This window comes from Platalea leucorodia (assembly GCF_965183815.1).
Source record: "Platalea leucorodia genome assembly, chromosome: 16".
In the NCBI taxonomy this organism is placed as follows: Eukaryota; Metazoa; Chordata; class Aves; order Pelecaniformes; family Threskiornithidae; genus Platalea; species Platalea leucorodia.
Genome location: NC_138838.1, coordinates 3,484,680 through 3,556,768, shown reverse-complemented (window position 1 = coordinate 3,556,768; position 72,089 = coordinate 3,484,680).

Genomic DNA, 72,089 nt, shown 5'->3' with positions numbered 1-72,089 from the left:
CTTGGGAACTTTTCCAGAATGCTTTGCTCATATGCACGCCTTTTGTTTTGGTAAGGCCATTTATTTAAGTTTATCATTTGGGAATGTGTTGAACACCAGAAAAAGATCTTTGTGTACTTTCTGCTACAACTCTCTGCATAATAGCGTGATTTACACATGGTTTTCCATTGGTGGTATTTTATTTAAGCCACATTTTTGATCTGATAATTTAAAAGCTTACAGTGTCTTTTGAAAGTATTACTTAAGTAGATCATTTAATTCTTAGTGGGGAGTCTCTATTTTTCCCCTCCAAGAAGAATAACATTACAGTTGCAAAGTATATTGTAAATAAAAGGAATTGTTTTGACCAAAGGGGGAGAGAGAGAAAACAATGTGCTCTACTCTTCTGTGATTCTGTATCCCCTCTCTCCCCTTTACAAATCGTAGTCATAGTTGCCTAACCAACAGGCATTTGGATGCCTAGCTGGCTCTTCATGCCCATGATTAGCGCGTACATAGTTGAAATAACAGGAATTTCGCGCACCGGATATGTATATAGCGGCTCAGATTCCTGTTCAGCTCAACCTGCAGACAGCTGGCTGGCTGGGAATTTGCAGGGGGAAGCTGCCTGGGGTGCTGCAGCAGAAGGCGTAGTAGGAGTGGAGTCCGTCCTGTCTTTGCCAAGTGAGTGGTGTTAAAGGGCTATTACAGTCTAAAGGGTGAGCCTGTGGTATGAATTCATCCTGAAAATAGGGAGCTGCTGTGACCCTTCCTTGGCAGCCTCTTGTCCCGGTTGTGAATCCAAGTGGGAATCTCTAAGTGACTCCTGACTTGAAAAACAAATGTCAAATATTTTTCCATTAATTGTAAATAATTGCCTGTTGGGACACTTGTGCTGAGATGCCTGTGTACCAACGCAGTACAATCTGTTTCCTAATTTCTGTATTCATCTACTTACCTGTGGAGCTGTGTGCATATGGCATAATACCTGCCATGAATATTTGTTCAGGTCTGACTGCGTGTTCGGATTCAGCCATACCCAGGACCTGCTTTCTTTCTCAGAAGCTTTGAGCACTTGCTTGGCAAATTGGTTTCAGCTAACTGTTTGCTCAGTTCTAATTTTAAATCCATTCATTTAGGGGAGAAAAAAACCCTACCTAACAAAACCCACTTTCTTCCAGCCTGCATCCTCTCCCTCTGTAAGTGGGCTCTCAGCTTGAGGGCTGTCTGGTCTGCCCTGGTTGGTGCTGGGGTGTGGAGAGCTCTGGTAACCCTGCAGCTCACGGAGAAGAGGTGCCGTGGTGTCCTGCAGAGAAACACCCCATCCGGGTTTCCAGCCCATGACTTGGATCGCCCCTAGAGGTGCCTCTCTTTCCTATGGTGTGTAAAGGAAGCCTGTGTTGCTCGCTGTGTTGCATCACAGGTGTGATGAGCCCTGTCACGGGTTAGAGCGAGCTATATGCTGTCCTCGTGGTTCTTAAATTTGGCCATCAAGTACAAATCTGCTTGGGAACAATTTCTTGGCATGCTGTCAAGCTCATCGATAAACCATTCCAGGTCTTCTGTCTGTCATCGACCTGCACAGGAACAGTCATGGCTTGGAGAGGGTCCCCATGACTAGAGCTATCGGGTGCTGTGAAACAGTATTGAATAGGATGTTTCAAAATTACTTTTTGATGACATCAAGATTTTGGGATGCCCTGCTTTTTAAAAAGAACTTGACAACAAAGAAAGTAGTAACGGGAAAAAGTAGACTATAGAGCTCTAATTCTGGCAGATTTCAGTCTTGTTTACATCCTAAGTGTACAGAACTTGATTGAAAGACTTAATAATCAATATCCCCGTCCCTTGTGTTTGAACATAAAAAATGGATTTAGAAGAAGCAGAGTTACGCAGCTGTTAATTAACCTGTGCATATTATAGAAGTCTGGATTTCTTTTATGAGTGATAGGGGACTTATGTTTTTTTCTGTTTTAACACTAGTAGAAGTTAATAAAACAATTTAAAAAAATTAATTATCCTGCTTAGAGAAAGCTTTCACTCCGTAACCTATTATTTGTGTAGCCTCCTCTTTCAACATGTTGCTGAAGTGCATTTGTTGCTTTTTCATTTTCTTTCCCAAAGAAAAATCAATCTTATTAGGTCAGCACTATGTTTTAAACCACTGTGAAATGTCCATTTTATTATTTAAAAGTAGAACAGCCTTAGAATCTTCTTCAGGGTGAAAAATTAGTTAATAGAGGAAAGGCAGATGGTGATAAAGAAAAGCTTGGCAGGGAGAGGGGAGATCTGAGACCTTACAGAGAAGCCTGTTCAGCGTGGTTGAGGGGACGTCTGTGCATGCATGGCCTTGTTCCTTTTGTCCCTTGAATCCGTGCAGTTCATAGCCTTTGTGAGCGTGGTGAACCTCAATGACATTTAATGTATAATAAGAAATTATTTTGCTGGTTTCACTTGGGGATGTGAATTTATTACTAGTCTCAGATCTATTTCTTTTCTTCTTTTGTAATGCTTTTCAGGGAGGGAGGCTCCTCCTAACAAAATGGAAGTGTTCATTTAAAATTATTTTCTTCTTTTCTCTTTTGCCATGGGTGATCTGTAGCTGTTAAGAATAAAACAAAAAATAGAACAGATAAAACCAAGAGTAAATTTTACAAGGTGAGAAAATTGAAGAAAATGAAGGACTTGCCTTTTGTAAAGTAGAAACAAATATCGTGCTTAGAGAGTTTTGTTTGTTTCATATAGCTATAAGAAACAAGCATGGGTGATTTTCTTCTAATTTATATGTTATAGGGGACAGTTCTTAGTATATGTAATAATCATTTCAATTTGCATTTCTGAACTACCCGTTTCTTGCCGTATAGCTTTGCAAGCGTCTTTAGTCAGAGAACCTATTAGCTATGTTGCTCACTTGTCTTGATAAGTATAGAACTGCAGAGTTAATATTCTAGTACTGCTTATAGCTGATGATGGCAGAAGTAGTGAATCATTGTAAACCTTTTCTTCATGAAAATTCCTGATGCTGAGTTTAGCAACATCTGTTGGGTTACTTTCAATATCATTCTGCATTTTCTTGTCACTTCTAATCTGCTTCTAAAATCGTACTGGAAAACAGGTAGCATTTGTAATCTGCTTAATTCATCTCTGCACCAACTCATACAGAGGTGATGAAATTAAACATCTCTTTGGCCATTAGGGAAAATAATAAACGACCCTGACCTGACTAAGGAACAACATTGATCGATCTAAACTGCTCAAGAGCAGCTAAGAAGACAAAGTCCTTTAGAAGCAAATGCCACTTGAACATCGCCGGGGGTAAGAGAAACTCTCCAGGGCTGCATCTTTTCAAGGTGTACAATGTGTTTGATCACTGAGCTGTGCAGGCTGGTGTGATGTGGATATATAAAACTTAATGGAGTTTCCTTCCATCCCCTTTCGTACAGATAATGACCCCAGGGATATTTAGTTTAAAGAAAAGTCACTTAAAAAGAGAGGTTTGATCAAGGCAGCCAAAATGGGTCTTCAGTGGGCACAAATTGAAGTACAGGAAATTCTATTTAATTGTAAGGAAAAACTATTTTACTGTAAGGGTGATCAAATACTGGAACAAGTTGTCTGAAGGGGTTATAGAGTCTCCATCCTTGGAGACATTAAAAACCCAATAGGACATAGTCCTGAGCAACCTGCTGTAGGTGGCCCGGCTTTGAGCAGGGAGGCTGGACTAGATGATCTCCAGAGGTGCCTTCCAACCTCAACAACTCTGTAATTCTGTGAAATAATGATGGGGTGATGAGCCAGGTGACAGTCGTGTACCTTTTTTTTTTTTTTTTTTTTTTTTTTTTTTTTTACTATAACAAGGTCAAGCCGACATTTGAGAAGTCTAACGATTAAGTACTGTGCTCCTCTTCCGGGCTTTTCAGCCCCAGAGAGAGTTTGGTATAGTTCAGGAGCAGAAGGAGAGGGTGTGGAGAAGGGAGAGCGAATGCTAGCAAGTTTTGGATTTCCATCTGTGGGCAGTGGAATGCAACTCATTTCATGCTTGTATGTGCCTTCAGTGCTGGGTGTTAGCGTAAAGACTGGATTAATTAGCTTGTGCAGTAGTGGTTATACAAATCCATGTGTGGTCCATGCATTCTCTGTTCCTAGAAATGAGACAAGGCTGCTGCAAATTCTGTTTTAAGAAAAAAGCATGGAACTGAAAGGAAAATAATGGTCTTTTTGAATCACCTAGCAGCACACATTCATTCTGGGCACGTGCTTGGCTCAGCAGGTGGTATTATTTACTGACCAAAGAACATTAGTCAGCATGGCAAGCTGTGGGCATTTCAAATCAGAAAAAACTAATAATCAAGTCTTCCCCTGGCTATATAGCTCCTCTTTTTCATTTATTGTTCACAGTAGGTGGAGAAGATTGAAATTATAGCGGTGATTAAAAATGAGCAGACAGAAACTTAGCAAAGTAGTCTGACAGTTTTGAGAAATATCCAGATCTAACTGGACGAAGTCTGAAATCAACTGCAGTCCCTCATTCTGCACTCAAAACACGCCTGCCAGGGTCTGGGTCTGGCTGTTTTGCAGCCACTTTCTAGCACTTGGGTTGGTGGTGGGGTATGTGGGGAAGGCGAGACAGCAAGCCAGCATTTCGGTGAACTTCAGTGGGTGGGCTAACAGTGAGCCAAATGTAAAGCCTCACTGGAATCATGAGAGCTGCATTAGAAATGTGTCTTGGAACATAATCAGAGATTAATGCCATGTTGTCTGCTTGTCTCCAAATGGCTTGTGAATGAGCACACTTGGAGAGACAAAAGCTTGTTTTTTTGGGATGTGCACTGAAGTTTCAGACTCCTTGAGTCTGGTATTCGGTGGATACAAAAGAACATTCCCTTTGGGTAGTTAGAGCAGACAGTTGTTCTAGTAATATATTGTGTATTGAAAGATTAATATAGTTCTGTAGAAATTGCCATAAAACCTCAAAAATTATAAAGAATGGGATTCTTCCATTCTTCTGTCGGGGGGGAGAAATTACTGAGATTGACTGGCATACTGGAAAAAGTTGACATGAAATAAATATGCAACATCTGTAAAAGCCAGATGTGCACCTTCTGCCAGTCCTTACTAAGAGAATAGTATTTGAAGGAGAAGAGGTTGTCGGTGGTCAATAGTCTCTGAAAAGTTCTGCATGTGTGGGAGGTCGAGGCTAACACATCACAGGTCCTGCTGTGGCCCATCAGGAGAGGCCTCTAGGAAAACTCAAGTTAGAAAGTCACCTACTCCGGAGGTCACACATGCGCATGTTTAAAAGCCCTTGGCAGCAGTGTTACCCATGTGAGTGCTTAGAGGCGAGTATGTACTCAGGTGCACTCCCTAGGGACCAACTTGAAGTAAGCGCTTATCTCTTTTAATGAACTGGAGCAAAAGTGCAGCAAGTTCTTTGTACGACCAGGGCCTCAGTTTGTCTGTACAGATACTGTGCACGGCCTCTCTTAATTTCTCTAGTCGTGTGCGCATGTTGTCAGTGACTCCCATTCAATATGCAACACACGGAGCCTTTTTCAAGTACAGAATATTACCCTGCAACTGATCTGAAGTTCTCCCATTAATCTAACGTTTAGAATTCATGATGACAAATCTTATTTAAGGGCCTATGTAAATTTTGACATTAATAATTCTCCAGCACTTTGACTTAAATCTGGGAGCTCCCTGCAATGCCCAACCTCAGAATCGTGCTACAATATATTTTTTCGGTTGCTTTTATCACAGCAATTTGTCTTAACCTGTCACAGCGCATTGTCTCTGAATACACAGAAACTGTCAGTAATGACTGTTTAGTTAGTTCGTTATTTTGTGACTATGGAATGACAACTTTCAATTGCTAGTGTTTTGTTGAAAAGCTTGATAATACTTTAAAATGTGTTGATTTCTCCCTGATAGGCTACAATTTGTGATCTTTAAGTACGGGAATGCTTTGATGCCGTGCAATAAGGTGCTACTGCTTTTCCTCGCCAAATAGTTATACGAAGTGTTGCACAGGAGAACAAATACGACCACTTCAGCTTAACGTTTGAGACTTTCCAAACTTTTTTCTTTTTTTTATGCTATATGGTTTTAACTGTATGTGTTCGGAATAGGCAAAGATTTTTCCAGTCCTGCAGGAACTCTTGTGTCCCCAGTCATCTTCATCCCCCTCTTTCCAAAAACTGACTTCGTTCTAACATAGCGAAGTGACACCTGCCATCTCTCGCTGATGACATCTCAACATTGATTAAACAGAACACTAATCATCATGGCATGTTCTATCCTGTTGTTCCTTTTTGCTTCACATTGTAGATTCCCATTAAAAGTGTTCAGTGTCTCTTAATTTCTTCCATTTTCAGTATTGCTTAGGTTCATGGACTACTGAAGTCCAGCTGTGAAGGACAATTTTATCTGAACATGAATTACTTTTAATTTCTAGATTTTAATTAGGTGGTTAATTACTTATGACCATATTGTATCATTGAGGACACTTCAATTTTTAAGATAATTACACAAGTATGCAAAGCTAAAGAATTATTCTTTACAGTTCTGTAAATCTTGCTGTTGTTATAATACAGATATGAAATAGAGCCTCATAATTCTGAAGACTTCCATTTCCATAAGTTAAATAACTATTAATTGTTTAGTGAAGTTATCTAATATTTCTAGAGCAACTCACAGTAGTACAAAATGAATGGTGTGTTATATATAACCATACTTTAGTGGGCAGACTAAACATTTATTGAATTTGTTTATCCATAGTCTGGATTTTTAATTTAACTTCATGGAATGCTATTTTGTTGGCTAAATTACATTATCTATGAAGTGTCTAAAGCCATGTAGTAGCAAGTAGAAGTGGTAGCTGTAGAAATAAACCAAAAAAGCCTTCCCCCCCCACCAAATCATAGCAGCTCCCTCCCTCACCCCAGTTTTGGTATGTTAACCAGGCAGTCTTCAAAGGCGTGCTCTATCCCTTGTGAGTGGGACCGTGTCTATCGTATATCATTACTGAACAGCATATGCGAACTTTTTAATAGCACTACTATTGAAAATACATGGGCTGCAGTGGTCATGTATCTGCACCTTGGCTTTCTAATACTCGTGTTGTGATGGCTGTCCACTACATCTATTTTAAGCTGGTGACTCCGTGGCAGTTCAGAAGAGTGACCATGCACAAGTTATATGCTTATCTTAGATGGTGTGAATGTTCTCCGCTTGAACAGTATTTAAGAGTTGCAGGCCTCAGTATTTCAACACCTAAGTGACCCGAGATCCTGAATGCTCCATTCCCAGCTGTGGGCCTGCCTTCCCTCCTGGTACTTCTACCCCTGTTGTGCCGTTGACTGTTTCAAGACACTTACCCATCTAATTCTCCTAATAGGTGAATTATTCTGAATCAGCCTCCATCAGGTCATGGCTTGATTGTGTGATTATCGGTCCAGTTAAAGGGCAGGGGTGCTGCCCTCAGTCAGATGACCGTAAGCACCCTTGGTCTTGATTCCAAAGTGCTTGCTCACCCGAGTGCAGTTCAGTTGCAGTGGTATTTAGTTTGGGTGGTGGCCAAAACACTTTAAATCTGGACTCAAATGGAATTTAGAGTTCTGTCATGACATTTTTTTTTCCTTGTTGCATGTCAACACATTGCTGTTCTTTTTGATTTCCACTCAGATCAAGGTGCCATGGTGGCTAGAAAGGCAAAACAGGCAGGTTGAGTAACTGCAAGTGCACTAAAATGGACTTGCCTGCCATAAGCAGAAATCTGTCTTCATATGTATACCCTATGGCTTTAGGTAGGAAACGCATGGAAAAAGGCTGGACAGTGTATTTGTAAACTCTCCCCCTTCTGGGTGATTAATTCCTCATACAGCTTATTAATTTTCTTAATAATATTTACTTCATTATAAAATACCTTTTACTGAGGATGCTGTACCCACAGTAAGTGTGTGTGTGTATCATGCTTTGTATATGCAAACTACAATACCTTTGTAGAAGGAATTATCAGAAATATTTCTTTTGCTACTCTTTTCTAGTCCAGACATCAGCCACTTGATCTCATTTAGTGCTGCTTAGCCCTAAGACTGGTTTCCAAAGCAAGCCTCATTGTATTATGCATGTCCCATCCACTCACAACTTCAGATTCTGTTGACAGATTTTAAGTTGTCAAATTTAATGAAAATTGACAGTAATGAAGAAGAGAGGATTAGGAATATCTTAACCATGGGAAAGATTTCAAGTTCTGTTAGAACAGCCTTGAAAAGACAGAAAGAAAGAAAAATGCTGTAAGAAATTGAGTTTCATTATTCTGATGTTCATGGAATAATTTGTATTTTATTTTTTATTTCCCTTAATAAAGAACACATTGATTTTTAGAGAAATCTTGGACTAACTTTGCTAGGGTGAAATTAAATATCCCTAGCCACTGAAAAGAGGCCTTGGTAATCTGCATTTCTGCTGTAGTCCCATGGGTCTACTTCAAACTATTGCCTCCAAGACTGAATCCTTAGGTTTACTTATTCCTTTAGCAGACTGCTTAAGATAATCACCAAATACTTGTTGTACCTTTCAGTTAGAGGCATGGAGTGAGAATGACAATTCACTCAAAATATGCTGTCAAACAGCCACCAGGTGCCAAGAACCATCCATCACTTGTGACTTGGGCTGTGTTTGCATCCATAACCTTGAGTGTAACGAGTGTGTTGTCTGTGTGCTTTAATCTGGTACGCCTTTGGAAATGTGCAGTTCATCTCCCTGCACTCACAGTATTATTGTTTAAATTTGAGTTTTAGCTAATTATAACTGTTGAGAAATATAGTAAAATATTGTATGGTCCTATCCCATTCTTTCTCCTTCAGTATTCACATACCAATAAGCAGTGAAATTTAATTTGCTGGTGTTGCTGCAGTAGCTGTCCCTCTCTGCAGAGACAGGGAAGGTATTTCTCATGACCCATGACACAGCCTAAGTGGATAAAAAGGTTTCCTTTCTGTTGTTTGGAGGAGTTGTGGGGTGGGTGTGGGTGTGTGCACCTCTGAGAATAGCAGGCAAAGGGGTGGAAAGGTAAAGGCAGAAGCTGTAGAGGATTACTAAACCCTGGTTGGAAAAGGATGGGAGCTACGGGCAGCAATATTTTGATTCCTGCTGTATTCAAGGAAGCAGACTTGGTTCTTCAGGCTTTTGAGCCTCAAGAGTGTCTTTGCCCTGTAGTAGTCCTAAAGGAGGTGTGATCTTGTGGATGGAAAGCTTTGATTACAGCAGAATAACTTGTTGAAATCTGGCTCATCTCTTTTTCACAAAGCAGCAGGGTGCAATAGTAAAACGTCTTGGGATTGAGGTGAGCACGGAGAGTTTTTACTACAGATTCATGTTAAGCGCCTAAACCTTGGGTGTGTGACTTTCCATCAGCTGTAGAGGACACTGGACTCCACCAACTGCATAAACCAGAGACTAGTTTCTCCTTTAGATTCCCCTGACAATAACTAAGCTGAGATGCATTTTATTTTGCTAGTCAGTTTTACAGTCTATAAGCTATTAATTGTAAATTGGGTTCTTCTTGAAAGCAATGTTCTTCATACAAGGTTGCTTAATATTCAGTTGTACCATCTGTTTTGTAGTAATGCTTTGCTCTTCTGTGCATACTGAATGTTGCCTAGATTTCTTGCTACAAAAAGAAAAAAAGGTGGACAGTCTGAAGTGCAAGATAATAATGAGAACGAATCGTAAGTGCAATTTGCATGAATGCCAGCCTAAGATTTTTCTGTTTATCACAGATGGTGGGATGGCCTGCTTGTCACAACCCTTTGATTCTGAAAATGCACCTGGGTCTTGTCTTTTTTGGTGTTAATGTGTCACCTTTTATTTCCATATCAAATTTTCCTGTTCTAATTATGAATTTTGGAGTGTGTATACACAGACTAGGAGACCTGACATAGGATTCCAAGTTGTTATTAGCAAATTATCTGGCAGCGATATGTACATTACTTTTACCTTTCCTGAAGCTTAATTTAAAGTCCATTCTCAGGGCATGTGCATGGCAGGACCACATTGCTGCAGACCTGGACTATGAATATAAATGCTTTGTATGAATATTAATATATGAGTGCTTTGCAAAAAACAACTAGTGTGTTTCAACATGGATCCATTTGTATGTGAAACAAAGCTTTTATGTTTACGACTCAACCAGACCACGTTAGCACCAGCACTCTCTGTGCAAAATGGATGTAACAGCAGAGCAGAAAGGTGGTATTCTGAACTGTCTACTGCTCCTGAGCTGATACTGTGCTTGTTACTGTTTTGCATTCTTTTTGTGAAGAGGTCATATCGCATCATAGAGTAATTTAGGTCGGAAAAGGCCTTTGAGGATGATCCTGTCCAACTCCCTTGCACAAAGCAGGGCTAACTTCAGTGTTAGATGATGTTGCTCAGGGCCTTGTCCTGTCAGTTACCTCCAAAGACGGAGATTCCACAAATTCTCTAGGTGCCTGTACCAGCGATTAACCACTTCTTTCATGCAGTCTTTCATTGAGAGATAGCATCCTGATATGGTTTTCTCCTTTTTGGATTGCAAAGTTAGCTATCTTTTGTTTCTTTGTCTCTTCCCATGCATGCCTTTCACATCTATTGCTGTCATATATCCTTCACTAAAAGTGGGCCTTTGCTTACCACCAGAGCTGTACCTCTAGTGCCGTAAAAATGTGGACGTAGCAGAAGTGGGTACAGGAACTTCTGCGACAAAGACCTGTGGCATGGACTTCAGCTTGTGATGTCTGAGCCTTCTGAGAACCGTGATTGCTGATGTGAGCACCTGAATCCTGCGATGGGGTGCTTTACCCTGCCCTGCAGGATAGCAGAATTATCAGTCACCTGCCCTTTCTAACGGTCATAAATTTTGTCAGGGTATCTTATCTTGAATTTCATTAGTTTAGATACATTAAAATGAAGCTCTTCCTGTTTTCATAAGAGAAACAGCCACAGTTTTTGTGCTTAGCCAGCTCAAGTATAGACTTGTACAAATGTTTCTCTGGCATGAGAAAGACATTTCAATGTTTTCTTTCTCTTGGGAGGGGGCAAGAAATGGAAATATAACTAAATTTTCACAGAACAAGATGTATGAAAAAATTAAATTTGGTAATGCATTTGGAACCTGGGATTCCAGTGCACTGATCTGGGCTGAAGTATTTTCTCCTGATATAGTATGATATTAAATGGAATTGTTTTGTAGTGACAAATTGCCTACAGGAGCCTCTCTGCTTCAGGATTTGTTGTCCCTGTGGGTTCAGTGCTACGTCTAGACAATACTGCTCGTCTTACCTCAAAATCTGCATTGTAGTGATGGCTTTTTTTATTTTCTAGGAGGTTGGGAAGGGGTGAGCTGCCTCTGGGAGAAAACTGTTTTTTTGAACTACCGGACCCATAATGTAATGGTTTGTTACACTGATGCAAAACAAAATATTTGGGGCAGTTGTTCTTTGTTTTGTTTTTGTTGGGTCTATCCAGCTCTAAATGTAACAATTCCTTCAGAGTTTGGACTGGAAAACATTCCTTTTTGTAGCAAAAAATGACAAGAAACTGTTTTGTACAGGAAGAGATAGAAATCTTTGTTTTTACAAAAAATGATTTCTTGGGAAAATTCCCAACCGTCTCAACTGACACACCTTGGGATGATCTCACAGCTTTACAGCCTTGTCTGGTTGTTAGGATAGAAAACTGATCGTGGTCGTAAGCTGGTGTTTTCTCCCTCTACTGCAGGTTCCCTTTGTCTGAACTTAGTGAAGTAATACTTGTTTTCTGTCTAAGTTTCCTATCTGTAAATTAGTCCGGTGGTAACTCGCACTGTCTTGCCCACTGAGACCCTCAATACTTGGGGTCAGTCTTCGCACAGCACTTAGAACAGTGGGGCCTTAAGCACGGCTGGATCCTCTCGAGGCCCCGAAATGGGAGAAATGATACATAATGTACATTTCAAGCTTAAATATCTGAGACTGAACTTGAGTTGCAGCTGTCTGAACAACTGGGAATGCAGCTCGGTTGAACTGAGCCCAACCAGTGATGGAGCAGCTACAACGCCTCGTATATGTAACCAAGTGGCAAATCAGTTTGAATATTTTCAGTGAACTATCAACACACGGTCTGCAAGCATGAGTTATTCGTGAATAGTTTTGTGTAATGAATACATTCCAGAATTTCACAAAATGTTCAAAGAGAGATGAAAGGTGAAATGCAGTGAATAAATTATTCATAACAAATTATTCACTAAGCTCTATTCATCACTGAGATGAGACAGAATTATTGACTGGACATGGAAACAAAATTTCATTTCAGAGAGATGATATTAAAATACTGGTATGTTAGTGTAATTATGCTGTGACTGTAAAGACTTTACTATTCTGCAGTAAAATATGCCTTGGGTACTGCTGCAAGATTGATATTCTCCAGGGCTAGTACACTGGATTTTTCCTTTAGCTACATAATGGAATTTAGGTACACTATTGATCTCTTCCCATAGTGAGACAAATTTTTGCTTATTTCCTTTGCTTATAATTTGCTGGAAGGCTCAGCTGCTCAGCTGGATGGAATGAAGAGTGGTTAAACTGAAAGTGGTATGTATGTAGGTATTGAGCATTATTCCTTGTGCTTGCACGACAGTCTCTGGTGTTTTAAATGTTCCTGTTCCTATGGTGTGAGAAGGAGGGTACCTTCTCTTATCACTTGTGCGTTCAGTAGGTAAGCATCTGGGTCCTGCTTCAGCTACGTGTGTGTGTAAGTACCTGCATCGACACATGAATAATCTTTTGGCCAGCAGGCTGGGAAACAGCACTTAAAATGTTATCTCCAGTACAATTTCCATCGTCACCATGACCACTGGATCTAAATGGATATTGTGAATGTGTATTCATGTTTCTCTAGCCCAGAGGATGCTTCCTTTAGTCAGTTCCTTAGGTTTTTGAAACATTTTCCTCTTGGTTTGCTTCTTAAGGTACAAAATTAACATTAGCATGTCTGCTGCAGCCTGTACATGGTTATTTATTATTGGCATGACCCTAATGCTCCAAATGCTGTATGAAATTGATGTATCATTGTGTTAGAAGCTGCATTTCTACAAAAAGACCTTGTATTTCCTTGAGTTGTACTGTGTGGTACTTTCTTTCTGTCTATGGGCTCTTATCATTGCAGTCCTGTTAAGCCATTGATGAATTCAGGCATAAATTCTTCTTCTTCCCTCACTCCGTCATTGTGTTTGCCCTTATGTTGTGAACTCCTTGATGCATGGACTCTCTGTGTGATCAGATACTTCTACTGCACAGAAGGTACACTGTACACAGTAAGTACGTGGCGTCACTGAAGGGTACAACTGTTCTTCCTTTGAACTCATTGCCCGAGGGACGGAACGTGAGATAAAATAACTGAGTTGCCTGATTTTAGCACAACAAATCTAGTGTTTGAGTCAATCCAAACAGTTCGCCTTTTCAGATCAGGACTTGAAATCACTTTAGTACTTTTCTGCTCTTTTTAGTTGTCCTGGGCTTATTTTCAAAATCACATAATAGAACTGCTGTTTAATCATGGCAGATGAGCACATATTGGTTTGTACTGGAAGGCCCAATTTGTTCCACCCCAGTTAAAGATGTTGGCCTAAAACCAGGAAAGGGTCACATGAAGACTGTGCAGCAACGCTTTTGATGCTGCTGTACGAGCTGTGGCTTTGGCTTTGGTTACTGAATTGCTTTCACTTATTACTGATAGACAGTCTTCCAGCAAAAAGGGAGGCTTCTCAAAATGCTAATAAAAGCATTAGTGCTCTATCATCATCATCTTGCAGAAAACAATGTCTAGATCAATCTATCTCCTTCTAAATCTTTAGAGAAACAAAATTTAAACTCATTTTGCCAAGGCCAAATGTCAATCATAAGAAAAAATCTATATGAAATTTTAATTGCAAGATGTTCAGTGCAAATTTAATGAGTGAAATAAGAGATCTGAGAATTCAAGCATGCTCAGCTCATGCATAATGTTGACTTAAATTGGCTCTCCAGAGGTGCAGGGAATTGCGTTTTTAGAATTTACACACTGATAGAGCAAATGTACTGGGCCCTGTAGGTTAAGGTCATAAATCAGAATCATTTAACTGCCTTTGAGTGATTGCTACAGACTATAATGGCTGGGAGAACTGGCTTCAGCTACAAGTGATTACTCTGCTTGGATTATTGAAATGCTACTCAATATTCATAAATCAGTGATCATTAATCCCCCAAATAGTTCCTGTCAGCTTTCTAAATAAATTTCCTACTAGCTAATTGAGATTGAAGGAGACTAGCATGCGCTGGTTCAGAATTAGGACAAATGAGCTGCTTTCCCTACCTAGGATCAGAAACACATCTATGGGGGAAATTGAACCATACTGAGTACATATGTGGCTGCTAAAATTGTCACATTTAAGCTGTTAACTGGAGAAGCCTTTCTTAGCAGGTTTTGCCCTCATGAGTTACAATGATTATAAAAAGACTTCTTTTACGTTTTTTTATGATGAAGATATTTGTGTGCTACGCATCACAAGTAGCTAAACTGTCAGTTGGTGGCATTCATCTCGCTGCAGAGGGCAAATACATGAGAGACCAAGACCTGCAGCCCTGGAACTGCATTGGTGTAAGATGCTCGTCGTCATCTTCTCAACAACAGTTGAAAGAAATTAAAATTCATAACTTTGGTGTTGGGATGTAATTGGAATGTTTTAGCTCTATAGAAGTTTTTCTTAGTTGCACATGTTAGCTCAGTTTAATTTTGTTTACCACTGTAATTGCTTATACTTGAACGTGAGGAATACTAATACTAATGGTCTGGCTTACCTCCTACTACAGTAGATGTCAGGTGGGTTTGCAGACTTCAAATACCAAAGTTCTCTGAGAGCAGAGGTTTGAACTGTAGGAGATCTGATTTGAAGCCCGTGTAAATGGTTGTTTCTGTGGGTCCTACAGGAGGACTCGGTACCATTTGTGTGTAACAGCTGAGAGGCACAGCTTGGTCTTTCTGTACAGAACCATGTAAATGGCCCAAATGTATCTGAAAAATGCTGTCAAGGACATCCCTGGCACATTCCCTACAGCTGGATTTCTTGTTGGCTTTCCTGAGGAGATAAGGCTGCTGTGCCAATACTGGGTGTGTGACTGTAGAGGTGTCTGTCTGCTCCTCCTGCCTGCTGGCAATTTCGAATCCACGGGCCAGCTTCCACCAAATGTAGCAGAGCAGGAGGGGGCGTTAAAATGATCGGTTCCTGCAACTGGGCAGGGAAGGAAAGACCCTCCTGCTAACCTGCTCCACAAGGAAAGGTGGTGGGGTGAGCTCTGCCCTTTTCGGGCACTGGGGAAGCCACGTGGACCTTACCCCACAGGAAAGCCTGGTTTTCCATAGCTCAGGTGCTCACAGAACTCCTCGTGTTTTCTGTTGTCCTGTTGAAACGTTGCTGTTGCCATGGGCTTGGAGAGCATGTATTTTTAAAAAACTATTATTGTTTAAGTGCTGTTTCTTTCTCTCTCTCCTCTCTCCCTCTTCTCTCCTGTTCACTTCATTTATGTGCATGCTTCATTTAAAAAAAAAAAAAAAAAAAGGCAATATTTAGGTGAAGGGCAATAGACAAATTAAAATGGTATTTATAGGTGCTAGCACTGGCAGGGAAGCTACTCCATTGTCATGATGATGTACAATATCAAAAGTCACTGAGAAAAGAAGAGATGCTGGTGCCTTGTTGTAATTATCTCAGAATATCTCTTGTTAATAGGATTTATGAGAAGATGAGCTTGAGAGGAAGGATTTATTTTTTATCTGTTTCTTTTTTTAAATGCAGAACTTAAACCAGAACTGATGTGTATCTAGATTCGTTTCATATCAGGACCACCAGAGCTCCAGGCAAAAAGCTAATTGTATCAAAAAGCCATACTTAATTTGACAAAGAGAAATTATTTTCAAAATATGTAGGGAAGGATTAAACAGTGTACTTAAGAGTAAGCGTACTTACATTGCTGCTGCAATGTATCCTTTTATTGCTGTCAGCGCTGACACAGATGTTAACGTAAGTCCTTTATCTTTAGTTGAAACTAGTAATGTATTTAAAGTTGAGGCTGTGATGAGGCAGTTTGAGGGGAAAACCTCATCTTTTGTCTCTCCCTCTTTGCTGTTCCACTTGCATTACCTCCAGCCCAAACCTTCCCTAGCTGGCTGCTGTGTTAAAAGGTAAACGGCCATCCCGTTAGACAGCTACAGCTTGAGGCGGAGCACACCCCCCATTAACTGACATCAGCTACGCTCTGAGATAAGCTTTTAAATCCAGGCAATCAAGGCTGCAGGTCCTTGTGCCGTGAACCTTTTTTCTTCCTATTACAGGCGCTTTCACGTAGTACAAGATCCTAGAAATGTTTATATTTTATAGTGTATCATTACTTAATTACTTTGCTTGGTGTTGCAGTTTGGTTAGTGATAAAGTGTAAATACTGTTGTAATCTCTCTTAAGCTTCTTGAGTCAGAGAATGCCAAGTGTGTTGAGATTGCTGCCTCCTTCAGGATCATTTGAACTGGCTTTTGGGAAGTACTGCTTCACTGGCAGGATTAGTGGCACAGCCTGGGAGTGGGGAAGCCTCTCCTCTGGTGCCTTGTGCTGGTAATGGCTATTAACTTACTGCTATTAAGTAGACCCTCCAGACATAAACTGAGACTTCTGCTGTACTAGGTGCTGTCCACATTTAGATCAAAAAGTTGCTCTGAACTTCAGTTTGCAATTAAAATACAAAGCAAAAGACACCTAGTAGGCAGAGAGTGGGGAGCCACACATGTGGGGCGTTATTTTCTTGCTGGTGCTGTCAAGGTATAGCTCCATATGTCAGGATCCGTAAAATTCTTCTGCAATGCTCTGTGATTTAATTTCCTTTTTTAAAAACCGCGTTGTTGTATCTTGACCAGGTCCCTGTGACTGATGCTAGGAATAGAAATAAGCTGGTGATAACTGCTTTACTAAAGCCAGCTTGGGTTTGCACTGGGATGGGACCAGCTTGCTTTGTTGTGTGTAAAACACGCAGTGCATCACCTGCATTGCTATTCCCCAGGTGAGCAGGGAGAGAGTGTTTGGAGCAAATGAGCTTCCTCCAGGCAAGACTCAAGTGGCTTTGTTTTTGACACAAGAGGCAGTAAGCAGGTAAGTCACGTGCAGAGACTCCTTCCACTGAAGAAGCGTGATTGCTCAGTTGGTTTCCAAGCTTGGCTTCACAGATGTGGGAGCAGAAGGTGAAGGTGCAGCATATCTGAACAGAAATAGGACAAAAGAACTGTTGAGGGCCAGGCTTGTTTTCTGGTTGGCCTAAATACCGCCTAGACCTCTTGTGACCTGTCAGTAGTCGGAGCAAAGCATCCTGTGGGAGCTGTGTGAAGGCAGCCAGCTGGTAGGAAATGGAGCTTAGTTCATCTGACCATGGTACGTGGTGTTTAGCTCTGATGTTATTGCTGTTTTCTAGTTTGGCATAAAGTTGAGATTCATTTGACTCGGCTACCCACCTTACACCCTGTTCAGTCCCATAAGCAGCGTGTCAAGAGGGGGAAGCAGCAATGGGTTTTTTTTTTTGTTTGTTCAACCTCATTAAGTATATTTCTACTTGGTTGGAACAGAGGTGGAGAAGACAAAAACGACAAAGTCATTGCAAAGTCTATCCAGATGTTTGTCTGCACTAGCTTTTCCACATGGATAGCTCCAAACTGGTGTTTGCAATTATTTATTTACTTTTTAGCCTTTTTGTACACCTGCAACTACCAGTATCTGGCTCTAAGGATTTTGTTATTTTTATTTCCATTGTTACGCCTCCAATTCTTAATTCCTTCTGCCATTGCAGTGGCTTTTCTCTAAGAATAGACTGTTTGGCTCCATAGGGCTTGGCATCAAAAGGGAGCACACGCTAAACTGAAACCAGGATATTCTTGTGTCTGCATTTTTCATGCTGATTTGCCAGTGCTTCCTTCTTGTACTGTGAAAACTGATTGTGAAATGATAAATAGCCAAACCTTGTTATGTCTTGTTAATAGTCTAATCCCATTGTCACATCAGATCCTCTAATCTTGATCCAAATTTTGTCTGCTGATCTAATTAGTTTTTTCATTTGTTCCTGGCAAATTTCTGGCTCTTGGAGTTGCTGGGCTGGCTCTTGAGACTGTTGAGGTGGAATGATCCATACGGTTCCTAGTGGCTTTAAACAGAAACATCTGTCAGAAACAAGCAATTTGTTGGCTGAGTTTAGCAGTAAGTAAACTTGCATTTGACAGCACTGCTCTTGCTTCCGAGCGACGTAAGTCGGTGAGAAAAGCTATTAGGGACTGCAGAGCCAGCAGAGATCATCTGTCTCTACCAGGGTCTGTAGGACGCACCATGCTCTCTGGTAACCTCCACAGGAAAGTTAAAAGTCCAGACAAATAATATTGACATATTTTCATTCTTTGTTCATGTTTCCTTCCTCTCCTTTGTTGGAGAGGAGGTTTCAGCAATCATATATGTATTTTCTTCTTGCTGGCTAAAGATTAACTTTAATTTTGGTTTTTTTGTTTTGTTTTTTAAGTTATCAGGGACTTTTGCTGAAGTGTAAAGCTATGAGTTTAAATAATGTCCTGAACAGAGATGACCTCCTGTAAATTAGGGTCTAACTTAAACTGATCTGGAAGGAGGATATACATCTGTAGCATGCATGTGAAAAATATGTATGTACATATGTACATACACACATATATACAAATAAAACCAACTGCCTGTTTCTTTTTGTCACCTTATGTTGCAGCATGCTAGTCATCCTTAAACGATATGGTTTCAAAAGAGAAGTTACTACTTTGGCATCGATTCTGCCACCATTAAGCCAGTGACAAAATTTCACAGATTTAATAGAGTGGCACTGAGGCAGTGAGAAAGGGCAGCTGGTCAGTACGTTTCTTTCCTTAGGCCACAGCTCCCAAGAGAATGGCAGGAGTCACCAGGCAAGGGTCTTCAGCCTGCGAATTTTTTAAATTAAATTGTGGTCACAGGCCTGCTCATGAACCTGCAGGGAAATGCAAACACCACAATTTCATTGTAATCCTGTTTGCTGCAGATACGTTACAAAACATTACAGTCATCTGCTGGGGCAGCAGCTTTTCTGGCCTTGCGGTGGCTCCGCCACTGCTTGTGCAGTGATGTGGAAGCACCTGCTGTGTGACGACAATGCGAGGACCGTAGGGAAAACAAAATGCTGCTCTACTTAGGCTGACACAAGAACCGATGTAAGGCCTGCTGAGAGCAGAGAAAGGAGCTGCCTGCACACACGCGGCCTTCGCAGAGCAGGCAGCGCTTCAGGAGTTATTTGCAGGAGAGTATTTGGCAAGGCGGCTGACATGAGAGTGACAAGATTGCTGTCAAAATTCTTAATTAAGGTTTGCGTATCTGAGTAGTCTGCTATGCGTTGGAGTAGTCGTGCCATATCTCCTACTAAATAAAGGCAGCGTAAATTAAAATGGGACAGGACCTGTAGTATGTAAAGTGTAGCCTCTCCATGAAATGCTTGGGGTTCAGGAACCTGACAGCCGCTGCCTTCATCCTGTTGGCGTGGGGCTGCCTGCCACGGTGCAGAAACAGATGATGCATCTTCATGCGTGTGGCAGGTCAGGCCTCCGTGTTGTACCTGCCATGAGTCAGGGAGCGCTTGAGTTTGTGGCTCCAGCACAGACAAAATCGTGCAGAGTAAGGTGACTGTGGGGCCTGTCTTCTGAACCAGGGGTGGGAGCCCAAGCTGGGTGACCCATTGCTGGGGGCAGTCCTGGGCGCTGCTGGTTTGCTGGGGCAGAGCTGTGCCTGTAGGACCACTAAGGAGGATTTTTTTCACTTTCTGATGTTTCAGCAGGCAGCTGGTTATCAGTTGATTCATATTGTTCGATCTGCCTTGAACACAAGCCCCCAGAATCCTGCACTGATCCTGTATTTAAAAAAAAAAACCACAAACATCCTTGGCTTATCATGAAATTAAGTGTTTTCTGGCTACAAGTGATGTTGATTGGAGTGATGTGTATAGCACATACAGTTTATTCCACTTCTCAGTATGTACTCCAGATTGGTGGTGATGGGTTGCTGTACTTCTTAGTAGAGGATGTGAATTTTGGAGATAAGAGCAATGCATGAAGCAAAACTATGCAGTTAGTTATCTTAGCTTTACTTTGCATGGAAACCTAGGTGTAGCTTCCTTAAACATTTCTGCTCTAACTCATAAGGCTGGAAAGTTATCCTTGGAAAATGGGAGACGATTTGTTTTGTTTCTGTTCCATCTCATGCAATGCTTGGATGAGTCTCTGCTGAGATAAAATTTTTTTGAGCTGAGGTGTCTTGAATTACAAGGACATGAATTTTGAGTGAAAATTATAAAATATTTTAATGGAAGTAATAGAATTGGTTCAAATGTCTTTAGTGAGAATAAGATTTTCAGTAAGAAGTTTTACACGTTGCGGAAGTCATACAAATGTCCACCTTCCAGTTCTGCATCCAGGCACACAAGGATCCCAGGTTTGACTTTAATGATGTCTAGTTGACAAGAAGCTCGGTTATTGTTTGCACCGCATGTTTCAGTCCAGGCAGTGATTTTTACATCATTCTACACTAATTAGGCATGTTATCACTAATCTTTTGTGGCTGTTATGAAAAGGGGGAGGAGAACTGATGGATAATAATTATAGGTTCAATATTAGATTCTCTTTAAAAGTCCAATTATCACTCATGGGAGACTGCACATGCACAAAAAGCAGATGTTATTTTAATGTGTAAATCAATAAAGCTGCCTTGTTTTTTCTGGTTTTATTCCAGTATTGATGGGATTTGTAAAAGTCTCTTTGAAAACAGCGTCCTATCTATCTTGGGTTTTCAGTAGGAAGGATGGATCAATTTCTTTGGGAAGATTGTGAAAGAGTATAAAACAAACAGATATGATCAGTGATTCTGAAAACAAGATTAATCTAAGTATTGACGGTTTCCAACCAGGCCCTTGTATGCTTCTGGAATATGTGCCATGGCCAGCTGTGAGCTCCGCTCTGGTTAAGCACAACTGGCCCCAACAGCAACTGAAAGACCTGTGAAATACAGAGTGCAGGGCTGTCAACCTGATCCTTCCTTCGACTTGAAACTTCCCCTGCCTTTGACTTTTTAGACAAGGTTTATTTTATTTAGGGGAGAGGGAAGGAAATAATAGTAATATTAAAGAGCCAGGGTATGGGGAATAGGGAAAAAAAACCCAACCCAACCAACCCATTTTAATTAATTTTTCTCTTGGTTATGCATGATGGCAGATTTTGCTGTGGAACAACGCAGCCCTCAGAAATAAAAGGAAAAAGAGCATCTGTACGGAGGAGCCCCAGGATGAGTGTGGGGGGGGAGTAACTGTTCTCAGTAAAAGGAACTATAATGATTATATTTCTAAAATTATTGAGACTAATAAATGTTGATATGTAAAAAGAAATGATCCTTTTTTATTGGTCCATTGAGGCGGGCTATAATTTTTTTTATGTTCAAGCTCTGATCAGAAATTGAAGTGACATATGGAATCAGAATTGAAATACAGCTCCGTGGAATACTTTGTCAGTAGGAAAAAATTGCATATGATAAAGCTGCTGAATTTTTGGCATCAATTACAACACCATCTTGTGAGCACTGGTGAGAGACATTTATGCCCAGGTTTCAGCAGGTTCATTTATGCCAGGTTTCAGGTTGTGCTCTGGATGAATGGAGAATTTCAGATATCTGCATTTCCCTTTTCTGTTCCAAGTATGTGTGGGTATTCTGCAGGGTTTTTATTAAATTGAATTGTAATCAGATACAGTCATTACTTAGCTGCTTGGAAAGATAATTCCTAAGAATGAGAAATTAGGGTGAAATTCATTCTTCTGGAAATTTAGAGCTCTTAAGCCTACCAGATTTTTCAGGATGTTTCACATCTCTGTTTCAGTGCACATTTGAGAAGTGCAAATATCCTCCAGCCTAAACAGAAATGCCCAGAGCTAGGACCCAGGAGACACGGAGTTCTGATCTCTCCTGGCTGCGGCCTGTGTTGTGGTGTATTATTTTTTTTTTTTTTTTTTTTTTTTTAGCGAGCACAAAGCCAAACCCCAAAGATCTCACAACCTGCCTAGGACTGTGGTCAAATATGGTGGTTGATAAAATAAAAACCTTGATGTTATACAATTCCACCTTGGATAGCATTTTTGAATGAAATGCTGCTCGGTGATACTCACTGAGGTGATCAGCTCCATGCTGGCGTGTTCCGCAGTGGAGCAGACGATTGCGGGGTACAACGCCTGTGTGGACACCTACACCCAGACTCACCTCCCAGGAACTGACAGAACTGCTCAGACCCAAACTTGCATGGAACTCCAGAACCTGGAAGTCCCTCTAGGGTCCAAAGGCAGAGATGGATGTCATGGGTGGAAGTGTGCCCAGCTGGACAAACTCCAAGCAAGTAGCCATGTTACAAAAGGAGCTTAAGAGGCAGGGCAGTACCTGGGAATCTGCGTGAGAGATCGATGTGTGGTGTTGTGCACTGTCACAAGCTGAGCGACAGCCCTGCCTTAAGTCTTTGCGAAGGGAAGGTAAGCTTGCTTCCAACCCTGAGCTGACAGACTCAACTCACTCAAGGCAAAAGAGACTGGACTCTCATCTCTGCTCGGGGCAGGAGGAGGAATCTTCCCCTTCCCCCTGCAGTGCCCTAACGTAACAGATACGACGCCCTGGGGCTTGGAGAACGAAGAGAGAGTGAGTAACGGGCAAGACGCAGGAAAAGCTAACCATGCAAAGTTGGTCCAACCATCCACCTGCGTTAGAACTGGTGCCCCCAGAAAATTATGTAGGGTGATAGTAATTGGAGATTTCTTGCTGAGAGGCCCCGAAGCACCTATTTGTTGCCCAGACGATGCGTCTAGAGAAGCTTGCCTGCTGGGAGCTTGCAGCCATGATGTCACGGCGAGGCTGCTGAGCCTGGTCAAGCCTGAAGACTATCACGGGTTCCTACTATTCCACGTAGTGTTGAATGACGCTGCAACGAAGTGACTCAGAAATATCAAGAGAGACCTTATCTCCCTCGGAACAATTTTCAAGGGATCGGGAGACCAGGTGGTGTTCTCCTCTATCCGCCCAGTCGGAGAAGGGGGTTTGAGAAAAAGGAGACAAATTGAACAAGTGAATGACGGGCTGCGTAGCTGGTGCCATGCTCAAGATCTCAGCTTGTACGATCTTGGGCGTACCTTTGAGAAACCAGGCCTCTTGACAGCTGACAGGGCTCAACTGGCCAAGTGGGGCAAGAGTGTCCTGGGCAACAAGCTGGCTGGACTTATTAACAGAGCTTTAAACTAGATTTAAACTTTTAACTAGACTTTTTTTTTTTTTTTTTCCTCAGTCTTCAGTGGCAAGTGCTCTCTCCACACTACCCAATTCACAGAATCCAAAGGCAGGGACTGGGATAATGAAGTACAGCCCACTGTAGGAGAAGATCAGGTTTGAGACCATCTAAGGAACCTGAATGTGTGCAAATCCACGGGACCTGATGAAATGCATCTGAGGGTCCTGAGGGAACTAACAGATGAAGTTGCTAAGCTACTACTAATCCATCCTATTTGAAAAGATGTGGCAGAGTGATGAAGTTCCCAGTGACTGGAAAAGGGGAAACAAAACCCCCATTTTTAAAAAGGGAAAATAGGAAGATCTGAGGAACTACAGGCCGGTTAGTCTCAATTCTGTGCCCAGCAAAATCATGGAGCAGATCCTCCTGGAAACTATGCTAGGGCACATGGAAAATAAGGAGGTGATCGGTGACAGCCAACATGGCTTCACTAAGGGCAAATCCTGCCTGACCAATTTGGTGGCCTTCTACGATGGGGTTACAGCTTTGGTGGATAAGGGAAGAGCGACTGACATCATCTACCTGGAATTGTGCAAAGCATTTGACACTGTCCTGTGCAACATCCTTGTCTCTGAAATGGAGAGACGTGGATTCGATGGGTGGACCACTCAGTGGATAAGGAATTGGCTGGATGGTTGCTCTCAAAGAGTTGCAGTCAACAGCTCGAATGTCCAGGTGGAGACTAGTGACGAGTGGTGTCCCTCAGGGGTCCGTATGGGGACCAGTATTATTTAACATCTTTGTTGGGAACATAGACAGTGGGACTGAGTGCACCCTCATCAAGTTTGCGGATGATACCAAGTTGAGACGAGGGACCTGGACAGGCTCGAGAAGTGGGCCCGTGCAAACCTCATGAAGTTCAACAAGGCTAAGTGCAAGGTCCTGCACATTGGTCGGGGCAATCTGAAACATGGATACAGGCTAGGCAATGAGTGGATTGAGAGCAGCCCTGCAGAGAAGGACTTGGGGGTACTGGTGGATGAAACACTGAATATGAGCCAGCAACGTGCACTTGCAGCCCAGAAAGCCAACTGTATCCTGGGCTGCATCCAAAGAAGCGTGACCAGCAGGTTGAGGGAGGTGATTCTCCCTCTCTACTCTGTTCTGGTGAGACCCCCACCTGAAGTACTGTGTTCAGCTCTGGGGCCCCCAACATAAGACAGACATGGACCTGCTCGAGTGGGTCCAGAGGAGGGCCGCAAAGATGATCAGTGGGGTAGAGCACCTCTCCTATGAGGACAGGCTGAGAGAGTTGGGGTTGTTTAGCTTAGAGAAGAAAAGGCTCTGGGGAGACCTTAGAGCAGCCTTCCAGTACCTGAAGGGGGCCTATGGGAAAGGTGGGGAGGGACTTTTTATGAGGGACTGTAGTGATAGGATGAAGGGTAATGGTTTTACACTGAAAGAGGGTAGATTTAGATTAGATATAAGGAAGAAATTTTTCATTACAAGGGCGGTGAGGCACTGGCACAGGTTGCCCAGAGAAGCTGTGGATGCCCCATCCCTGGAAGTGTTCAAGGCCAGGTCGGATGGGGCTTTGAGCAACCTGGTCTGGTGGAAGGTGTCTCTGCCAATGGCGGGGGGGTGGAACTAGGTGATCTTTTAAGGTCACTTCCAACTCAAACTGTTCTATGATTCTACCATTCTATGATGCAAACATCATCTCTTCTGCTTTTTTTTAATACTGTATCTTAAGAATATGCTAATCTAAATCAGTCCTCTAGGCTTTTCCTATTTGTAATACCTGCTCTAACTTCCTTTCTATTCCAGCTTAAACCAGATTTTAAATTGTGAAACCGTTGTAATGCCTCAATTATTGCAGCAAACAGATATTCCATAGCTGAGACCCATCTTGCATCCTGACTGCTGTAGCGGGCTGAGAAAAACAGCAAAGAGCTGCTGCTATGTTAATGTGTCAAAGGCGGCATTGCTATCACTTGCCATCTTGATGGGACCGCAGGCACATGTGCGTAAGGAGAAAGGATATTCCTGTAGTCACAGAGCTCCAAGCCTTTCTGTAAGCCTCGCGTGCCTCTCGGCTTCATCGTTGACGTCAGGCCGTTTGTCCAACCTCTGTACCTTTTTTCCCCAGGTTGCATGCTCGCCTTTGTAATGAACACTGAGGTCTTCAGATGGAGACACTGCTCCTCTTTAACTATCGGTGACAAAAAGTGGCAGATTCCTTGAGTGGTCATAATTCATGAGAGACTGGGTTGAGGCTGAAGGCCTTCTGGTTGGGTTAAGGAAATTCAATCACTGTATAGCTCGCTCTGACCTTTGCTGTGCTCCAGCTGCAGCCCTGTTAAACTCTGATCCGGTTGCCTTATGGAATGCTTACTGCCTGGATTAAATTTGTCTGGACGCTTCACCTATCTTGTTATGGATTTATTCAGAGTAAAGTTGCTGTTCAACTGCTGACTGTAAAAAGGTCGTTGTTGCACACCTTGATACACAGACACAGGACGGAGGGTTGTAAATAAAAAGAATGAACAGACTGACATGTTACTGAGGAAAGTACAAGTAGTGTAAGTTAGGAACGTTAGGTGAAATGGGAGTAGTAGTTGTCTGTATATCACATTTTTTTATCCATTTGATTGGACCCCAAAGAAAATCTTGCTGTCTTTCTCATTGCGTGATTTCTAGGTATCTCATCCTCCTATGCCGCATGAGGTTCCTTTGAAGTAAATTCAGTGTCACATGAAGCAGAGATCTATTTTTTTTTTTCTCTAGCGGCTGAGAGCCCCCTGTCCCTGTTTGTTCTTGCATCCATGGCACACATTACCATCTTGTCAAAACAAGTCTGAGCTCTCACTGACCTGGGTCAAAAATAAACCTCAAAAACTTTTATTTTGCAGGTCTTTTCTTAAACTGACATTTTCTCCCACAGAATTTGTAACATCTAGGTGCACCCGAAGGTTTTTTTATAAACAAGCAAGAACACTTTTTACAGAAGACAATGTTCTGCTGGGACTGGTCAGGTTAATGTAAATTGTAAACATCTGAGATGGCTGACTATTAGCAAGTGAAAGCCTGAGATTGCCAATGGGAGTTCTGTAGCCTTAGTTGTTATGTAGGTTGTGCCTTGGGATCCTACCTGTGAATCAGGGCCACTTTGTATATCACCTGTGCAACCTCAGGGTAGGCAGATGGTCCATCCCAAAGTATTTAGCAGAAAGAATACAACAGATGGGCACAGACAGAGATGGAGTAGCAGAGGGAAATGATGAAGCAGAACTGGTCGATGTCCGTGGTAGCGCGTGCTCTCAGCACATCAGCAGCCTCTTTGCCCTGAGTGGGCTCCCCAGGTCTCTGATTGTGCCTGGTAGAGAAGTTAATGCCAGCAAGAAGCAGGAGAACCCCAGAAATCAAGCAGAACCCTACTGTTGCCCCTTCTGTCCTGTTTCTTGATGTTAAGAGCCCTTTCTCTTCCAAGGTCACTTCAGTAGAGAGAGTGGTGTTTTATGAGGAGCTGTCTTTCAAGGGGACAGATACGTTACAAACCTCCTTTTTTATTTTTTCCTTTATATTCTGTAAAGCTCTTGCCAGTCTCTCTCTTCTAAGTTTAAAGTGCCATGTGCTCTGTGCTATTCCAAGCTTTTCTCTTGGCAAGGAGAGAAAGGCAGGCCTGTTATGCTGTAATAATAGTCGCCCTCATTCACTGAGGATGCCATGTGTTGTGTTTTTGAGCCAAACATATTTCTGATTGTGTGATACCTAAATCTACTACCCAATATTTCCCATGCTTTAAGTTTTAATAAAAGCCATTCCCAGTTGCCTGTATTCGAAACTGAGTGTGTAATCTTTTCATTATGCCTGGCCTAGCTTGCTGGGCACATGAATAAACCTGGCTGTGTGTCATGATGACTGTTTGTATCGCCTGACAATAATTGGAACAGAGTTAAATAAAATCAGTGTTTTGTCTTTCCTTAGTTTGTACTCATCAGCAGATGGTGAATGCTGCCATTCTTTCTTTATTTTTGGCAAGAACCTGCATGGCTGACAGACCCCTGCTATGATGGAAAGAGATGGTTCAATGAGGTTCAGGGAAGAACTAATAATACGTCATTTACTTCTGTCACACTTGGAATATGGTTTGATTTGATCATTTAAAATGTTTTTTTTTTTTTTTAATCTTAAAGAAACCTGCTTTATTACCTACCTCCTGGTTTGACATCTGTGTAGCAAAATGTGAGCGACTGGAATATGCAAACTAAAATCAAAGTATAGAATTCCCTTTGAAGCTTAGTTTCTAGCTCTTCTCCCTCCCCACCTTTTAATATTCAGCCTGCTGTAATTTTATTTCTCAGAAAATTTCGGTGTAATTGAAAGAGTGTTGAAAGAACAAAGCAAATATTTACATTGCACAAATGCCACTTGATGTGATTAGTTAAAAGCAATCTATTTAAAATTTAATATGTGTATTAAACACGCACGTACACGTGCATGCACGCACAGAGAAGCCAGTGGAATAAATTCTGAGTTTAGATAACCTAGAAGCCTCCAGGCTCTGGAGCACAGTATCTGGAAAAAAATTTTGGACAGTCTGATCTTCAGGTTTTAAAGGAGCAAAGCCACCTCTAACTCACTTCAGGACAGCAAACCTAAAAGGCTTTTAGAGACTTCTGGTGCTGCCTTCTGACTGGATGTGTGTGGTCCTGTAAGGAACCTCCTCTTAAACCTTGGGCTACTTACTTATCCAGCAGTAGGGGCCAAATGTTCACCAATACATAGACCTGTATAGTTTTTTTCACAGTTAGATGAGCAAGAAACTGGCCTTGATTCTGTGCTGCCTGTCCCTGCCTGGTGCGTGGGGGCTGCTGGGACAACCTTCCTGCCTCAAAGCAAGAGGAGAGCAGGGATGGAGCTCTGACTGCGTTGTGCCTTTTCTTAATGAATTTGTTTAGTCTTTTATGGCAAATTTAGATAAGGTAAGCAAGCCATTTGATTTTTCATCCTTTTTTTCTTTCCTTGACAACTTTTGCTAAGGACACTATGGTATGGGAAACCGTATTTAACCGTTCCCAGAGGAGACAAAATCACAGGAATTAAAGCACATTGAACAAAACCTCTCCAGGCTTGCTAAATCTCATGGATTGTGCAAGACGCTTTCTCAGACCTTTGATGGACACAATAGCATAGCTTCTCCGGTTCTGGGCTTCTCGGACAACTTTGCCTGGTCTCCGTGGTCCAAGAGGACACTGAAATGTCAGAGAAAGAATCTGTCTTGTGGTTTTGACCCTGAAGGTAACTCTTCGGTTTGTAAGTTCTTTTATGGGTGGTGCACGAAGAGAGGTTCCTGTGAAATGTGATTGTCATGACAGACCTCATATTGGAAATGCTCAGATGACACACATCTGGAGGCTAAGGCACCATCTTTCAAATGCATCCATAGGGCTTATTTGCATGAGGAAAGTTTCACAGGCATTTAAGCATTAACAGCATTGAATTCTAGCCCGTGATGTTTTGCATTGCTCTTTGTCAGCGTTTCCTGAAAATCTGTATCCCTCTGCCCCATACGCGCCATAGACAGACGTCCTGTTGCAATTGTGATCCACCAGGGAAAGAGATGGTTTTCATATGGTTTCCCCAATATTCTTAACACTTTCATAACAGTGTAATATGGCTTCTGCGGAACTGATGTAAGGGTCAAGTTTCACCAAACCTGATCTGTCAATTAGAGGAGGAAATAACATTTAATCTGTATTATAAAGCCTGATTTCATGTTAACTGAGAGAGTCACTAGAAATGGCTGGATTAAAAAGGTATCTTAACAAAATCGTAGAGCACAGAGAAGGAGCCATGTAGTGTTTTTGTAATGGATGCCTCTTTTTCCTATGATCCTCTTTTAATGTGGCTTTGAAAATTGCCCAGCAGTACAGTATTGTTTAGCTTTGCTTTAAATGTTAAAACACATTTCCCCTTTTTCAACCTAAAGGAGACCTTTATATGGAATTAATGCACAAAATCACAAGTAAAGGACCATTAAGCAAGTATAATGCTGGGAGGGAAAAGTATGCTTTGAACATTGTTTCCATTATTCAGAATACATGAAGTTTCAGCCCAAATAGAAATGAAAGACTATTGAGGAAACCTTGCAAACACCTGAAATCCTAACTTTTACTTTGCTCTTGTTAACTATGTCATGGCTAAGGAAGAAAGGAAAATAGTTAAGAGGCTTTGCCATTGCAAGTGATACAACCATGACCCTGTCTTAACTATAGGCATGTGCAAAAGTTCATCAGTAGTCAGTAAATTCACTGAACTTTTAAGATGTTTTACTTTGATACATCAAACTAAAAGGAATAACATGCTCTTGAAAGCACAAGAAAACTTTGTATATTTGCCCAATATTAGTGACATATGAGGTTGTATTTCTGCCTTAAGATGAAATGATGCAATTGTGTCTCATGGAAAATAGTTTCTTACCACTGCAAGATTGTTAGATTTTACAAATCCCGTGCTGCTTTCTATTGATTTTGAAGGTAAGGTAATTATTGGGATGTAAAAGTGTAGCCTTATGCCTCACAGAGCTGATCATTCAATAACTGTTTCCTATGGGCTTTATTGTATCAGTTTTCAGATAGTTTTCTGGCCAACTTTTGAACTTTTTCCTTCTCTGCTGGGGTGGCTGCCCTTTCTTCTAAACAAACCTTCTTACCCAGAGCACTAGGCAGCAGTCTCATTTCATAGAATTCGCTGGAGATAATTATGTTCTACTTTATTCGGTGGGACTGTTGCAGCGCTCGGCAATCAGATAAGGGCCTTTAGAAAAGGGCGTTTTTTGAACCTCAGACACTTGTTCTTATTCATGAACATTGTCGTGGTTTAACCCCAGCCAGCAACTATGCACCACACAGCCGCTCGCTCACCCCCCGCCCCCCGTGGGGTAGGGGAGAAAATTGGTAGGGTGAAAGTCAGAAAAACTCGTGGGTTGAGATAATAACAGTTTAATAATTGAAGTAAAATGAAATAGAATGGTAGTAATAATAATAATATAATACAATAATAATAATGTAAAGCAAGTGATATACGACACAATTTCTCACCACCCACCGACGATGTCCAGCCCGTTCCTGAACAGCAATCGCCCCTTTTTTTCCGGCCAGCTCTCCTCAGTTTATATACTGAGCATGATGTCATATGGTATGGAATAGCCCTTTGGCCAGTCTGGGTCAGCTGTCCTAGCTATGCTCCCTCCCAGCTTCTTATGCACCTGGCAGAGCACAAGAAGCTAAAAAGTCCTTGACTGGTGTAAACTCTACTCAGCAAGAACCAAAACATCAGTGTCTTATCAACATTATTCTCATCCTAAATCCAAAACACAGCACTCTACCAGCTACTAAGAAGAAAATTAACTCTATCCCAGCTGAAACCAGGACAGTATCCACCCCTTATTCCATACCATTTACGTCATGCTCAGGTCCCACATTATCCAATACATCCTCATTAACCACCACCCCACTTATTCTATGGACCACTCCTGTAAAATGTCTGTAAAATGTCCATAAACATCCACAAATGTCCACATAATGTCCATTGAGTTCATTTAGTCCGTGACTTTGGGCTCCATCGGTGATGGTGATCACTCAGGACAGGAGAGGTGGTGTGTTGCGTGGAGTTACTGGGCACCAAAGCCAGCTCAGGTCGGGTCACTGCTGCACTTGCACTGCTTCTTGTAAGGCTTCTCCTCCATTTGTTCAGGTGGTTCCTGCTATGGTAATTCCTATAACATGCAACTCAGATCATGGGTTACAACAATTTAAAGGTATTTCCATTACAATCTCCACCCCTGGCCACTTTGGGCCAGGATTAACATTGCAATGAACTCCTCCCCTTGATCCTAGCCTGGCTAGCAACAAGGGGTTCCTGCTATAGTAATTCTCATAACATGCAACTCAAATCCTGGGTTACAACAATTTAAAGGTATTTCCATTACAATCTCCACCCCTGGCCCCTTTGGACCAGACCATTGGGTTTAACACTGCAATGGACTCCTCCCCTTGCCCCTGCTTCGGCTTGGACTTATCCACAGACTGTAGTCCCTTAGCGGTTTACCTGCTCCAAGCGGAGCCTTGTCTATGAGCCACAGTCTCTCCAGGGGTATACCTGCTGTGGCATGGATTTATCCACAGCCACAGTCACTTAGAGGTGCACCTGTTCCCACATGACCTTCTCCATGGGCCACAATGCTTTCAGAGATATACCTGCTCCAGCGTGGCCTTGCCCGCAGCCACAGTCTCTTCAGAAGTAAACTTGCTCCACCATGGCCTTACCCGCAGCCACAGTCTCTTCAGAAGTAAACTTGCTCCACCATGGCCTTACCCATGGCCACACGCTTTGAGGTGCTCCAGCATGACCTCATGCACAGCCACTGATGCTTCAAGGTGTACCTGCTGCAGCACGGACTTATCCACAGCCACAGATGCTTCGAGGTGTACCCTCTCCAGCGTGGACTTATCCTTGGGCCACAATCCCTTCAGAGGTATACCTGCTGTGGCACAGACATAACCATGGCCACAGACTCTTCGAGACATACCTGCTCTGGTATGGGCTTATCCACGTCCACAGGCGCTTTGGGGTGTCCTGCTCCCACATGGACTCATCCACAGGTCACAGTCCCTTTGACTCGAGTTCACACTGGAGTTCCAGCCTGTCCAGTACAGCAGTGCAGAAACAGCAGCGATGCCCTGGCCATCTGCCAGCCCAGGGCATGGCCGTTGTTGTTATCAAAATGTTCCCAGGCACAGCACAGTAAGATGATAAGCAGTTCAGCAAGTAGCAAAAGCAAAAAACAGCCACTAACGAGCACTATACTCTAATATACAGTAAGGCAAGCAAGCCCCATGGCAAGTACAGAAGCGTGCTGATTAATACCTAAACAGCACTAACAACTATAAATTCAATCTAGCACATTCCAATTAAATCTGTCATTATCTCGAACCCTTCGAGCCCCACGTTGGGCGCCAAAAAGGACTGTCGTGGTTTAACCCCAGCCAGCAACTATGCACCACACAGCCGCTCGCTCACCCCCCGCCCCCCGTGGGGTAGGGGAGAAAATTGGTAGGGTGAAAGTCAGAAAAACTCGTGGGTTGAGATAATAACAGTTTAATAATTGAAGTAAAATGAAATAGAATGGTAGTAATAATAATAATATAATACAATAATAATAATGTAAAGCAAGTGATATACGACACAATTTCTCACCACCCACCGACGATGTCCAGCCCGTTCCTGAACAGCAATCGCCCCTTTTTTTCCGGCCAGCTCTCCTCAGTTTATATACTGAGCATGATGTCATATGGTATGGAATAGCCCTTTGGCCAGTCTGGGTCAGCTGTCCTAGCTATGCTCCCTCCCAGCTTCTTATGCACCTGGCAGAGCACAAGAAGCTAAAAAGTCCTTGACTGGTGTAAACTCTACTCAGCAAGAACCAAAACATCAGTGTCTTATCAACATTATTCTCATCCTAAATCCAAAACACAGCACTCTACCAGCTACTAAGAAGAAAATTAACTCTATCCCAGCTGAAACCAGGACAAACATGTATGTGTGGGGCTGGTTTTATGAGAATTCAGCCTTAAATCTTTGCAGACTGGCTGTCCATAAACTACAGCAAAACACCCTTCCTCTGGATACAGCATTCCAGCACATTTTGCCACTAGTTTTATAGAGAGGGGACGCTAATATTTGTTCTTTCCCTCCTCTTTTTAGAGAGCAGATATTTGTGCTTTCTTGCACGACTGTTGGTTTTTGGTAGCTGTCTATTTTTTTTTTTTTTTCCCTACCGTGACAGTTTGAAAAAAAGAAAAAGTGGGGAGGAGAATTATTATCGATTTCAATTCTTGCTACTGTTTTGTATTGACAGAGCAGAAAATACAATAAAAGAGGTGGAGGTGGTGAATCAGAGATAGCTTTTGTAATTGCCTACTCATATCGTAAGGATTCTTGGCCTGACCTAATGTATTCTTAATCTTTCTTTACAATATGCGGATGTTGCTCACTTAAATGGATTTCAACTGAAGTAGAATTCTCTAATTAGACAGTAACATTGGAGAAATTGACCATTATCTCCAGTTATTGGATTTCCAGGCAGCCTGTATCAGCAGTCATGCTTCTACCAGTTGGTCTTTAAACATGGAAATAATGCATCCAGAGATTATTGTTCAAAACTATTTTCAGTAGTCTAATAGCTTTTTAATTTTTTAAAATAGCTTATATTCATCAGCTGGAGCACAAGGTAATCAGATTGACTCAATCAACTCAGTTATTTTGTCCCTCTTAGCTAATGACAGGTTGTATTCAGATATTAAACCAATGGGGAAGCTGTGATTTTATTATTTTTTTGGGATGATCTTACAAGTAATAGCCTATGCAGTCAGTGAATTAAGGTTGTGGGATTCTCTGGCAAGCAAGAAAAGGGTCTCATAGGCTTAAAGTAAATATGCAGAGTTGCTTCAGTAGTTTGTCAGTCCTTTGAGTGATTCTTGGTTACTTTGCTTTATTGTACTCTTGCAGACTCATCTGTGTAGGGAAGATACTGAGCAGGATATGAATTCTTGGTGTTTTACCTATACTGTGCTTGGGTCTCTGGGCAGGTGCTCTGGGGACAAGATACAAGGGAACTAATTTCTTCAAAGGTGTCACTTATCGGCACTGAATCCAGCCGTGATCGGGACAAAGGGGTAAGCGTGGGCTCTACGGTTATCTAGCAGCTCTCTTGTTGAGAGACCAGGAGGATGTGCTTCACAGAAGGGTGAATGGAGGAAGCCTGTAACCTCTCCAGACACCTTTTCCCTGGTAAAACATCCCACAACTCACTCTGACCTACCTCCCCTACGTAGATAAGCTCCGTATGTTAGCGTCTCTCCAATGCAGATCAAATTCTCCAGTGTACTAATGTTTATGCATGTTTCTGCCCTTGGTTGGAAGTAAAACACTTTAAATAACGTAGTGCCTGGGTGTACTTGGGGAAAAGATGTTTGCAGAGAGGTTCAGGACCCACAGAGGACATGGGGGCTTGGAGCTCTGTGTACAAAGCCCAAGGACTATGCATGGCCCCACCCAACAGAAGGAGCAGGCACTTCTCATTAAAGCTAAATGCCTCCTTTCAGTTCAGTGCCTGTTGCTTTATGTAACCTTAATGCATGCCAACAGCTAGAAGACGACTTATTTGCCTGTGTCACCTCAGTGTATTTTAGTTGCCCATTAGACACAGTTCCATGTACCAGCGTGATACCTTGCTGCATATCTGCCTGAAACAGATGTTTGCATCACATGCGATGTGATAATGTTACCGTGATATTTCCTTGGTTACAGCTACAACAGATGATATTGCTTCAACAGCTCCAGGCTATTTTTCCTCTGCCAAAACTGGACTTGATGGGACAAGCTCTAAACTGGAGGCTCAGGTTGAACTCAGGGCACCAAAAAATACAGGGCTCATAAAGGAGGCTTACAAGAAGGGTTTCCACCTGTAGCTTCTGTGCTTGTAGTTTCTTCAAACAAACATGGATGGCAGGTCAAGCCACGTAGCTGTTCACGTTTGCAGCATCAGACAGCACACTGTGTAAAAAATTTCCCATAGGATCTCACAAACCTAGGCAGATGAGTTGATTATAAGCACCGATCTTTTTTTTTTTTTTTAATTACTTACTGTATAGGAAATAGTTTTCAGCTGGCAGATCTGGGCCGCAGAGCTAGAAAAAACATTTAAACAACTCCAGCTATGAGATTAGGTGCTGCAAGTCTGTGAGTATTCCATTTTTGCATGGTCTTCTAAGTCTCAGCACTTCTGGAGTCCTGTTGTTGGAGTATTGGCCAAACACTGATAAATTAATGCCTTTATAAATCAGAGATATACAAGTCTGGAGAATGGAAATATAGTGAATTTATATGTAGAATCCGTATAGTAGGTATGTAATATCTGTATGGTGATAGCACAGAGCGAAGATATTAGCAAATGAGGTGGTGTTCAATAAATATTGATTCCTTTGCAAGCCCTAATGCATGAAATTAGAAGAATTAACGCAAACAAAGATGACCATGCTGAAGGATAGTCAATGTGCACGTTAGAATTCAAACTCAGATGTCTTTGCTCTTTTACTAGGCCTGGGATAAATCCTTTCCCTGTGGTACTCCATGGTTAAATAAATCGCAGTCAGTTGGTTCTAGAGTTGTAAACTTACTCTTTTCTTCTGAGTTTTGGTTTGCGTCATCCTTTCTGGGTCAGCTTTTACAGTAAAGCATAGCAAAAATGTCAGTAGACTACGGATAAAATGATTTGTCTCCACCCCGGTGTTCAGTACTAGCACAGGGCTACCTGTGTATCGCAGGGGTGTTATATGGCCAGGCCAGCTTGGATCCCTGGAGCAGCACGTTAGTGCAATGAGCGGCGCTGATCAGCCCAGGTGAGACACATCACTGGTTTTCTTCTACTACTTCTCTGGCTCAGGAGCTGGCTGCTTTTGCGCTGGCTCTGGGATCTCTCTGAAGCTCTGTGTTGTGCACCGATAGGCATGTTCCAGGGTTGAACTCACTCCATTGCTATGCTTGTGTGAAATTGTTGATTATAAGTATCTTCAAAATATTGACGTGATAGGAGACAGATGTATTCCGATCAATTAAATTTTCCATGAAATTGATTTTCTATGGAAAACTACCCCATTTCACTGAAGTGCAGTGGATAAAAGTAAATAATTTAAGTGCATCTTTTTCTTTTCTGAAAGAAAAGTGGTTGACTAGATGTACTTTGTTTTTCATACAGAAATCCCAGGTGTCTGAAATGAGTTTGCATGTGAACAAAGGTTTGTTCAGTCCACCTTTCTGTGTCTGGTTATGATTTGCTCTTAGAGACTCTATAATTATTTGTTGGGAATGCTCTCATCTGCGGGAATACGCGCTACAATCTGTGCCAGTTCAAGCTTACGTATTGTGTCAAAAGTTTGGGGGAGGACAGTTGTGAAATAAAAGAATAACAAAGAAGCTCTGGTTTTCCAGTTTCTGAAACAAGGATGATAAAACTCTTACCTCCTTTGGTTCTAATTGTGTTTGGAATAGAAGAAGCTGTCAGGTAACAGATGTGTGTTGGCAGTGGTCTTTAAGACGCTGCTGGTTGCTGTGATGTTTGCACGCCTGTTATGCAGTCCAGAGAAACTGGCCCATGCCTTTGTGTCTGGATGCACAGTGACCAAGAGACTTGCTACGAAATGGTTAGTTCCTAATCTAGCAAGTGTTCAACCATTTCAGAAAGAGTCAGCAGCACCTGAAGCTTTGATTTTCATCTGCACACACAGTTTCTTGCCTTCTGAATGAAGAACTAGAGGAGTGTGACCTCTTTTTCCATTCTGGACAACAGATACCAATAACCTCTTGGAAAGCATAAGTCCTATTTTCCATATGTTTAAATTTTAAATTTCTTGTTCCAAATGGCAAGAAAACATGAATCATTGAAATCTCCTGCAGAATGGGAATGCTGAAACTTACTTCTGCAAATACATCGATTCTTTTAAATGTATCCAGGCTTTCACTAAATTCTTGGAGTGCTTAAAACCCAGAAGGCTGGGAGTCCTGGAGTCAGGCTTGCCTACTGCTAAAAGGCTTCTAAGGAGCTGAGACTTCAGAAGCAGTGGGGTTACTATAAATTCAAGGCAGTTTGCCTGGTGATTTACCAAGTTGACAGGGAGCCTTGCAAACTTGGCTTGTGAATTTGCTAGTCTGTGAGTTTAGGACTCAGGGTTTCTTTATCCCCAGGTTTCCATCAGCCCGCTGGGATGATTGCAGCAGAGCTATGAGGAAATGAAGTAATTTTACGATGGAAACCTGCCTGGTTTTCATCAGAATTTTAGCCAAATTAATCAACTAAGATGTTTTGATGAACTTTTTTTTTTTTTTTCCTAGTGGAAAATGTTCCATTGGAAAGGTTCTGAATGGCCACAAGGACCTGTGCATCTTATTACAGCTCCAGTGGTGGTTGCTGGTTGTTTCAATTTATTTGCTTGAGATGATCTGGATAATGCAAACATCATGACTGCCATCTCCAATCACAAGAGGAAAATCTTTTTTAAAAAAATCTGTAATATAGTTTATGAAATGACCTGTTACTGCAAATCAGAAGAAACATACTGTAAACTGTTTTACTGTGTCTCATATATGCAAGTGATTTATTTAGCATTGACTTTTTAAGTTCATTGATGTAAGGAGATTATGAAAATCTGTATAAATTCATGTGTTCAATGAAACTTCCGTACAATGAAGCTCATCTGTTCTTGCCTTAGTATGAGTCCTGGTTTCCTATTAACGGACAGGAAAACTATACAAAAAAGTTTGTCATTCATGTTGTGCTTCTTATAAATATATCCCATGTGTTAATTCTTGCTTGCTGGTACAGAATCCCTAACTGATGTACTCCATGTGCAATTTAAATGATGCCCACTGGTTGTGCTCATCTTGAGGAGAGAAAGATTGTTGGAAGGGATCTGGGGAAGAGAGAGAGCGAGCTATGTTCCTGATATGAACAGTGGCTAACTGCCTTGCAAGGGCTTACCGCATCTGTAAAAGTGTACTGGCACAGGAAGAATAATCAAGGTCCTTGGATTCATGCCTAGGCAGATACTTTGGTCAAAGCTGCTGGGAATGGGCTCTGCAGGAACGGAGTCTAAAATGGCTCTGAGTCAGCAGCAGCAGCTGCAGAAAATGTGGCCTGGGGAGAAAATGGAAAGCAAAACACACAGGTGTGCAGAGTTGAAAGAATTTTGCCCTGCAAAACTCAGTTAACAATTCAACCAATGCTGTACAAACCAGACAAGATTCTAGCTCTGTCTAGACTCTAGAGAGACGTAACGTACAATAAAATGCAATAAAATTTTTTACCATAAAAAGAGAGATGTGTTGCTGAGTATCCACTGTGCTCAGATGTGTTCAGTCAGGAGTGTTTTTACATGTCTTCAGGGGTAGTTACTCTTCATTCTGGTGTAGATAGCCAGCCCCACAGAGTCTTAAGTGCAAAAGCTTTGTACCCGTGCAGTAAGGACTGAAATTTCCATAAAGCTCTGGAAGCTTTTCACAAATTTCGGCAAATGTTTTAGGAGGTTTGATTGCTGTATCACTCCAAGGAACAGTACTATGTGAGATTAAATGTGCCTGCCCAACACTTCACAAAGGTTGGTTTCAGATGCTGGTTGAATTTCATGTGCAAGGTATGTGTCAGGTCCTGGCTGAGTCCATAGGTACCGTTCATCGGTGATGGGTGCAGGAGGAGGATAACGTGTGGACTTGTCGTGTTAGTCTAATCACTGATTAATGAAGATGATTGTTGGGTGAGAACAGTGGACCTCACTGCTGCAGTGACTGAGTTACTCAGGGTCAGATCCTGAAGTCAGTGTGGCGATGCGTTACTTCACCCGCTCACGTTTATAAGGCTTTTGTGCCTCGGAATCCATGCAACTCGGGCTCCGGTGACTGTATTTTCTACTCTATCCTATGGCACATACAGAGCACAGTCATGCAAAGAATCATCCTTCAGTGGTTTTGATCTGCTCCTGAGAATATCCCTGGGTGGTGAATAAGCTTGCAAGTAGGCCTCCAAGGAATATGCTGCAGCTGGGGTGAGTTATTACATCTTTGTTGACTTGTAACCTGAAATCTATATCCCACCGAGTCTTGCTGTGTAGCCGTCATCTCTTTACCTTGGGATTATTGATTGTATTAAAATGTTCACTTTGTACTCTACACAGCTAGGTTACTGATTAGACTTTTATTCATGTTGCCACTTGGAAAGGTTATTTATGTGGGACCATTTCCAACATCTGTGCCAATCTGGAAAGCAGAATGTTTTATCTTTAATTATTTATTGAAAATCTTTATACAAAATAAGTTACTGAGATAAAATACTTATTCAAGGGGACATCTCTCCCTCTTTATTTACTTCATTTATTTTGGTGCATCATCTTCAAATTAAGGAAACATCAAACCTAAATAGGTTTCATCCTTGGTTGATGCAAAGTCTTATGTTCCTGATAAAAGAGATCACCTAATCTAGGTTTGTGGCAGAATATTTTTTTAGCCATGGTAAATGTGCTTGCGGTGTTGTGTGTCACATATGTAAGTGTGGATATCATTTTATGTATACAAAACACACACACTTCCATGCTTATTGCTTAGGTTTTTCCTTCTGTGTCTTCAAACAATGGAAACAAGTTCCTTTACCATGCTGATCGTTCCCCTTTCTGTACCGTTAGTAAAACACGGACTTTACTATATAATTATATCATCAGGATTTTGATTTCTGAATTGCAGTGTCAGACTTAGGAACATCCTGTTGTATCACTTTGCAGAAAGATTTGTCATTAATACTTGAAGTCGTCTTCCTTCACACCAAGCTGTTTCATCAAACAGGACTTACTAGGATTCCCTCTGGACACTTTCCATAGGGACCAGTTTGGCACATGCTTCTCACTGCCTGTTATGACAGACTGCGGGGGCCACCTCAGGTTAGGAAATCCTTGCTGTAGATAAAAATATCATAAAGGTGAGCCTTTACAGTTCTTGGAGAGGTTTCTACCATGAGATACTAACCATTTTGCACTGATCTGGAGGCCTGGCCGAGCAGAAGTAAGGCTCCCAGAGCTCTTTTAGTTACTTCCAAAGCAGCTGGGTGCACATGGGTGGCATCGAGCCCCCAGCTGTGCAGGCTGACATCAGCCTTTGGCTTCAGCTGCAGCAGCGTGTGCGAGCTGCTGGGCCAGCTGCTGTTGCTGTGGTGCAAAGATGGGGGAACTGCAACGGTGTGAAATGAGAACTGCTTCATTTCGACCCTCAAAGTTTTAAGTTAGCTTTCGGGGGTTTTTTTGCCCCAAAACTGCTGAAAGAAATCTTGGGGGGGGGGTGTGGGGGGGTAAATAATTTGGTTTATTTTCAGCTGATTTCCCACTTCACCCTCTAAGCATAAGTAGCTGCACATGTATGTTTTTTTCAGTGCAATATAGTTTTGGATCAAGTAAGGAAAAATATTCCATTTATGCAGCAGCTAGCTGAATTAATTATCCTTTTAAAAATAGCTGAGCATGGGTCACAGACTCCAATCCAATTTTTGGTCTAAAAAATTGCATTTGGGGGGTTTTGGGTGTTTTTATGGTTTTGTTTTGTTTTTCAAGTAAGCCTCCCACGCTTAATTTGCCCAGGCATAACTGTCATCTCTGGTTTTCAATGGCAAGGCAAAATTTGTTTCAAAATCCTGTTTTCAATTCTGGGCACAGAACATTGGAACCAAGAAGCTTGCTCAGGTTTGGAACCATTTATGCTGTTTGCATCCTTATTGTAGCCAGTATTTTCCATTGAAAATTCATTTCTTAAACAACTGGAACATGAATACCAGACAGTGTTTTCTTTTAGATTCATCATGGTGGAAAGGCAGAAGACAGGGGCATGAACCCAGAGCAGATCAAAGTCTAGAATTTCTGCTTCATTTTCATACTATGCATAACAAAATCCATAAAGTGAGTCTCGGGAGTCAGGCTCAAGGGCCTCTTGATTAAGAATTAAATTACAGGTATGATTTACTAAATTTGTGCTTGGGGAAAGGAGGATTTTGATGATGATGTGATTGGTAAACTACACATTTCCTCAGCAACATATTAAAATTAATGGGAATAGTGTAACCATACCTGCAAAATACTTCACGAATCTCAGGAAATATGTTGTCTTGTAAACTAAGCCACATAACCAAAATCTGTGTCTGTAACTCCTTTACTAAAGTAAAGTTAAAGAAGATCTAGTCAGAAGAGCTCTCACATCAGCTCCTCTATCTGATTTTTTCATATTATTGTTTTAAAGCATTGAAATGTAGAACCATTTGAAAGCATTTTTTCAAGGGTTATGTATTTTTCTTAGACTAATTCAAATTTCTTTTAAATTTCTTTCAAAATTGCTTGAAATCATACTTGTTGTATCTTCTTGTTCTTTGTTGCGCAAGTTTGGCATAGTGGGATCCTTAGCCATGTTTTGGGCTTGAAGATGCTGTTGCATACAAGCAACACATGATGACAAGGTTTAGAAGGAGAAATAATACAGTTATTGCTAACTCACATGGATGTAGAGAAGCAAGAGTCTGCGGTGTGCAAGTTCCTATGCTGCAGTCTTGGTCCAAGAACTTGTTTATTTTTTCCCCCTTTGTCTGTGTGAATCATGTCTGCCTCGCAGCGTTCAGCCAGCATGGATGTAGCAGCATTGCTGCTTCAGGTGATGCAAACTAGTGTGTGGGACATCACGTAAAATCCACATCATACCATGCCTATAGTAAATCTACAGTACGTTTGACCAGCCCGCAATGCAGAGTCTGTGCTCTTGCGTTGTTCTTTGGCTGTCTTAAGGCTGGCAAGTTAGACCAGTGTTCCATGCAAGCCCAAATAATTGGGTATTTCTCTTCCATGGATGCAGATATTTAGGAATTCACTGTATATGAGTAGGAGGAAGGAGACGGGAATGGTCAGGGTCAAGTTTTCGAGCACTCTGAGATCACATCAATTATTCTAATCCAGGAGAGGCTTTTTGCTTGCAGGTCTAAGGGGTACTGCAGCTGCCAGGATTTGAGAGAGTGGGGAACAGTCGCTCCCACTCTATCCATCTGTTGTATTTCATTGGGATTAAAAATTGCCCTGTTCCTCTAAAACCTTTCATTGGCAGCCATTGCAACTTCGGAGCTTTTGATGAAGAGCAGCAGAGCTCAGAAAGTAGAAGATTTTTTTACAGTGGAAAAAGTGCTTGATTTACCTCCGGTGCATGCTCAGGCTCCCTCACCTGCAGACCCAAGATTCATTAAGGAGAGAGCTCTCAGTCATATCACAAGAGCAGAGAAACATGAAAGACTGCTCTATTCTAATATGCAACAAAGCACATAATTAAAATAAACAAAATAGCATTAACCATAAGGTCTTGCTGGTGTCGTTTTCAAAGCCGTGAAGGGATTTTGGAGTCTCTAAGATCTAATCTGTTTGGATTTCAGTAAGGCATTAGTTACAGAGCCGCGTGGGAAATTATTAGTCAAGCTGGAAATTGGTACAAGGAACCAGCTAGAAAACAACCCCATTTTGCGATGTTAAGGGAGATATTGGGCTGGGGGGAGATTAAGCTGGAATGCCGTCCAAAACAACGTGTGACTAACTGTACTTACAATAGGAGTGAATTAGAAGTTACTAACATTATTTACTGACGATGCGATGTTGGGGAGCTTTGTCAAACAGGGCAAAAGAACAGAACATCATACTGAAAGCGGAGGGTGGTCTTAGGGACTGAAATAATAGACTATGAAATTTATTAGTATAAAATTGAAGTGAATGATTAGGGGCTAGTAATAAGGATTTAATTTATAAGGCGGGTCTTGTAATTTGGAAGTATCTGAAGAGGAAGACCAGAGCAATTCTACAGTACATCCAGCAAATCATTGATAGTACAACCATGGTGTTCATACTGCTGTTGTATGGTTGAGACCATGTCTGGAATACTGTGCTCAAGTCTGGCCACCTGTATTCAAGATAATGAATTAATACAGGAACAGCTACAGAGAATACTACCAGGAGGATCAGGGAGCTTGACTTTTGGGATGAAGGTAGAAGACTGGGCTTGTTCTGCCTTGCAGAATGAGGACTGAGACAGGATCATTGTAATATGTCAGGAGAGAAGGCTGAGGAAGGGGGGAAATTCTTAAATGTCACAGACAACAGTGGTGCAAGACTAAGGGCACATAAATTGACAAATGTAGATTTAGACTTCTTTTAGGAAAAGGTTTCTAGCATTTAGGGTAGTTCAGAGTAGAAGTTTTGGAACAGCTTGCTGGTAGGACAGTCAGTGGCAATGTAGGTATGTGCTTTTAACATCACGTGTGTTGTTAAGGAAACTGTCTATAAGACAGTTGTCTGTTTTAAAGGTTGACGGATCTCAGTGACTCAAGATAAGACTTTTTCTCCTTCTGTCTTAATAAATTGAAATGTGCTTGGCTTTGTGGAGACCTTTTGAGAATGGGTGTGTTTATGCACGTACAATTGCAAAGATGTTTGCATTTTTTTTCCAGGTGTAAATATTTTAATTTCAGGGCTTAAAGTTAGTTGCAAGTATGTTGCTACAGGTACTTAAAATGTTTTGTGTTTAAGTCATGGCTATAATGAAATTTCTTCTTAATTCTGCTCCACAGCATTTGATACTGAGACACAGCAGCTATGGGAAACAGCAGCTAAAGAGCACTAATTAAGACTCAGAGTACTTTCAATAAACTTGTGTTGCAATGAACAAATTAACTGACAAGGGAAAAAGACAATATTGCCCTCAAGGCAATGTGCTGACACAGAGATAACTCCAAGTAGTTCAGCAGTCTTTTGATTTGGAGGAAACTATGAAATATGAGTTTGGTTGAGTAACATTTACGTCTGATGTGTCAGAAGGAATAGCACAAAAATGTCATCACATTACAAAACCAAAAAAAATTTCCAACGAAGGAAAGTGCATACAGGAAAACCAGTAGAAAGCTTAAGTAGGCAATTATTCTTGGTACTGCCTGCCAGAGCTGTAGTGCACGAGGACAGCGTTGTTTGCACTCACAAGGAGCACGCCTTTCACGTTGCTGGATACAGAATATAGCGAGGGGAAGCGTGAGAGACATTGAGTTTACTACTTGTTTTAAAATATAAATAATTTTTTTTCTTATGAGGGTGCCGTTCTGAGGAAAAAGAGCACCTGCTGTCCTCTGAAGGCACTCGCCAGTACAGGAGATGTTAAACTCAGGGGCAGAACCGGTACCTTGAGCTGTGCACATGGCGATAGCAGAAGCAAAAGGCATTCAAGAATTGTTTCCTTCTAGTGCTTTGGGTTGGGGGGTTGTTGGTTTTGGTTTTTTTGGTTTATCTTTTGAAAGATGTAGCATTTGCATGTTGTCAGAGAGCACATGCTCGTAGTTTTGATTTCTGACTCAATTTGGTACAGGAATGTTGTTTGAGACCTTAGACTTTCTGGTGGATTGGGAGGTTTTTTCCTAGTGTTAGGCAAAGTGGTATGTAGATTTTTCAGTATGAGTATCTAGGTGCTAACAGTGTTGATGTGTCCTCTCCGTAAAACCCTGAAATGAATAATTTCAGGAGCATTGAACTCATTGGGATGAAGGTGGTGGGTAGGAAGATGGTGACAAGGGCTTTTGTCAACACTAGCAACAGTACAGGCCTTTGCTCCCTTTTGGTAGCTGGCTCGCTCGTGTAACACCAGTAAATCCTCCTTCATTCAGAAAGTCCTTTAGTTGAAGCAACGATTTTGGATCCATGGGTTCTTGGGTTTTGTCTTCATGATTTACAGTTGTTTACGTTGGATTGTTTGCATCAGCCTAAGGGTGTTTGTGATACACTTGCCACATTTCAAGCGACAGGCCAGCAGCTCTTACGGCAACAGAGAACAGCGCAAGTCTGAGGAATACTGGTGGGGAGTTACCTGCTTGCATGGCTTGAGGCTCTTCTTTCTCGGTGAGCAGAGAAGAGACTTTATTTGCAGAGTCTGTTTAGCACCGTCCATGAATACTAAACCCTATCCATAAACAGACAAGAAGAGAAAGGGGGGAAAAGAAGGAAATAAAAGGGCAAGCAGCTCACATTGTTCCTGCGCCATTTTCTAGTTGTTTGGGATTTTTTTCCCAAAGCCCATAACTTGAGGTCATTTTGGGATTAATTGAAGCTAATATCTTTACTTCAAAGCAGCACAAGATCAAGCCAAATGTACATGCATAGCAATTAAAGATTTGGCAAGGTAATATGGATTGGCTTCTACAGCAGCAGCTTTCTCCCTGTGCTGTTCCACTTGCTCAGGCCTTTGATGTGCTTCAGAGCACAACTAGCTGGGCCTGTGTTTTAAACAAAGGAGCATTTTAGCCGTATATTCTGCAGAGATTGGCTGTTGTGTTATAGTTAATATTTTTAACTGTCTGTAAAATTGGAAAGATTATGAATCTGTAGTATGACTGGCTACTGGAGAATTCTGTGGATAATGAAGAAAATTGCAGGGGGCAAATTGAAAGATTTCTCTTTTATATTGTATACCATCAGTATTCCTTTAGTGCTAACAAAGATGAGGCCAATTTAGTATAAATCTTCAAAGCAACATGTGTGAATTTATCTGTCCAGTGCTCATTACAGTTAATGGGAATCATGTGGCTGGAACTTTCCAAGTGCTTTGAAAGTGCTCCTTTTATGATTACATTATAGACCCCCATGTTAGTTGTTTTGCTGTTGTTTTTATATTGCTCCATTTGTTTTCTTGACATTAAAAAAGCCAAAACAGTAAATTAATTAAAAACTGCATCACCCCCTCCAGTGTTAAATAGGGTAAAATACTCATTTTCTAAAGTAAATAAAATATTACTTATACATAAATCAACTTGAGACACAACATGGATCTCTACTGTTTTAAATCCCTGCAGTATAAGACATGCTGCTTGTTGCACACTAATTAAGGTGGGCTTAACTGGGAAGTCAAAATGTTGATCCAGATACGCATGTTTGAATTTTGGTCTCAGTGTACTATTAGTCACCCTGTGTGGTAGGTGATCTCTATTGCTTTTTAATCTCTAGGAAATATTCGGTTAGTCTGCTGTAGGGAAGAAGACAGACATAATAAAAACAGGAACTTACAAGTAAGTCAGGTAATGAGCATAAAAGTGCACCTACACAGATGAAAGTGTAAATTGTTGGAAGTTTGGTCTTAATTAATGTTTTGATCATTGTCCTATTAAAATATATGAATAGGCATATACCTTATTATGGAAAGCAAGATTTTTTTTTTTTTCACCCACTTGAAATTTGGATAAGTTAGAGAAAATTTTATAAAATCATTTGAAACACAAGAATAAGAAAAGGTTTTCAGTCTGGCATTAGGGTGAAATGCCCTGGGTTTCAGGTGAAGAAGATGCCTTGATTTAGGAGTACATCGATGAGATGGTCAGCAATCTGCGCCCAGTGGGTGGGCGGTGTATAATGGCAAGTGCCTTTTGTTTCTCCCACAGCCTTGTTTGGTGGGAGCCACGAGCAAAATACCCTACAAATCCTCACACAAAACACTATTCTGAGTTTCTTTTGGTGGTCCTGTGAGCCTTGGGCGTCGTGTTTTGGCTTCTTTTTGATCACAGATGCGAGTTAGGGCTTGCATTCCTTCCTTCCCTTGAACCTAAGCTTAATCCACAAAGGTTGTGTAGGAGCGTGGGTATTATTTTTCAAAACTTTTAATCCTGAGATTGTTTATTTGTGAGTGATACTGCAAATCAGGGTATTCTTTTCCTTTGCTTGGTTTCTGAACCTTCAAGTGCAGGTGGTTTGAGAAAAACACCAGATATTTTCAGGATTGGCAAACTGAGACGTTTCTGTCAGTGTCTCCAGTAAAAGGCAAAGTGTTCAGTCCTCTTTCATAGAATCGTTAAAGTTGGAAAAGACCCTTAAGATCATCAAGTCCAACCGTTAACCCAGCACTGCCAGGTCCACCACTAAACCACGTCCCTAAGCACCACATCTCCCCGGCTTTTAAATCCCTCCAGGGATGGGGACTCCACCACTGCCCTGGGCAGCCTGTGCCAGTCCCTGACAGCCCTTTCAGTGAAGAAGTTTTTCCTAATATCCAACCTAAACCTGCCCTGGTGCAGCTTGAGGCCGTTTCCTCTTGTCCTATTGCTTGTTACTTGGGAGAAGAGACCAACCCCCACCTCACTACAGCCTCCTTTCAGGCCGTTGCAGAGAGCGATGAGGGCTCCCCTCAGCCTCCTCTTCTCCAGGCTGAGCCCCCCCAGCTCCCCCAGCCGCTCCTCCCCAGCCTTGTGCTCCAGCCCCTGCCCCAGCCTCGCTGCCCTGCTCTGGCCACGCTCCAGCCCCTCCATGGCGGCCTTGGGGTGCGGGGCCCAAAATTGAACACAGTATTCAAGGTGTGGCCTCCCCAGTGCCCAGTACAGGGGGACGAGCACCTCCCTGGTCCTGCTGGCCATGCTATTCCTGATACAAGCCAGGATGCCATTGGCTTTCTTGGCCACCTGGGCACACTGCTGGCTCATGTTCAGCGGCTGTCGACCAGCACCCCCAGGTCCTTTTCCACCAGGCAGCTCTCCAGCTAATCCTCCCCCAGCCTGCAGCGTTGCATGGGGTTGTTGTGACCCAAGTGCAGGACCTGGCACTGAGCCTTGTTGAATCTCATACAGTTGGAGCAGACCTGGCAAAAGGCAAAATCCAGCGTCAGATGGTGGCCTCAGGCCATCTCAGCTCAGTTGGTGATGCCTTTTGCAGGCACTCTGTGCTATCCAAGTTATTCTCAGGGACAAGGCATGTTTTTTTGCTTTGTTTTGTTTTCCCTCAGTCTGAAGCAAGCTTGCAGGCCATGATTTAGCAATGAGCCCTGTAAGAGATCCAAAATGGGAGAACATTTTCCCCTCTGTATGAAAACTTAGAGGATTTATGCAGGCGCTAATCATCCACTGCCGCAGAAGGACCAATGCTATTGAGGTTCTCCAGAGAGGCAGGGAAGGAGCAGAGCTAAGTTCCCCAGTCTGATTGTTTTATTTTAATTTAATCCTTACAGTTCTTTATAGAAAACCAGATTTTGACCAGTGAGAGAGGGGAAAGCCATAAACATCCCCATAGCACAAGCAAGATTCTCAAGATTTTTCAACAGAAGGTAAAAGGAAAAAGAAATGGTGGGAAGCTGCTTCACACTAGGGAGGCTGGTATGTAGGTTCAGTTGTTTGCTGAGAACTGCTATCTTTGAGTTGTTTAGATTACTGTGGCAGTAGCAGAAAGCTTTGGGGGGTTTGATGAGTATGGTAAAAGGGTGGTTGTTCAGGGCCGTCACCCTGGAGGGAAGGGAAACGTTCAGAGGCGCTGAACATGAGCACTGTTGAGCAGGTATGTGCTGCTAGAACAAGGGCTGGCACCGAGCTTTGCCGCAGGAAATCAGCTTTGGTGTCTCAGCTTTCCACTTGCAGTTGCTGTTGCCAGAGGGAGGGAGATGAGAGAAATGGGCTATAACAGCAGAAAATTTGGTTTATTTAAAAAAAAAAATAATCCTGGGGAATTGCCGGTATTAAATGTACTTAGCACTTTTTCTTGGAGGTAAAAATGTGACATACAAGAAAGAAGCAGGGACATTGCAGGGAAAAGGCAAAATGAACACAAATGTTGCAGTTGTTGGGTTCTGTGTTTTGCATGCGATTACAAAATGTAGTAGCAGCCCATGTGTATTGTGGATGATTGTGTGTTATGATTGAACACTGAGGTCTCGACTGGCAAGAGCAAGTTGCCTGAGCAAAATATTTTGTGCAGCCTATACAGTAGTAAGCATCTTACTAGGAGGAGGGAGAAACAAATCCCTTTGGAAAGAGCCATTGGATCTCTCTCCCCTTGGAAAAACTACAAGAAAATTTTGTCCAGACTGTCAGATATGTCGTACAGGTTTTGCTGCCAGTGTGGTGGTCTGATCCAAAGCCTGCACAAAGCCTAGTACTTTCAGTGGATTTTAGATTACTGTGCTGAGTAATCTGATGAGAGAGGAGGCCACGAAGTATGTAGAAGAATCCTGTGGCTGAAGGGTAAGAGTACAGCTGAATAGGGATCTTCTAGACGTCAGTAAAGAGTCTTTGTAGAAAGATCAGATCTGAATGATAATGTGATAGTATTGATAATTTCAAGTGAAGAGAGTACTAAAATATGTAGTGGATCCATCTTCCCAACATTAATGCTGGAAATAGTGCCTCTTTAACTTAAATTCAGTTTTTCTTGGGCACAACCAATATTATAAATGATTCTCATGTCCTGGTCTGCATGCATTTAATCACAAGTTAATTTATGTACACGAGCAGTTCATAAAGTCAATGGCTTAAGTTAGACCTGAGTGTAGGTGTTTGCATGACCTAACAACATTGCACCTGTAGGAGCGGAAGAGTTTAAAGTAACATTCCTGCTTCTGTCAAAGACGAGGCATTTCTGCATTATGGCCAGTAGAAGGAGGCTGGAATCCAGTTCGTGAATGGACACAGAACTGAAGTGATGCTTTGGTTTGTGCAGGACCCTGTCTGAGACCCAGAAGGACTGTGTGGTGGGCCTGATATAGCCTCAAAGGAATAAAAAAACGACTGAAGAATGTTTATGCATTCCCGAGGTAACCAGCAAGGTGTTTTCAAATAAAACAAAAGATTCCTATATTGTTACAATTATTTTTCTTTCCCAGATGATATTTCCACTCTTATAGCTTAATCCAAAATATTCTTGGTGGAAATATCCAGTACATCTGAGCTATGTGGTGTACTCTGTAGGGTACAATGTTAAGCATATTTTTGGTCAAAATTTATGTTGGGAATGCAATTTTTAAGTAAGATTGCAATTATAGATACTGAATGTTACATAATGGATTTGTAAAGAGTACGTACGTGTAGCCAGGACCAAGTCAAAGCAAGACTCCCTCAAACCTCTCAGATTCTGTGTGGCACAGGGAGCCATGTGGAAGAAGAGTAAATATGTGACCCACCTTACGCCCCTGCTGAAAAAATTCAGCTGAATTGATTTTTTTTTTTCTTTTTTTTAATTTAATGTAGTTACTGTTAGAGGGTCTTACATTTTTCTCAAAGCCAATGAAATGGCTAATAAAGTCCTTTGACCCCTGTAGTCTTTGTGCCAGGGTGTACTGATCTTCCAAGCTTGTTTTTGCTGACTTGTTGCCATCAGGACATGGGAAGTACCTGGCATAGTGCGTTCTGTGACCCCAGGAGCTCTGCCGTATCACAGACATTAAGGAACTGCTAACGGAAAACAGAATTCAAACTCTCACCCTGATTCACTTTCTGTATATGTCAGCAGACCGGAAAAAGTTTAGGAGCATTCAAATCAGCTCCAGTATTGAGGTAAGAACATTGTACTAACAGACACTGTATGTTCTATTTCTTTAAAGCTAAAGGTAAATTATTATTTTCTGCGGAAACATCCTCTCTCTCATACCTTACTTGAAATAATGTCTTAGTCTTGAAATTAAGTTTGTCACAAGAGTTGTTGATGAAAATTATGTTGTGACTTCATCTTTAAGCAAACTAAACAAAAGACATCAAGGTTGAAAAGCATTGCTATGGTTACCTTATTTGAAGGCGTTTGTTAATAAAGGAGAGAAAATTGGAACTGAGAGAGGCAGTAATTGCAAAAGCATAGAAAAGGTTAGACTAGAATTTTTCATCAAAACTTGATGTGAACTTACTTCATGTTACGTTCATTAAATACCCATTTTAAGGATGCCATCTTAACTCAAAGGATATAGCTAGGAGAAATCAAACTTAACAAGAAGTTTAGGTTTTAAAAAAGGACAGCATTCCTGTTTTGAATTCCTGGGCTAAGGGGTCTGGATGGAGTCCAGTTAAGCTTTAGAGTGGGAGGTTTTCTCCCTTCTTTAGTATTTTGAGAAGAGATAATTGGTTTTAAAATGGTGGCGATGTGCCTTTTAAATCACATATGTTCTGATTTTACTTCCCTGTGCTTTATCACGGTGCATTACATATTCACATGGGACCAGAACCTTAGAAGCAAGGAATTTGAGCTTGAGCTGCTAGCATGATTTAAAACCCAAGCTTAAATATTTTAATTGAAGTCAGCTAACATATAGCTTCCAATCCCAGGGTAGAATGTTGGCGTTTTAAAAATCATAAATATGCCCACAGTCTCTGAAGTCGAGAGAACTCCAGGCATTGGTAGCATGGTTTGTGGTGACAGCAACTGTCTTTGCCTACACAAAGACCCCAATTCAAATCTGCATAAAATGTTTTCTAGTTACTTCCTTTCTGGATTAATATTTTTGAGTTCAGAGGAATTAGAGCAAAGCTGACTGATGGCCTCTGTTTATGCAAAAAGGGCTTGTTTACTTTGAAAACATGGGTTAACTGAATATCAGCTTTCTTATTAGCCTACTTTATCACTTAAAAGAGATGTTTTTCAATTAAAATAAAAAGATATTACATACCAAAGGTTACAGAAACATGTTCTTTAAAAATTAAGTTAAATTAGAAACGACATTTCCTCTTCTAATATTGATGTTGTAGCTGAGAGTTAAGCTATAAAAGGAGTCAATTAAATTCGCTGCAGCTTTGCTGCAAAATCCAAATTTAAACTACGCAATAAAGCAATCATATTAACGCTGGCAGTTTCAGACCACTTATTTCTAGAACTAAACTGGGGCAAAAACATTAATCCAAACCCACATCTGTCTGGTCAATAAATTCCTATGATGTCAAGATTTAAAGATGAACACGTCACAGGTTCAGTTTTGTTGCCAGGTTTCTGACACCAGAAGACTCAGAAGGGCTGTTAGGAAACCATAGTGTTTATTGGTATTAAAAACGAGCGCATCAAATGTGCTGTACCCCTTTGCCGCAAAGTTTCTCCAGTGAATCACAAATGCTTCCTCCTAGTGCTGGTGTCTTGTCTCTGTGAACTAACCTACACCGATGTATCCAGGAGGCTTTAGATTTGGTTGATCATGCCTTGCAAAGAGGAACCAGGGAGCACTTTCTCTGGTTTTAGACTTTTCCAGGGAAGAAAGATTGCTGAATGCAGATTTTTTTTTTTTTTTTTTTTAAAGTTATCTGACTTGAGAGTGCAAATCCTGATCTTCAACGGGACTTGAGCTCCCTACGTGCTTAAGTGTTTTAAGAACTTCCTCATCTCCTGTGCCTTGCAGGTACCTGTAGGAGAGGGGTCGTAGTGTTACTGTAGGTTGGATCAGTGTAGCAGAGTATCATCTTAATAGTTTTTCCACTTGCAAAATGGTAGCGGAAGCTCTTCTAGCTGAGTGCGAGGCTGTACAGAGTAGGATTGGGAGGCTGTTAGGCCTTGTGGCCATGGGAGCCAAAAGAGCCCAGAAGATAAACCCACAGATGAGCAAAATGTTTTATCTGGTTTCTCCCCAATGGTTGCTGTCAGACTTGATTCTAAGGCTCATTAACTCTTGGAGTTTGCTCAGTAACTGCATTTTATAGCTTAATCTTTACAACTTGATTATTTAATGAAGATTTTTAAAGTAGCGTACTGAAGATTACCCTGCTTGGAAATGGTTAAAAACTGCAGAGGACTATCTTGCCATTTATAAGTAGATAGGTAATAATCTCCTGCTACTCTCTGTGCTTCCTGCTATGGCAGTGTTTTGTAAGGAGTCTTTGACCGTCCCCGCAGTAGCCAAGACCCATCTTTTTAGCCTCGCACTGTGCAGACCTAGGAGGAAGAGGAAGTGGTCCTTGTCCTAAAGAATTTAAACTCTCTGAAAAATGGTGATGAAATAGAAAAGCGATGTTAATCTCAAGCTCCATTAGAAGCAAAAGGACAGATATTTATATCCATCTTCTGTGCTATAGTTTGGGCCCTTTGATATTTTGTTTTAGTGTGGTGCTTAAATATTGGAATGAGGAGTGCTTTAGAGGTCAAAGAGGAAATGGGGAGTGAGTGCTTGTTAAATAGATGTTGACAGGAATCTCACATTAAACTCTTAAAAAAAGAAAAAGTTCCTATTGCTGTAGTGCCGGCAGTACATTTGAGGGATGCTCCTCCCTCCTCTGGCCACTTTATGATCAAAATGGGTAGATTCCGGCAACCCTGTTATGCTGACTGGCACCTTACTTGGTTATTCCCGTCCCTGTGTTTGCAGAACACAGCAAAAGCGTTTGTGGAACAGGAGAGAAGCAGGATCTGGCCCGATGCGAAGGGGAGCAATGAGACGTGCGGTGCAGCACACTGGACAAAGTCTCTCTCTACCATTGAACCTGCAGCCTGAGGAAGAGTTGCTGCCTCTTGGATAAATGCACCTCTGAGTGTTTGCTCAGTGCAGGGCGCACGCCTCCGTCACAGCCCTGACCGGCTGCTGGGGCCTCGGTGTTTGGGGTCCCAGCTGGGTGCTCCACCTCCGGTGGTGTCACGGCGCATGCCGTTTTAACGCTTCTGACAGCACTGAGTTGAAGATCCTGACGCCACATATTTCATTTTTTTTTGTAGGATGTTTGTTTTATATAGTGTTTGTCTCCAGCAGCTTGACTTCTGTTGTGTTTATATTTACTGCAGTTCTGATTCCCGTTCTAGCAGTTTTCTAAATTACATCGTGAGTGAGCTAAAAAGGAAGAGTTAAGAGCAGTGCTAAGATGGTTCCTGCTGCTCTGCGCTGTTTTGAAGACCAGCTGTGCAGTGGAGAATGGAAGTGTTCCTGATGAGAGTGTATTAGTTTAAATACAAATATTTAACATGTCTGGGCTAGCTATCTGACCTGTAATCTAAACTGATGGGGTTTTGCCCTCGGGCCACCCAACCACTATTCTTAAGTGTTGTAATTGTAATGCGTCTTGGATAGCTAGCCTGCTATTTCTAGCAGAGTCTGTAGAAGCAGAGGATTTGGTTCCAGTGAAACTAGTATTTACCGAAGCTGAAAGTTAATCTGATCCTGTTTGTAGCTGGCATTCATATAAATCATTTGGACAACTTCGTGCAAGGCGTGCTGTTTATTCCATATTTATCCAGTGCCTACCCCAATGTAATCCTGATCCATACCTGCTGTCTCCCGATGTTAGTGCATGGCAGTGTTTAATCCCAGTGATGGGCCTGACACGTTTCCTAAGTGTACAAAGGCAGAACGAGCGTTTAGAGCTGTTACTGTGAACATCTGTGCTGGCAGAGTTGTATCACCCAACAGTAGAAGAGGTGTTCACCTAGCAAAATGCAAGTACTTGTTGAACTTGCACTGTGAAGAACAGTAGACCAGCCAAGTAAAGCAAATGCAGGGAAAAGAAACAGTAATTTATGCTATAGTGGGGATGTATAATACAGGTGTATACGAACTTAATTAGTGTTTCCAAATAATAGGTTTAAGTGAATCTTTTTTTCATACATGGAATCTGAAAATGCTAATGCAGCTATATAAATTCAATCTTTCCCAATATAAAGGGTATTATAAATAAAAGCATATTTAACCATAAAATGTTGTGCAACAGTGAGTGAATAGGATGATTTCCATTTTGTGTCTAAGGAAAACAAAGACACAAAGAAATGCACATACTGGTTCTGGGTTTGTTTCTGTCGTGCTATGAGATATGAGCACGGACGTCACAGGTAGTTCTCTTCTGGAGTCTCACCCTGTGAGCAATCACTCCACAAAAGCCCTTTTTGATTTCAGGGGAACCAAGGCTGCTGTGAGGTGTTGACAGATTTGTGGCAATGCTGCCTGGGCCCTGCTGGATGCAGTTTTAGGTAAAATCACAGCCAGTTCCCAAGCTGGCTGTTAAAACCACCTCCAGCAAGCTCTTGTTTTCTGCCTCTGTTTTGCTGCCCACAACTGTCTAAGTGGGCAGCTTCTCTTCACATCACCTTTGCCACCCGGTGCGGTGAGGCTCCAACCTGCAAGTCCCTGCTCCTGGAAGTGTTGCTGCTGCTGTCTTATGCAAAAGGAGTTGACCCCAGGGAGTGCTTTGAGCCTCTGATGCGAGAGCATCCCCGGGGCAGGAGATGGAGCTAAGGGCAGCGGGGTGGAGGGCCGTGATGTTTGCACGTGGTACGGCTGCAGCCAGAGCTGGATGTCCACATTTTGGACAGGTCCGCCCCCTCGTTTAATTTCCAATCTCTGTTTTCTCATGTGTGAAATGGGATAGTGATGTGATGCTTACCTCACTCAGAAAATGCTTTCAGTTTCATAGATGAGAAGTCTTTTATAGGACCGATGTACTTTATTTTTTTCTGGGAAATCATAACTCAACCATGAAATTTCACTTTTTTTTCTGTTGCTACCTTCAATCTCTTGTGCTTTGCTCAACAGGAATTCCCCTTGCTTCCTCATGTAAAATAAACATCATTTAAAGTCACTTTGTCTTATTGAGGTTCAGAGTTAAATCTTAGCATAGCAGTCTTTGCAGCCGTGATGTTTTAAAGATGTAAGAATGGCAAGTTTTACATTTACATTTAGCTCTCAAATTTTGCAATATACAGACAAATAGAGATAGTAGCTGTATTTTCCAAGGAAGATGAGCTATTGAATTATTTTTAAGAAAATAATGTTAATAAATTCTGATTTTTAAAAAATTATTTGGAGAACCCTATATATATATGCATATATATATATACAGTGAATCTAATATCCCAATAAAGAGAATTTATTTTCCTCTCTTTTTCCCTCTCTTTGGTTTTTAACCTACCTGAGGATGTTCTGTGACACAGCCAGCCATAATGGTACCAGACATTATAGTCTATTGTGTTAATAATCCGTGAATTAAAGCATCCCCCAGCAAGCTCTTAATGTGATGGATTGTATCAATGATGTGTGGTTAAAGGGTCCCCGAGCAGGCCTTGACACGATAGACCAGCGCAGTTCGGGAGGTCTATTGCTGGCGATGATCCGCTGATTACACGAACATATCTGGAAGGAGGCTGTAAACAGCAGCCTCAGCTCGGTCAGATGTTAGGACTGCCTGTTCCAAATGGAAAGCTGGCAAGAAAAGCATGTGGTGCCTGGGATGACCGAACAGTAGGTCATGAGGAACTTCGGAGGAGGTTGAGGGTGCTCATCGGATTGCCAGGGGGAGCACTGGGAGACCAAAATACTTAGAATCCTCTTGGCGAAGAAAAGCATGAGTCTCAACATTAAAAACAGATGCTTTTTATCTTGCATATGATACAAAATCTCTTGTGATATGGTATTTTTTTATTATACTTTAGCCACTCCAAGCAGTCTTGGATTAGGCCTGTATCACAACAGTAATACACAGGAGGCTATGTTTTGTCTTGCTATGACACCAGCTACTACTGTTTTTGATCTGCAGCCTCTGAAGAGGGATGCTGCATCTTCTACGGAAGGTGTTATGAGTGCAGATTAGTTAGACAAGTGCTGGAGTGAATGCATAAGTAGTGATTTTGCATAATGAGGTATGTGAAATCCCAGTGGAGGTTGTTAAAACAGATAGACAGCCTGTGGTAAACAACAAGGAAGGTAGGCTTTGAAAACAGATGGCTTTGAAAACCTGGCAAATGACTGTTCCATACTTAAAAATCAGTTTTGTTAGTGGAAAATATCTTACTTTAAAAAAAAAAAAAAAAGAAAACTGAAAAAGCTTAGCCTGCATATTTTCATAAACCTGGATGTGTTAATAAAGTTCTGAGGGTAACCATACATCGTCTGTCTTTCCTGCTATACGTGTGTCTGAACGATGGAGGCGGTGGACCGAATACCCTGAAATGTTCTGCAGTGATCCATTGGGCTTCGCTGTGCAGCTGCTTCTATCTGGCAGATGTGTTGGTTTTCATTATCACTTTGACTCTCTCTAGGTGTGTACTTTTCACCGGGAAATTAATCTTGCAATCAAAGGGTTAATTCAGCTTGGAAGATAGAGTCTACGAGTGAAATGGGAACACAGAGGAATATTGCTGCTAGTTGGAAAGGGCGCGGAGAAGCCCATTGCCATTTGAGATACTACATAGCTAAGGTTAGAGCTGGCCAGGAGAGGAGGTTCTGTTTTGGAGCTTTAAAACGTACCTGTTTTCCACGTCTCTGATGCCTTTGGCGTCAGCAGTAGGAGGTGGGAGGCTGGGACCAGCCCCTGCTTCCTTTGCTCTGTTGTGAGTCACATCAGTCCGGAAGGTGCTGGAGAGCCGGCAGGGAGACGCGCAACCGTTTCTGGTGTAACCTGCCTGAGGCTCACACTCTGTATTCTCCTGCAAAATAAATTTGTATAGTATTAACTCCAGATATAATAGTTATTGCAGTATTTCCAGAGGCCCAGCTCGGGGGGGCTCGCTCTCGGAGCACTGACACTGAAGCACTCAGTTTCAGTGACCGTTAAAGACCTTCCCCCATGGCCTGAACGGAGGATATGAGACTATTTCAGTAGATTAATGCTTTTCATTCTTTTCTAGTGTAACCTCTAAAAGCTTTCCCGTGTAGGTGCAAGTTACTCTACAGCCTGTGGGTAAATAAACTTTCATTTTCTTAGTTATTCTGGTGGCTCCCTTAGAACAAGCCCATAGATGCCCAGGGCTCTACAGGCTCGACTGAAAGATAGTGCAAGTGATCCGATTCCTTTTCAAAAAGGATTACAAATGCAAACAGGGGATTCCTCAGTCCCCATCTTCTGCTGGAAAAAAGATAAGTTCCTATGATTTGGGAATAAGAGATGGGTCATCCTGTGTCCTGAGAAAAATCAGAGACACAGGGACTTGTCGAACACTTGCCCTTGCACGCTGGTGCTGCCCTGGCTGATCAGGTGTGTGCAGTCAGCCGGAGTGATAACCCCGCCAGCAAAGCTTCAGCTCCAGTGACGGCAGCTCATGCTCGTAAATCCTGGGAATCTGGGGGAAGAGGACAGCTGCTGCACACTGCTGTACTGCTTCCCAACTCATTAAAAATATGTTGAAAATGGGACTGCACCTGGGAGATTGGCACAAACCATGTTTGGCACTTGGCTTGTGCCAGTCCCCCAGGAGTGGGAGCCAAGTGATGCTCCAAGTGTGGGAAGCGTCCCTGTCCCCTTTGCCCTTTGGCTTGCAAGGCCGGTGCTGGGGACAAGCCCGCTGGGGCCGGCTTGGCAGCGGAGCTGGGGCAGGTGAGGGAGCATGGGCTCTGCTTGCATTTACATTAGATGGGAGAAATAGGTGTTTAGAAAGTAAGAGAAGCAAATTTTAGCCACTTCATCTTTCTTCTCATAAATTAAACTAAGTGCATGCTGAGTAGCTCATTTCCCAAGGTACCAAGTACAGCTGTTGAGAATTTTTGCCATTATGTTGTTTTTAATCAAAAAATGTTGATTATAAAACTGGATTTGTAGGCAAGAGAAGGTAGTGGATTTTTTTTTTTGCAGTAATTTCCTTTTTTGATTGATTTCAATATGCCCTATTTTAACATTTTCAAAATGACAAAGTGGGCTTCTTTGTTGTTATTTGACATTGTTATCAACTTTTAAGGCTAGAAGTATTGTTTTTGATTGAAGTAAAAATGAAATTATTGACCTGGTCATTTTTTTCCTTGAGGCTTTTTTGATTCCTTGACTTTGTCTGGATTTTGACTTTTAGCTGTGTCTGCGGATGGAGATCGCTGGGTGAGCAGCAGCTAAATCTGACAGGACAAGAAACTGCTTTTGTTTTCTGCTCGGAGAGAAACCTTTGCTGCACAGAGATGGATCAGAGCGGAGGGTTTCTGCCGCTCCTGTGATGAGTCATATTTTTTTCTCTCCCATTGGGTATTTGTACCCATCGCTGAGATATTTCTAGAGCTCTGCCAGGCTCTGCACGATGCTGAGCATCATGTTTAAAAGCTCACTTTTTCTAGAGACCAGTTCTTCATAAAGTGTTGAGAGTAACACTCCCAGATAAAATTTTCAAAAGCACTTCAGTTAATGTGCATAAATGTGTGTAAAGTTAACTTTCAAATTTTGATTATTTTTGTACCTAAATAAGAGTTGGACTGTTCCAAAAAATATCACCCCAAGTGTCTCCAGATCTGTTGTTTTCTATGCCGCGACAAGATTGTTACAAACGTCTGTCCAAGATGTGTAAGTTCTTATGGAATAAATGAGAAGGGACAGTGCTGTCCTGTCACTAACAGGTTAAGAAAAAGTCAGACATCCCTGCACTAAAATATTCACCTGATTTTTCATTTGGTTTTCAGCTGCAGGGAACCAGGATATTTTATCTATGACGCTCCGCTAGCTCTGCGATAATGAAAACCAAGACAGCATTTTTCAGTTCTAGGATTACTGTTAGGAATGTTTATTACACATGGGGGCAGTAGCACACCATAAAGATGCGAAGTATGTTAATACTGGCGGGGTTGATTTATGGGGGTGCAATATACAGTGGGATATTTAGTATTCGTTAGCTGGCTGTATGTTTGACAGATATTGGCAAGGAGTATTAACTTACGTTCAAGTTTGTCTCAACTAATAAGTGATGAGCAAAGAGAAGTTTGTATTTGCTGTCTTAAAACGATCTGTGAATCTTTATCCTTCAAAGTTTTTGATTCCAACTTTGACACGTGGCCGCTTTCAACTGTTTAAATGTTGCAGGTGCCATCAGAAGCCAAAAGTAAAAAGACTGCTCTTGAGAACAGCATAAAACCACTCTTCTTGTGCCTTGGAATCAGCACTTGTATTAAATTGCCCTATTTCGTCTAAGCTATTTTTTAAGCTCTTTTGAATATATTTTCGTGATAGAGTTAGCGGAAAAGTTGCTCTACTTTTTTAAGGGATAACCAAGTGCGTAAGTGCTTTGCTGGATCCAGGCCAGAGCCAGCATCTTGCAGAATAGAGCCCATGACAACTCATTTCATCCCAAAAATCTCAGCTTTCTTCACAAACTCCAGTAAACAAAGTCTCCCGATAGCCTGTGAGTACTGTAGCAGCGGCAATGTCCCAGCTTTCCAGATGGCAAAGAGAGTGGTTAAATGACTTGCTCAAGGGAGTTGGGAGATGAGTGAGGCTGGGCAGATGCAGGAGGCGGACTCTGGGGATGATTTTGTTGGCTGGGTTTATTACATGTTTGTTATATTTATGCTGCTGCCTGGGTGGTGTGATTGGGACGTAATTGCCTGAGTCCGTCTGTTCTGCGAGGTGTTGTCTAAGAGTATATCTAGAGCTCTCGGGGGCGATGGCGGAGGGGCTCTGCTTGCTCCGTAATGGGGTAATCCGAATGCCACCGACCTGCTCCCAGAGTGAGTGGTAGGACTGCTGGGGGTGACAAGTTGCAGGATGGTAGTGCTGATGCTCTGGTGCACCCAGTTGCCCTTGACTCCTGGTGTGTGAAAGGAAATAATGGAAAAAATAATAAAAATGAACAAACAAAAGTGCTGAGTAATGCCTTTTTTACCCTTGCATTTGCAATTTACGTTAGTATTAGTAACTCCAGGCAGGAACTCACCTGAAGCAATTATCCAGGGACTTCCCAGTAGTATTCCATCATAACACAGGGAGTTACGCAGGGTATTATTTGAAGGTAATACAGTCTGTGTATTAATCATTGGTTGTTATTGACTTGGTGACACATTGCTGTTGGTGAAATGAACTGTGATATAATTAGGAGCAAATAATACCCAGGCATGCTGTGCTAATTATTTTTATGTGAACCCAATTCATTGCTAATATAAATAGCAATATTAATCACAGCAAGTATCAATATTTATGCAGCTGCAGATGACAATGCTCATACGTACACCAAAGAAAGAGGCATACGGGGGCTTAGTCTTTTTAATCACACCATTATGCGTTATGTCCATTACATGACACAAGGCGAATTGTCCTGTGGTTATACCAAAGAGCTGTCGCACGTTACTCCAGGCCCCTTCTCTGCAGAAGCCCCAGGTCTTCAATATAACAAACTGAACTATACGTAGAAGAAATTTGTTTTTATATCTGTTTATGTTTCCCTCCTCCCATTTCTAACCACATAGGCTGTTAGCACCTCTTGGCCTGCGACTCCGACACTGGAAGAGTGCTGGGCACAGCAGGTGTCTTGAGAGGATCTGAGGTAGGCACGAGAAGCGCGTTCTGCTCCATTTCCATGGAAATCCCTCTGAAGGTGAAGCTGATTTGGGTGAGTCAGGGTCATCTTTCTGCCTCTCAACTTCCTCATCTTTAAAAGACAGCTGTCGCACAAGTAGGTGACTGTGGCAAATGGAAAACTCAACTGCCCCAGCTGGATTTTCGTTCTGTAAAATAAAGCCAGGCGAGTCTGTGTTTGGGTGCCGGTGTCTGAGCACGTAGGTGCTTTGCTTGATCCAGTGGCTCCTGCTGGGGTGCTGTCTTTCCTATCACTTAACAGTTTTTCCAGGATATTGCTTTTAAGGAGTGCCATGGATTGTTTGTGGTTCAACCTTACGCTGATTGTACACCTGCTCTGCAAAAAGCAGTGTTGAACTGTGCAGGTGAGCGGTGTAAACAGAGCTGGCTGTACAGACCATGGCAGCATTGGCCCTCGGAGGAGTCCCAGGGCAGGGAAAAGCAGGACTGAAGATTGGCATGTGATCCTGACCCTGGGCAGGGACGTACAGTGCATGCTGCAGAGGTGCACTCAATAAATTAGACAATGATGTATGGCATAGTACATCACATTCTTGAAGGCAAGGCATATATACTCACCAGATAATGTGGAGCATGTGAAGTATTGAATATATCAAAGAAAGATTAATCTTTGTCTGGGAGTAACCCTGCACGTTTTCTGTCTAGCTGAGCCAATGCTGTATAATTTAAAATTATGGAGGGAGTGTGTGCGCTTCCGTATTTGGACACGGGAGGAATATGTTTGTGTGCGTGTTTCATGTTAGAGGGTGTCAGGGTACACATCTGTTGCTTTTAATATTAAAAGATTTCCCTCCGTTATTTTGCAGAAGAAAATGTCCTTTTGGTATCTAAGGCCCTTTCCCTAAATGAGGACCTGTCCCTTGTGTCGAATGCTGCACAGGCTCGGGAGGAACAGTGTGTCCTGCCCCAACAAGGCATGCAGACAAGTGAGCTTTATTCTTTCAAATCTAACGAAAGGCAGCAGTGGCTGCGGTGCGTGCTGTGTCATTAGTACGCTCCTCGACACATCAACCGAAAAATCAAAGAATAGGAACTGACAGAATAACTGTTGTGTGGCGATTTGGCAAGTACCTGCTAAAAAATGGATATTGTTCTGCGAAGGTACGCGTGACTGAAAGGTTAGCTAAAAATTGCCAATCTCTGTTTTGTTTGTGTTTAAGGACTGATATTTTGTATAGTTAAAATTGCTACAACTCTTTTCACCTCGACAATTTGCATCTGCTATATTAACATGAAAATTTAAAACCTTGCTACGATGTATGAAATGATGATTAATTTACAGCATTTATCTTGGTTTACTAATCATTCTGTTTTTAGCTGATAATTTTATTTGTAATCTCCACAGTTAAATTGGCATAAAATATCATAGTTACAAAGACATTCATGAGCAGTTGAAAGGATATGACACATAGTAATTTAGGAATTAATGCACACATAGAAAAAGCAAATTCAAGAGAAAGCTACTAATACATGTACATTGTAGGAAAAACAAAGCAGAAGGAAAAAAAGCTGCAAACCAGACGATAAGCACATGAGCATTGCAGCTGTATCACTAAAAAACAGTTTAAAGATATGGTAAATTCCATCCCACCATCTCTGAACAAAGAGTAACAAAGGGCAGAGAAATGTAACAAAACAATCCCGTGCTGAGCATGAGTGGTACCAGCTGGAAAACATTCACAGTCCATGCCTGATCAAGCTCTGTCTTGCTATCTCTCATAATGTGGACAGCTAAAAAATGTCCCCCATTTAATGAAACGCAGACAGATCACTTCTGCTGCAGAAGCACTGGGGAGCTCCAGGAAAGGCTCGGGACCTGTATTACCAGATAGTGCAAAACTGTGAGCAAGATGCTCTTTGCTTGCAGCGCTGGGTGGTCCCTAATTATAAGACATCCAAGTATAGGACAAGACCTTTGAAGGCTGCAGTGATCTCCAAACGGCACACGATCTGCTGCCTTCTCAGCTTTCTAAGCCCGTCTGTGTACCCAGACGAAGCGTGGCCGTGGGCTTGCACTGATGGATCTGGGCTGGGTACCTTGCAGGGCTGCACTGCGTGCACGGGGCTCTGTGCTGGGGGTTCGCTCAGTGCCAGGTTTGTAGTGGCGGGGAGCTCTATGTTGCTCTGTCTTCCACAAGTGCCTCTCACGCTGTAGTTTAAATCTAGGCTGGGCATGTCCATGTAAGCTGCTGTCTGAAGTATGGGAATACCAGCGGTATCAGCCAGCCCCTCTTCACCTGGCTCCCTCTTTGGGTACCATCATCACCATCCAACAGCGTCATAGGAAGGAACACGTAGTATCCACAATCTGCAAGCAACACAGAATAAAAGCATTTTCTTCAGAACAACAACCAGAAGCTTAAGAAAGGGTGTAGAGGTGGATGAAATAATCAAGATAATGACATGGATTTTGGTACGTTTAACATGCACTTAAGTTTGTGGTAGAGTTGGTTTGTTTACACCTGGCTACTTTCTCTCTTGTAAGGACTGGTCATTCTGAACTGCATAGATATGATTATTCTTTTTAGATCACTGTAACTGCAGGAAGGAAAAATTTAGAGTTATGTTTTCCTTTTCTTGAGTATTAATTGTGTAGCTCTACTTAGGTGCACAGGGAGAGATCCATTTCCTTCATGGCATAAGAGAGACATAAATTACATGAAATTAAGGACTGGGTTTTCTTCCGCCCTGTGCAGACAACCCTTTGTTGTGTGTTTGTTCTTCCTAGAAAACAGCTACTCATTAATCTTATGCAATACGGTAGGGAATCTTATGATCAAGAAATCAAGAGTTCAACCATGCTTTCTGTGAAGGGTGTTTTTACAAGGCAGAGAATATCCCATGGCAAAAGTAATCCTTAGCAATAAAGAGAAGAGTTGAAAGTGGTAGAGGTAGTGTAGCAGTAACTCTTTGGTTACTTTGAACTGTCTTGGGAAATTGCAATTTATACCTACAAAAGAATGGGAAGAGTTTGAAGAATGGTGTGATAATATGAGATAGAGCCTGTATCTTAACAGGTTGCAGAGTTTAATGGGGTCCTGGCTTGCAAACAAACTCATTTCCTTTCACAACACTGTTCATGGAAATGCACGTGTCAGTATGGGTCACTGCTGTCACCCTGCTTTCATTCAAACATCCATTCTAAATAATAATGAACATCTAAGAACTAGCAGACATTTTTTTAATTAGCTCAGTCCCTCAGGCACAACTATATTGTGTATCCTAAATTCCCCAATTCTCTTATTTTCTGTTCTAGCATTACTTTGATAATACATATGCTGCCATTCATGAAGGATTTGTAATTTAGCTGATTTAACCCATGGATTTTAATGTGGAATACTAAATACATTTTAATTTAATCCCCCGTATGAGAATAACTGGTCACTTTTTCTGATTTGTTAATTTTCTGCAAGCATGTTACCTATGATAGTACCCAGCCAGGTGATTTCTATGCCGTTAGATGATTGAGCTGGTTATAGATAGCTGCAAGATAAATAACCCTTGTGTTTTACTAACCTTCCCTACAGCCTTCTGTAGGTTTCCTTCTGTCTGAGTGGGAGAGAGGCTGTATAAAATAACACATTTTTTACTTGCCCACATCAAATTGAGAATGAGTGATCCTCCTGCCTCTAGCTCCTTGCTCAGCACAGAATCACAGAATGGTTTGGGTTGGAAGGGACCTTAAAGATGATCTGGTTCCAACCCCCTGCCATGGGCAGGGACACCTTCCACCAGACCAGGCTGATCAAAGCCCCATCCAACCTGGCCTTGAACACTTCCAGGGATGGGGCATCCACGACTTCGCTGGGCAGCCTGTGCCAGTGCCTCACCGCCCTCAGAGTGAAGAATTTCTTCCTTATAGCTAATCTAAATCTACCCTCTTTTAGTTTAAAGCTGTTAGGCCTTGTCCTATCACTACAATCCCTCGTGAAGAGCCCCTCCCCAGCTTTCTTGTAGGCCCCCTTCAGGCACTGGAAGGCTGCTCTAAGGCCTCCCCAGAGCCTTCTCTTCTCCAGGCTGAACAACCCCAGCTCTCTCAGCCTGTCCTCGCAGGAGAGGTGCTCCAGCCCTCTGAGCATCTTCATGGCCTCCTCTGGACTCGCTCCGACAGGTCCATGTCCTCCTTATGTTGGGGGCCCCAGAGCTGGGGGGTCGCAGGGCTGCAACATGATGCCGAATCATCAGAATACCTTGCAGGGAGTGCACAGCAAGCAGTACGCAGGACTGAATGGGAGAGGCAATGACATTATTTTTTAACATCGGGTATGTTTTTTCCTAGAACACAAAAAGCTTACCAGTAGCTTCTGGGCAGCTTTCCCATTTGTTTGTAGTGTTCTCTCCACTGATGCTGCATCCCGGTAATCAATAAAACTTGATTAAGGTTAATAGTGAAAAGCAGCAGCCTGCAACCTCGTTAAATGTAAAAATCCAGTACAGAGTGTGGTGACTAGAGTCAAATAATCATGACTTAAAGGACACATGTGGCTACAGAGTAGAAGAAACTGAACTGATTTTGCTAGGGTTTTTTTCTCAGTGACTTATCCCACAAGAAGGAAGCTGCCACTTCCATGAGCTGGATGTGGAATTACAGCTGGACAGGAGGATAAACCCTGCACGAATAAGTGTCTTGTTAAAGATTTGGTTTTGTTCCAGATCAAGCCACAAGCATTGATTTAGAACGATTGAGAAAACAAAATCATTAAGGGTAAAAAATTGGTTTTGAGGCTGAATGAATGCTTTGCCTAACCTTAAATGAGACGTTTTATTTTTGTCTTGAACAGTTTTAAAGATTGTGTCCATGATTAAAAACAGTTGACATTTTGGAATGAAACACCATTCCAAATTTTTAAAAACTGAAATATTTTTTTCCTTCTCTGGATATCTTTTCAAGCAGCAGTGTGATGGAATGGGCACGTGAATGTAAGGTGTTCTGATCAAATTTCGATTCTTCCACTCCAAGAAGGTCTGAGTGCCACCAGCTCTATTTGAAGGTCTGTGGTGGAAAGAAGCCTGCGTCTTGATTTTTTGGGACTGGCGAGACTCCCTCTCTTCAAGGATGGTGATAGAATTGGAAGGGTCAGGGGTGCCAACTGCAAATTTCTAAAAATTGTATTAGTGACTTGAAAATAATGAACTATTGCTTTAATACAATTGTGGATTCTTTTGATGTGCCCTCTGGTTTCTGGATTGTTAGAGTATTCACAGTTATTTCTCCATCTTTTCTGTAGCACCACAAAGGCATAATACTCCCTTTTTCATTAAATTCAGCACCACCGCTGAGCACTGGGAGCTGTGATTTTAAACAGTAAAGCAACACTGGAAACCTCTAAGGTAGGCAAGGTTCTCCTGGATTGTTTGGTGCTCGTTGGGAATATGGGTATCCGGTGAGAAAAGAGCTGGCTTGCCCCAAACTACTGTTGCTCTTTATGTCGAAATACTTAACGCTGTAGGTACAGTAAGGGGCAAAACTTCATCTCTGGAGAGTCCTGCCTCGCAAGGCGGGCGTGATGGGATTAGAGGTTTGATGAGTGCAAAACTTTGGGATGGTCTGTAGGTGGGGACGGCTGGCTGCTGCACTTTATCCCGGCAGAGTTAGGGAAGTCTTGGGGTAGGATTTCCCTTGCTCACGTTCTCCAGCGGTGCCTCTTCTCTCTTATGGCTCTTCAGCTGCAGCATATTGGAGCTCAACCACTGCACAAGCACTCATACTCTCTAAGGTATTTGTAAAATAGGTAGATTCTGGCTCTCAAATCCATCGTAGCATTAAGGCAATGTTCTAATTATCGCATTTTAGAAAGCAAAATGAAGTGTTAAAGTAGAGGTACCTGATGGATGATGACTTACATGTTGGTCACTTACTGTGTCGATGCAAACTTGGGATCGTACTTTAACTTGCCCAGTTAATCGAGGCTGTGTTTGAAATTGTTTCTCTTTTTCTTTTCCCCCAAATGGAAAGTTAAATGCAATCCACTTTCTAGAAGCTGTTTTTAATTTTGACCATCCAGTAACGTGCTCCAGTAATGAAACCTATACCTCTATTTAAAGGTCCTTTGTGTAATTTATAGACCCTATTTTCTTTCCTCATAAATTCCCACCCTTCTTTCTAGGGAGGCAAAGTGTACATTAGCCACTCTCCCAGGAGACTACCATACTGTGCATATAATAACTGTGAGATAATAACTCAGCCTAGTAGTGCTGAGTGCACTCGGCTTCCAGCACCATGCAGAATTGGGCCCTCAGCTTGACCCCAATATGAGCCAACAAGGGGCTATTTTTCTTCCAGGCAGTACAATTTTTGGCGTGCAATTTTTTCCAAAGCACTGACTCGGCAAGGAGGGGCTGTGGATTTTCCTTTTGCTCTATTTATGCGCAAGTCTCTGACATGAATGGTTCTTTGAAGTGTCTTTAGGATGCTGTAGGGCAACCATACTCCTCATTTAAAAATATCTTTTAAATGACTAAAAACTTCAGATGTGTGTGTATTCATAACAGAAGGTAAGCGCAAAGATACTGCTAACACGCGTAGAAAGTCAGCTTGGTCAAGCTACGCCAGTGTTGCAATTTCTCTTCAGTCCTGCGGTTGGGGACCTTTTAGATTAAATTCATTAGTTCATGGTAGTTTTGAGATGTAACATAAGCCTCCAAAGGGATCTTAAGCTTCTCTTTTTTATGAAAATGAAATCTTCCCTTGGCATTTCTCTAGGCACTTCTCCAGTCACAAATAAAAGGGGCATTGCTGAAGGATATTCTGCTGCACACTTAAATGCCAGCAATCCAATTAAAGGAATGTTTAACCTTTTGTAAATAAAGCTATGACTTGCACTGCCTTTTGGCTAAAGAAAAAAAATTAACTAATTTATTATTAAGCTTCTAACCCAAGACTGATGTATGTATTCACAATATAGTTTACAGCATTATAAGTCCCAGAAGGTCAACTGGCTGCAGATTCAGACGCTATGCTTTCCAGGCAGCTCTGCTAAGCGACGTCCTTCTCAAAAGCTACCTCTGAGTCTTTTGCAGTCTCTGGTCACAAAAGTCCTGATCCAGATGTTAGATGCTTCACAACATTTTTTATATTGCTGGTTTTTGAATATGGATCATTTTCCAATTGCAACAGTACGTGTGGATTTGGATAGGAAGACGTTCAAACTCTGATGTGCGTTGCTCAGCCAGGCCTGGTAGCAAACCTGAGAAAGGCTTATAATGGGCATGGAGAGGAGGGGGGAAAGTTAGAAGTTTTCCTGCTTTTCAGCATTCTGTAACTCTGCAGGGCTTCAACTAGAGATCTCTGTGGCAGTAGGAAAACCCATGTAGCAATTTTGGTGGTAAAGCTGCGCTAAGACGAGATACCCAAGTAGAGGCTCTGTCTTTTACTAGACTGGTTGATATGCTTCAGACACGTAAGCCTACTTGAATTCTGAAATAGAAGTAGCACGCTTCAAAACTAAATACAACTGGAGAGCAATCGCACAGTGCAGGTTTCAAGTCTGCTACTTCTGTTTCAGGTCTGAGAAGAACAGCCTATGGGCCGAAAAGCTTGTGTAAGTTTTCCAGCAATAAGAATTGGTTTAGTCTAGGATGTGGCCTCTGCATGTGAAACCTGGCTTAACTCCTCTGGATGTATTTCTTGCTTTGCTGCTGTGGCATCCCCGAGAGAGGCTACACTAGAAGCTCTGAATACCTGCGGTGCAGCAGAAGGAGTTTCCGAGGGACCAAGCGACGCAGGCTGGTGGACAGCAGTACCGCGCTGGCTACAGGAGGGCAACAGGCAAGAGCCCAGAGCCTGGAGGTGAGCCTCAGCGGCCCACAACAAATAACCAGCGCCGAGCGTACCTGAGCGCCAGCTGGCCTTGGAGCCCATGCAGCGGTGGCCGGCAGCCTTTGGGGAGCGGGACAGATTGCATTACATTGCAGTTACCATTTCTCATAGCGCTTTTACTTTTGTCTGCACGTTTCATTTGGTCCAAACACTTTGCAAGCAAAGGCTGAAAAATACAACTATTCATTATACAGACAGGGAAGTCCTTTCCTCAGTTAATATATGTGCATTTGCTGTGTGGAAAAAGGTTAAATGGTAACGAGAAAGATCGGGCAGGAGTCCAGCACTTTATAGCCTTGCTGGGGCAGTGCCTGAGTTCTGTATTAACAGTTTTCCTAAATTTCTTGTTCCTGAGGCCACAACATGAGTAATAATAACAGCGTAAAGAAGGACGGCGAGTACCAGAAATGGAGGCCGGTACTGTGTGTTATGATCGTGTTAAGACTAAGTTCATTGTTGTTGTGTGGCCAAGACCTAAACAACTGTGATTTTTTTACATTCTTTGTGATCCGCCCCTGTAAAGTGTTTTGTGGCTCTGTGAATGAAAGTGGGCTGTATCAGAGACAGGAATTGCCCATACAGTATTCTGTTTAGTCCCAGCTGAAATCACAGACCAAAAGCAGGCCGTGTCTCACCAGCTGCCAACGTTCAGTAGTGAGGTGCCCTGGAGAACAGCACTGAATACAGCAATCAGTGCCGCAAAAGCCTTAGAAAGACACAAAACTGTAAAGAGACGTTTGCTCCTTCGTGGGATCTCTGGTTCTGGACTGGTTTTGCTTTTGTTTCCCTGTCAATAATCACCAGCAATACAATTGTTGAAATTGTGTCACCATTGGAGAGCAGTGGGTTTGCTTTTGTTTTGCAGAATTTCTCCAAATGGGGCTTGACTTTGAAAAAACATAAGTCAAATTTAGGGCTCAGCTGGTGCGAGTTGCGTTTTGTGTTGCCATACAGGTCAGAAAGAAGCTGGCTAGGTTCTTGCGCTATTTCTTTTTTTTTTTTTTTGCACGCAGTGCACAAATGAGAATGGTTCTGCCTTTGCGTAATCTTTTCAAGTAGTTTTTCTTTTTAACCCAAATGGACACCTACATTCTCCTGTCCCCAGTTTCTTGGAAGAACAACAGCGCAGGGGACTTCAGGAAAAACATCTCAGCGTTGATTCTTTTTCCAAAGGAAAACGATGGCGTTCCAGGATTTGAGTGCTGGAAGTCACAAAGGGCCGTTTTGGTGGTGGTAAGATGTTGCCATCAAGCTGCAACGCCATTTCTGTCTGCAGGCATGGTAAATCAGTGCTGCTCTTGAGATTCCCTGGTGCCCATCCAGCACGCTGCGGTACTCACCCCGGCTCCTGAGCGGCTGCAGTTGGTGGGACCACGGAGGTCCGTGTCTGCACGTCTGCCACGCTCGTGCTTTGCCAGCTGGCTTATTCTTTTCTGTTTGTGTTGCTCCTGCTTGCAACTTGGCATGGTGTTTTGGGGGGGTTGGAGTTTGTGTGGGGTGTTTTTTATGTTGTTTGCAATGCAGATACATTTTCTTTTCCCTGTAAGCTATGGAAAAACCTAAAGCTTCTTAAAAAAAAAATTTAAAGCAATTCAGTTTTTTGAAACTGCATAATTGAAGAGCTCTGAAATAATTGGCTTATTATAGTGCACCCGTAAAAATGAATTTGCATCTCATTTATGAAGTATTAGATTCCCTATTACATGAGACTGATTGTTCTTAATGTGACTTGCATGTAATTTAGCATTCTTTACTCAAACACTTTGTAGCTAAACACAGGGGGTGGGAAGTTCATTCCAAAATCACGGCACTAGAACTTAGATTACGGAGCATTCACAACTGGATCCTGCACGGCGTGCTCTCGGCACGCTGTTTGTCTCTGTCTCTGCTCCCATTTACACACTGTATTGCAGAGGCCCAGATTACCCAAGTAATTTTTTCCTTACCTCTTTGCCCCTGTTAAGGCCTGGTCACGCTGCAGTGAGAAATGCGATTGCTAAAGGCAAACGTGAGCTGCAAGTACCCAAGTGATCACCCAGTGCCGCGGACGCGCTTTTGCAACCCGTGCCAGAGCCTTCGCCGGCAGCCACCCAGGCTCCTCGGCCCAAGGCGGCAGGGACGTTCCCGTCTGCTGCAGCCACGCTGCCCAGCGCCGCACAAGCGTGGTGCTCAGATCACCTCCGGAGCCCCCGCCGTAAGGCTGGTCGGGTGGCTGCTCCCCGGAGCTCAACCGTGCTGCCCGTGGTCTGCCTGCTGTTGGTTGCGGTGAAAGCGGTGGCTAAACTGCGTACGGGCGTGCTGTCGCCTGAGCTAACCTGTCTGACAGAGGGCTGTAGGTGCTGCGGGTGTTGGTAATGGAGCTATGCTGGTGATCGTTCCCCTCGCACGGGGAAATGTGTGTGGGGATTGCTGAGTGAATGCTTCCCAGCTGCTGGGCTGGGGAACCTGCATGTATCAAAATGCTGGAAATACCCCCTGTAACGCTCCCGAAAGCTATTCCGCTACATCAGAAGCCGGCCGCTAACACAATCGTGAATCATGGCCTCCCCGCGGGCTTCTGTCAGCGTTTCTGGTGTGTACGCAGGAGGTGAGGTGACTGTAAAGCCCGGTCTTGGTATCTGCGACTCCGTTTTGGCCCGAAGGAGAGGCAAAGATGACAACAAGAACAATGCAGCAAAACGCAGGGTCACCTTGTGCAGGAGGAGTCTGGGTGAGTGAGTGTAGAAATAACGTCACTCGGTTGAAGGGAAGGTGACAAGCAGGCCCCTTGCATGAAGTTCTGCAGAGTTACTGAGCTGTAATTTCAGAATATTTTGTTTACTGTAACTAGCAGATGGCAAAAGAAATGACATACCTCCGTGCTCTCCAATAGATACAAAAAATGCCGTGGTCTTAATAAGAGACTGATGTTAGTGGCTCTTTGGACACAGCCAATTAAGAAAATATTGATGCGAACTGTTTAGCAGGAGCCAGCGCAGCAAGCCCTGGGGTCATAGGTTTGAATATCAGTGGTTCCAAAAATACTTGGATACTCCTGTGTGTATTTTTGTCAGAAAGCAAGTAGAGAATTGAGTTTTTAATCGACCCTTTTGTTTAGCTGGTGGAACGTGTGGTTTAATCCAGTGCATGATCCTACTGCTTCTTTTGGGGGAGCAGGTAAGTGGCATGCCGGGTGAGGTAAGGGGAAGGAATTCTGGATTGAAAAATTGTAAAAGGACCTTATGCTCCTTCAGACAAAATAAAATAGGTAAAATTTATTAACTTCAGAAGAGTAACTAGCAACGTTGAGAGCAGTTAC